General features: G+C 35.2%; 6 protein-coding genes across 7 annotated transcripts; 2 read left to right on the forward strand and 4 right to left on the reverse strand.

Annotated features, from left to right (window-relative positions):
• The first annotated feature begins 27867 nt into the window (after positions 1-27867).
• Positions 27868-38699, forward strand: LOC116143845. The gene is given in 23 exon segments (XM_031429290.1): positions 27868-28038; positions 28126-28954; positions 29052-29123; positions 29218-29422; positions 29557-29671; positions 31835-31927; positions 32084-32179; positions 32428-32520; positions 32730-32819; positions 32915-32996; positions 33071-33130; positions 33213-33265; positions 33389-33420; positions 33423-33554; positions 34348-34558; positions 34741-34798; positions 34979-35035; positions 35161-35406; positions 37109-37173; positions 37267-37323; positions 37404-37497; positions 38066-38206; positions 38289-38699. Coding segments are annotated over 22 exon segments (2994 nt in total). The 5' UTR covers positions 27868-28038; positions 28126-28153; the 3' UTR covers positions 38430-38699.
• Positions 38700-39463: 764 nt separating this feature from the next.
• Positions 39464-41268, forward strand: LOC116143858 (probable pectinesterase 15). The gene is made up of 4 exons (XM_031429308.1): positions 39464-39918; positions 40010-40181; positions 40480-40937; positions 41026-41268. Exons 1-4 carry the CDS (start codon positions 39479-39481, stop codon positions 41231-41233), a joined length of 1278 nt encoding a protein of 425 aa, XP_031285168.1. The 5' UTR covers positions 39464-39478; the 3' UTR covers positions 41234-41268.
• A 29-nt stretch (positions 41269-41297) lies between these two features.
• LOC116143859 (caffeic acid 3-O-methyltransferase) lies at positions 41298-43376 on the reverse strand. Its single transcript, XM_031429309.1, has 4 exons — positions 42916-43376; positions 42461-42797; positions 42319-42383; positions 41298-41720 (listed from the first exon to the last, which is right to left on the reverse strand). Exons 1-4 carry the CDS (start codon positions 43285-43287, stop codon positions 41427-41429), a joined length of 1068 nt encoding a protein of 355 aa, XP_031285169.1. The 5' UTR covers positions 43288-43376; the 3' UTR covers positions 41298-41426.
• A 3455-nt stretch (positions 43377-46831) lies between these two features.
• On the reverse strand, positions 46832-52458 carry LOC116143852 (carotene epsilon-monooxygenase, chloroplastic). Of its 2 annotated transcripts, none has more exons than XM_031429301.1 (10): positions 51829-52458; positions 50966-51262; positions 50690-50887; positions 50129-50230; positions 48875-49015; positions 48574-48681; positions 48285-48367; positions 47958-48120; positions 47541-47605; positions 46832-46868 (listed from the first exon to the last, which is right to left on the reverse strand). In XM_031429301.1, the coding sequence occupies exons 1-10, from the start codon at positions 52312-52314 to the stop codon at positions 46847-46849; spliced, it is 1665 nt and encodes a 554-aa protein (XP_031285161.1). In that variant the 5' UTR covers positions 52315-52458; the 3' UTR covers positions 46832-46846. The 2 variants fall into 2 exon arrangements, with proteins under 2 accessions (XP_031285161.1, XP_031285160.1); XM_031429300.1 differs by lacking the exon at positions 46832-46868 and adding an exon at positions 47268-47444.
• Positions 52459-58434: 5976 nt separating this feature from the next.
• LOC116143897 (protein DMR6-LIKE OXYGENASE 2-like) lies at positions 58435-60689 on the reverse strand. Its single transcript, XM_031429345.1, has 5 exons — positions 60583-60689; positions 60147-60489; positions 59817-60064; positions 59228-59576; positions 58435-58922 (listed from the first exon to the last, which is right to left on the reverse strand). Exons 2-5 carry the CDS (start codon positions 60459-60461, stop codon positions 58674-58676), a joined length of 1161 nt encoding a protein of 386 aa, XP_031285205.1. The 5' UTR covers positions 60462-60489; positions 60583-60689; the 3' UTR covers positions 58435-58673.
• Positions 60690-62147: 1458 nt separating this feature from the next.
• Positions 62148-62978, reverse strand: LOC116143898 (protein DMR6-LIKE OXYGENASE 1-like). The gene is made up of 3 exons (XM_031429346.1): positions 62957-62978; positions 62521-62863; positions 62148-62438 (listed from the first exon to the last, which is right to left on the reverse strand). Exons 2-3 carry the CDS (start codon positions 62833-62835, stop codon positions 62187-62189), a joined length of 567 nt encoding a protein of 188 aa, XP_031285206.1. The 5' UTR covers positions 62836-62863; positions 62957-62978; the 3' UTR covers positions 62148-62186.
• Positions 62979-71524: the final 8546 nt, after the last annotated feature.

Genomic DNA, 71524 nt, shown 5'->3' on the forward strand with positions numbered 1-71524 from the left:
TCACGTACAAAGATTTTTCAATTAAAGAATAAGAAAAAAAACCCTCAAATAGAAAAAGGAAATTAGAAATCGAAAATAAAAAAAAAAGTCTAAAAGGAAATTTGAAAAAAAAATTAAAAAAATAAAACATTGTAGTACGATTGAAGATCACAACCGGATCGGCAACAGTGATCTGAGACCACGACCAATAGATCACATAATTTTTCATATATTAATTAATATATATGCTTCGTAAAATTATTTATTTTTATTAAAGGGTTTTTTTCATATTAGGATTTCTCTATAAAATTTTTCATTGTTTTTTATATTTAAATATTTTTGTAAATAGATAAATAGTTTTCAAAAGTTTTTTTTTATATCTTGCATAATTTTTAATTGTTTTGGATTTTTTATCTAAATATATATATATATTCTTTGTCAAATTAGTTATTTTTATTCAAGGGTTTTTCATAGATTTCATTAGGATTTTTCCTTAATTTTTTGATAAATGATTCCAAAAAAAAAAAAAAAAACTTAGAAATAGTCTTTCAGTTTAAAATTACTAAAATGCCCTCAATTGAATCAACTCGAAGAGATTGAGTTTTAAAATTAAGGGGGTATCCAAAACTTTTCAAAACTCCTTGGGCTATCGAAGTTAGCCTATCTCTCGGAAGTTATATAAAAAAACCTAAACAGGAGCTTCATCGATATTATTATTTTGGTCCTTACTTTTAAGTGTTAGAAAATATGGGGGAATTTTAATTACAATGGGCATAATTCCCTGAAGTGAGACGTTCTAAAATCTTGGGAGTAAATTGGTTTTCTCTTGTAAAATTTAAAAAGAATTTAATCATTTTAAATGAAATTACCAAATAGCCAAAACCTTAAGTAAATTACCCAAATGCTCTTAACCCTAACCCAAACCCATTCTCACCCTCTATCAACTGCCGACCACCACCTTCAAGTGTGGGACAACAGCGACCTCCAACGACTCTGACACTTTGCGAGTTTGTAAAATGGGTAAGACGATTGAGGAAGATGAAGAAGGGAACGAAACCAGAAAGATAAAAGAGGGAAGAAAAACAAAGATGGTAAAGAATGAGTTAAGCGAAAGAAAAAGTTTTAAAAAATATTCAAGTTTTTGTTTTCTTAAATCTTTAAGATTGGAAAGAAAGTTAAGGAAGAATCAGATGAAGAAGAGAACAAAAGTGAGGGGAAAGAAAGGAAAAAGTAATAAAAAAACCATTTAGACCAAAATATCCTTCAATCACTAAAATATAATTGACGGCAGGGGGTTCTTTAAGACTTTCCCAAAATCCTTGGTCTGTTTAAGCTCAGCATTTCTCTCCAGGGTGGATAATTAAATAATAATACTACACATACAACATTATATGGCAAAAGATGATTGGGTGAAAATTTAATTTTAATTTAAAATCAGCCAATCATATTTTGCCACATAATGTTTTATGAGAAATGTTGTATGTGTAGTATTACTCATAGTTAAAAACCCCTCTAGGTGCATATCTCTCCAAGGTGGATAATTAAAACCCCCTATAGCCTCTAGGTGCATATCTAATCGACCGGATAGGTTAAACTGTAAGATTTAAAAACTTGGAACATTTTAACCCCCAGGTTTTGAAAAGTAGAAGGATGTGCAAAATTTGTTTTGAGTATTTCTTTAAGTCCATCTCATCCCATGTTTGTGAAAGAAACATGCCAATGGAAAAGAGCACAACTTTAATAGGCATGAAAAATATATCTATTTAATCAAACAAATTCTAAACTTGTTCCCTTCTATGCACATTTGCATTAATATCCTTGAACAGTACACGATCTTAGGTGGATGACATGAAGTCTCCAGATCAAATACAAACTAGAAAGTCTCATGAATTACGAAGAGAAATTTATTGAGTATCTCATCTAGCTCATACATGTTTCCATGAACAAAAAGAATTTATTTCAAAACACATACAAGAAATCATGAATTAGATTAGAAAAGTAATTGGGAACTGGTAATTGGTTTACCATTTTGAAACTATAAAGCTAGCTTTTAAAACCCAACCCGAGGGTGATCTGGTTAGGTGTCCGAGTCCTTGGTTAACCGATTGGACTAGTATGACTGACAAGTCAAACTGGTGATGTCATCATGCTGACTTTAGCATGAGAAAAAAAACTAATTACTTCTACACAATCTATCTCTATCCTAACTTCAATCACTAAACCTTCTTTCCACTAAAATTCACATACTATCTACCAAACAAACCAAAAACCAGAAAAGAACGCTTACTACCATCTTCTTCTTCTTCCTCCTCATCTTCAATTCACTCAAATTCAAGAGCACATGTCATCCTCCACGTCTTCATCACTATCAACTTGTGCCTCTAGATAAAAAAACTTCGACTGTTTCTATTTCTTCATCTTATGATTTCTCCTACCACCACCATAGTAATCTTTGTCCTCATTATCATAATCTTCCTCATCCTTGTCATCGTCCTCCTCACCACATCATCATATCATCTTCGTCTTCATCTCTTCAGCGAGGTGTGGCTGATAATTTGGGTTTGTTCAAGTTTATTAAACAATTTTCCTTGGGCTTTAAACTGCCTATTAGGGATTTCTCAATTTTGGTTAGATTAAAGATTTGTGTGAAATAAACAAGAAAGAAAAAGGGATTTAGAATTAGATTTTAGAATTTAATAAGAGTTAACTCGGTTTTGTCTGAAAATCGATTGGACCAACAGTTTGCTATAGTAGCCCGATCCAACTGCAAGTCAAAACAGTTTAACTCTTGTCTCCATTTTCACCTTACAAGCGCGGCTCAGTAGCTAGTTCCCAGTTCAACCGGTTGAACCAGCCGAGCTGGCCCAAGTTTTCAAACCTTGCTATAAAGAGACAAAGTCTTCTTAAGCTCTAGTACATCAAGTACATCAAGTACATCACTTATTGCGTGCGCGCGCGCACACACACACACACACACACACACACACACACATATATATATATATATATATACAAAAGATGAATCATAAACAGTGCAGGTTTTGTTGTTAGATAATGATGATTTAACATATTATAATAGTTCATAAATTGTCTTCTAAAGTTAGTGAGATGAAACAAGATCTATTTCGCAATGAAATAGAACACAATTTGTTGATGCTTGATTTTGATACCAACAACCTCGGATGTACAAAGTGCTAAGAAGGTCTTAGAAATTACACGTGATTAATTATAAGAGTTGATTAAGGGTCACTGTTTTCACAGTTGCATGCAAAGACTTAAAAGTAAATGAGACAATGAGAGTTTTATAGTGGTTCAAATGTTTAAAGCGATTTCTATATCCACTGTTTTCTTTTATATGAGTGTTCTTGTTGATTAGCCAAGTTTACAAGAAGTCGCAAACTGCAAACTAAATTACAAATGCTTGGTATTATGGGAGAATATTAAGCTAGTCTCTTTGCCGTAGGGTATCTTTTCTATTTGCTTTGTTAATTTCAGAGTCTCTGATCCCAATTTTGTGAGGAGGAGCTGCCTATTTATCCCCACTGAGTTCAAGGCAATGATTACAAGTCTACAAGTGGGTAGGTGCTGTGCAGATCCTTCTTTAAGTCCCATTAGTTGATAACTTAAGAAATATCCTTAAATTAAATGGGGCTTGAACACGTGTGCGAACCAAAATTATTCACAGACAAAACTTGAGTCGACTGGATTGTTGATAGCTATATTCTTTTTGTCTTAGGTGACGTGGCAGACTTTGGATGGCGGAAAGCCTTCCTGAACTCTGATTGGTACTTGCTGACATAAGCTTATGTCAGCCCTGAGTTTTTAGGCATAACAAAAGCTCCCTAATTCTTGAGATTTAAGAAATTGGATCTTGAGAACTTCATGGTTATGCCGCGACTTGACTTGACTTGACTTCAAAGATGCTTGCTCGAGCCAAGAGTTAAGAAGCAATCACATCGTTGTAGATGACCTGAAGTTGATCACTTGATCTGACTTCTTAAATTCTGTCTTGACTTGTGAATTGGCGATAGATTGTGAACTGTGACTTGAGAGTAACACAGGCGACTTGATGTGATCGTTTACTGAGATTTATCAACTTGAGCTTGATCTTGTCCCGAGACATCGAAGGATGTTTTGAACTCTAACCATCATTACGACCTTAAAAACTTAGCTTATTCCATGGCTGAAAATACTGAACCATCTTGTTTGGTGTTTGTGTTTTGACATGTTGAATAAATGTCTCTTTTGAATGACCTCTTCAGATGTTATATGTCGCATTTAACAACTGGTTCAATCAATAAAGTAAATCTGACAAACATGTCACTGTGCGCAATAAGTGTCAACCATGAACATTAAATGCAAGTCATATCAAAACGACATTTTTTTTTGGTGCATTAAATATAGATGAGGGCTCATTAAATGCGGATGAGATAATTATGCCAACGATTGGCGTTCTCAATAAAGGATAATGTTGGTTGGTTTCTAAGAGGCTTGGAAGTTACTCTTCCCATGGATCGATGACATGTGGTCGCAATCTATGACCAAGAATGAACGCCCACCCAAAATTTGCTTATAAAGAAGCTGTAACGCCGCCGTATTCGTATAAAACCCTAACTCTGCCCTAATTTTTCAGAGAACTCGAATTTTTTCAATGAGAAAACACCATTTTCTTGTTCTCAAATTTTTTTTTCTTCCTTCACTGGTTCATGCGAACCCAACACTACACTAGAGCACCCATTTTAGGCAACCGTGAGGTAAAGAAAATTCTTCCTTTTTCTCTTCTTCACATTCTTGCAAGTTTTTTACAATCATGGTGGCTATGGGTATCTGGTAGGTTTAGGAAAGAAGTACTTCTAGATAGTGTTCGAGAAAAACACTTGAAGGCTTAAAAACTTAGAGTCTGTTTAGGAGTTTCATGGTAGCAGTTATGAGGGTAAACCACCGTAGCAATTTTGAGGGTAAACCACTATAGTAGTTTTGAAGGGTTTTTAGTAGCGGTTTTTAAAACACCCAACCTGTGCTTGGGAGTTTATTTTCTAGTGGTTCTGACAGTTTTTTAAAATGATAAATTTGCATATATGCCCATAAAAATACCCCAACTTCAACCAAGGCTTGGGAGTTTTGTTTTTTCAATTACAAGGTAAGGGTTCTTTATTTGTTTTCTACTTATTAATATTTTATAATTTCAAATGTGATAAAGTCTCCTTATCCTTATTCGCCATTCTTTGCAGCATCTAGAATGATTGGAAAATTGTAGCTCTACTTCTCCAAGAAAGCATCTAGAAATGAGATTTTAATAATTTTTTTTTTTATAATTGCCTAAGATTATTTTTATATTTAATATGGTTGGAGATGCACATAATATGGTTAATTTTTTTTTTTTTTTTTGATATAATTGGGATAGTTTTGTAGTGGATATGGTATTTGTGGAATATAATTCTAAAACCAACCAAAACACCCCGATTTGGGGTGTTTTATAAACCCCTTAAAAATACAATACACTGGTTCTGGGAGGTTTTGAGCCAATCAAAACCAGTGCATAAAAAATCTGGCAAGTAATGGTTTTAAAACACTGCAAAACCAGTCTAATTAAAAACCCCTCAAAACTAGTGGAAAAAAAAACTCTCAAGCAGACCCTTAGGATAAAGAGTCCCGGAGGATTGTTTTTAGGGTTAGAAACTAGACAGCCATGCCATAAACTATAAAGATTTCCTCTACATCTTTTGAGTCATCGTGTGAGGTAGATTTTTCAAGGTTTGAGTCTCCTTTAAATGTCATACCTTTACAGACACTAGAGTCAATGGAGATCCCTGAAATGAGAAGAGCTAGTGGTGAAATCTCACATGTATCAGGTACCTTTGCAGAACTCAAAAAGTTGATAAGGTCATCTGTCACGCCGGAAGAAATATAGAAAGCATTGGACCGATATGCAATTTCAGTAGATGTATTCCGAAAGAGGCAATATACGGCTCAGGATCCTCCCAAGGGAATGGTTGTGATCTCCGAAGCGATTTTTAAATGCAAAGTGAGAATTCCCTTCCATCTCTGCATCAAGTCGATCCTCGACCACTTCCAGGTTGCACCATTCTAGTTGACATCGAACGCATATATGATAGTTGTTGCTATGCATATATTGTTCTGCGAGCACGAACCCGAAGAGCCAACGACGTTGGAGCTCGCATGCACTTACATTTTGAAGAAGAGTAAAGATAAGGACTCGTACTACCTCTCCAAGCGATCAACGATTGAGGAAGGAATATTTGGTTATCCCAGTAACATGAAAGCATACGAAACCAAATATTTTTTCTTTAAGTACAAAAGTGTTTGTAAATTTCAAGAACCAAGTAGGTTTTTCCCTTCAATTTCAGGTCCTTGGCCTTTTTTTACTTGCTCTTTTTTAGAAATATAGACTAACAAACTCTTTTCTTATGTAGAAAACAAAACGACCAAATTATAGCTGTTGACAAATCGCAACTGCATTCAAACCTTTGGTCAACTTGTGGATAGAGGTCGTGATGTGAAGCTGCTCATGATGATAGAAAATCTCCAGAAGTATGGATTCTTCTCCTCTGAAGCATACTTGGACAGTTCAGCTCGTAAGTTTTTCTTTAACTGAAAAACCCAAGTCTTTTACATATTTGGACTCTAATTGCTTATCGTTTTTGTATGTCATGCAATAGCCATACAATCGAAGAAAAAAAAGCAACTTGCGGGAATCACATTCCCAAGGTTGCATCCAGAATCCCAAGTTAGAGCAACTTTAGCCAATGTCCCTGTAACTGGGACCTAAATTGGTGCCAAAAGGCGACTAGCTGTGGAGTGACGTGAAGAAGCTTCCTAGCCTGCTGTAACACATCTGATGAAGAAGAAAACTATGGGCACGAAAATGAGGAAGACAATAACAGTAGAAGAGTCTGAGTTTGAATCAGACGACTGCGGGGTGTTGCCTGCCAGACTGCAACCTACCCAACCTCATGCTTCAAAGGCCCATCCAAAAGATGTGCAGGAGGCATCTCAATGGAAGAAAGGTGAGGCCACTCAAGAAAAAGAAAAAGAAGCCGACCAAGAACATACCGAGGAAATTCTCGACATGAGAGGTCAAGACAAGTCAGTCTCAGATCTCCTCGGGCAGCTTCCCGGATCTCCTCGGGCAGCTTCCCGATCACCCAAGGTTGGTGATCTTTACACTGCTTAAGTGCCAACTAGAGTTGACCTTTGAAAGGTACATAGCCTCCAAACCTTCCGACCTTTTGGTCACTATGCTCCAAATGTAGAGCCAGGTAAAGCAAACTTCTGTCCTTGTGATCTCTTTGAATGCTGATTGAATTCCTTAGTTTTCTTAAAAAAACTAACTCTTATTCATTTTTCTTTGTGGTTTGTGCTCGCCCTAAACATCACGCACAACAAGATGAAGATCAACTTAAAAGGAAAACTCAATGAAATGAAGGAGGAGATCGTCAAATTGAGGCAAGCCTTGTGGATTCCAACGAAGCCGCAAGTGAAGCACAACTTCAGGTGAGTACACTTCTGGCAGAAAAAGACTATTTTGCAAGCAATAGAGTTCTAGAAGCAAGAGCTTCAAAAGAAGAATGATCAGGTCAAAGAGCTTTAGATGACAATGGCAAGGTTTACTAGAGACTTGAGCTCGTGAGAGCATGAGCTTCAAGAAAGAAAGAGAGAGCTTGAACCATGAGAAGGAGATGGAGGAATCTCGAGTTACCCTATGGGCGAACACAAAGAAGAAAATGAGAGCAAAAGAGACAAAGTTCGAGGTGTCTTGTGGGTAGGTCAATTCACTGACTGAGCTGATGCAACAACTCAATGTTGAGGTGAAAAAGAAGGTTGGGCAATGGTCGCAACAGGTTATTCATAGCTTGCGAGTGAACAACTCAAACATGGATCTTTCTAGCCTTCATGAAGAATATCAGATAGCCTGTGCATTGATGCAGTCGGTTGAAAGACAAGAAGACCTAGAGACTGTCCAAAAGGGGATCAACAAGAAACGGAGAATCCCGAAGACCAAGCTATTGACCCTAAGGTCGTAGCTGCTGAAGTCAGTGATCCTGAAGTTTAAGAGAAGTGATCGCCCTCCCTTCTACTTGGTCTCAAAGAATCTCTTTTTCTCTTCGTTTTTGACGTAGCTCTCTGATCGTCCATGTACATATTTTTCAATATATAAATAGACTTTTTGCTATTTGTAATAGTACTTTTATAATTTAAGCACTTTACTAAATTAGTACAATTTTTCCGATCGCATAACTTTTAGAACATTGTAAATAACAAGATTATTATAAAAAAAAAAAACATGAGATTATGACACAAGTAATTCTTAGGGAAGAATTAGAATAATCTTATGATGAAATTTGCAAGCAAAGATTACAAGTAAACAAATCATAAAACTATACAAGAGCTCATAATTTACTGATAATAGGGTCACAAATGCTCAGCATTCCAAGCTCACGGTACTTCAGAACCATTAAGTCTTTTGAGATGATATGTCGTAGGTCGTATCACCTTAACGACTCGATAGGGACCTTCCCAGTTTGGCCCCAATACTCTTGTGCTTGGTTCTTTTGTGTCGAGAATGACTTCTTTAAGGACCAAGTCATTAACCTGGAAGTTTCTTCTCTTAACTTTGGAGTCGAAGAACCTTTTAGCTCACTATTGGTAGGAAGCTATCTTTAATAGAGCTTTGTTGTGGTGTTCTTCAACTAAGTCTAGACTTGCACGTATAAGTGCTTCATTGTCTGCCTCAATAAAAAATTCTCTCCAAAAGGAACTAGTCCCTACTTCAATTGGGACCATTGCCTTGTAGCCATATACTAGCAAGAATGGTGTTTCTAAAGTAGAAGTTCTTAGAGTTGTTCTATATGCCCATAGAACCTCAGGGAGATCATCGACCCAATTACCTTTTGTTGCACCAAGCTTGGCCTTCAAGGTGTGCTTAATGGTTTTGTTGACAGCTTCAACTTGACCATTAGCTTGTGGTCTTGCTACTGAGGCGAATAACTTATGAATCCCTAGTTCTTCGCAAAACTATTTGAACTCCTTATTGTTGAACTGTTTCTTATTATCTGAGATGAGTATATGAGGAATTTCGTAGCAACACACTATATTCTTGAAGACGAAGTCTTTGAGCTTTCTTGTGGTGATCATAGCTAAAGGTTCTGTCTTTACCTACTTAGTGAAATAATCCACTGCGACCATAACATATTTGACACCACCTTTACTGGTTGACATGCGACTGATGAGATCAATTCCTTACATAGCGAATGGCCAAAGACTGATCATTGTTGTTAATTGGTGGGAAGGAGCTTGTGGGATGTTCACAAATCTCTGGCATTTGTCACATTTCTTCACAAAGTTGTAGGTGTCTTAGTGAAGCAAAGGCCAATAATATCCTTACCAGATAATTTTATCGGCAAGAGTTCATGCAGCAGTGTGATTACCACAGATCCCTTCCTGTATCTCTCTCATGATGTAGTCTGCATCTTTATCTATCACACATTGAAAGAAAAGAGTGCTAAATCCTCGTTTGTACAACTAATCTTCAATTAGGGTGTAACGAGCAGCTCTAGTCTATAGCATTCTTGCCTCAATCTTGCTGTTAGAAAGAACCTCTTCTTTGAGATACTGAAAGATTAAAGTAATCCAAGACATAGATTCAATTGTAGCCATTGTCTGGTCGGGTGAATTGATGCTGGGAACTTCGATGTATTTGATCAGGATGGTATCCAGCACATCAGAATCTAGCAATGAAGCTATCTTTGCCAAGCATCTACGATAGAATTGTTATCTCTCGGGATCTGCTTGATCGTATAGTGCTTGAAGGGCTCGAGTGCGGCCTTGGCTTTCTTCAAATAACTAATCATATTCTCTTTCTTGGCTTGATATTCTCCTGATATCTTGTTGACTACCAGTTGAGAGTCGTTATTGATGTCGATCATTTCTGACCCCATCTCTGTTGCTAGTCGCAAACTAGTAAATAACACTTCATACTTGTCCTTATTATTAGTGGCTTTGAGTCCGAACCTGAGGGCTCTATAAATGCGAGTACCCTTAAGACTAATAAGCAGAAGACCAGCTCCGACTCTTCTCTTATTAGAAGACCCACCAACATAGAGGTTCCATGTTGATAGATTTCGAATAGTTTCTTAGACGACTTCATTGGCTGGCTGGTCAGATTCCCGATCTGGTTGATAAGAGAACTTCGATATAAAGTTAGCCACGACTTGCCCTTTGATTGCTACTTTCAGTTGATAACGCAGATAGAACTGACTTAATTCCATGGCCCATTTAAGTAATTTACCCAAGGCCTCTAGTTTTTGAAAGACCTATCTAAGCGAATAATTGGTTAAAACATGGACAGTGTGGGCATAGAAATAAGGTTGCAGCTTCCTAGAGGTGATTAGCAAGGCAAAGGCTAACCATTCCATCTTTGGATACCTTGACTCGACATCCAATAACTATCTGCTCGTATAACATACTGGCTACTAAATTCAGCCTTCTTCCCAAGTGAGAGTTACGCTGACCATATATTGGGAAATGGATAGGTGGAGAAACAAAATTTCTTTGTGAAGTGACTTGGATAAAAAAATGTGGCTTTCCAAGATGCTCTTTTATGCTCTAAAAAGCTTGCTCACACTCTAGAGTCCATTCAAATTTCTTGTTGGCCCTCAGTATATTGAAGAACAACAAACAACAATTTGTTGCCCTTGATATGAAATGACTGAGAGCCGCTATTCTCCCATTCAAGCTCTAAACTTGCTTACGAATTGGGGCCTTCTCATATTTAAAAGAGCTTAGATCTTCTCGGGGTTGACTTCAATTCCTTGGTGGTTAACCATGTAGCCCGGGAATTTTATTGAGGAAACTCCGAATGAACACTTAAGACGATTAAATTTCATTTTGTATTTTCGGAGTATGTTGAACATTTCTGCAAGGTGGACTATGTGATTTGAAGCGACATGCGACTTGACCATCATGTCATTGATATAGACCTCCATTGTTTTCCCGATCTTCTCGAAAAACATATGGTTAACCAGATGCTAGTAAGTTGCCCTAGCATTTTTCAAACTGAAGAGCATGACTTTATAACAGTACAACCCCCGATCTGTGATGAACGAGGTGTGTTCCATGTCAGCCGCGAACATCGGGATCTAATTGTATCTTGAATAGGCATCCATGAAGCTTAGCAACTCATGCCCGAAAGTGGCATCAATGAGCTGATCAATTCTCGATAGAGGGAAACTGTCCTTTGGGCAGGCTTTGTTAAGATTTGTGAAATCAACGCAGGTTCACCATTTACTGTTGGCTTTTTTCACCAAAACAGGATTGGCGACCCAACTAGGGTAATGGGATTCCTGAATGAACCCAATTGAGAGCAGCTTGTCCACCTCAACTTTAAGAGTCGCATAACGTTTTGGGTCCGTAGCTCTTCTATATTGGTGAACTGGCTTGAACTCACTGTCAATGTTAAGTGCATGACATATTACCTTAGGGCTGATCCCGATCATTTCAGTATGAGTCCATGCAAAAATATCGATATTCTATCTGAGGAACGTCGCTAAATTGGCTATGAGCTGAGGGTTGAGATTACTTTCGATTCTCAGCACATGAGTTGGCTCATTCTCATTTACAAATACCTCAGACAAAGTCTCAACCAACCCACTTTAGGTATACTCCTCTTGAACACGAGGATAAATGTTGTCTTCCACTAGACCTGGTTGTGGCTCGATCTTGTTGATTGCTATTGCTTATTCGAAAACGCCCTTGGGCTTCCCTTTCCCTGTACATGCCATATGGATTGCCCTATTATAGTAGTCGCGAGATTCACGATGTGATCCCCTGACTTCCTCACACCCTATTGGAGTGGGAAACTTCATCTTCTGATGATAAATAGAGGTGACAGCCTTGAAATTTCATAGCAAAGATCATTCGAGGATTCCATTGAATGCTGAAGGGCAATCCACTACTAGAAATTCTTTCATGTGGGATCTCCCAAATTGATTGGAAGAGAAATCATTCCTTGGGGAGTTAGATGATCCCCAATAAAACCATAGATACTAGTAGCTATAGACTTTAGATTTGTATCTTCCAGTTTCATCTTCTCAAAAGCTCGCTGAAATAGGATATTCACGGTGTTCCCATTGTCCACCATCATCCTGTGGACTTTGCACCTTCTTATTTCAGCTACGACAACTAGTGCATCCTTATAAGGGTGGTGCACTCGTTTCACATCTTTCTCAGAAAAGGTAATCTCCTCTTTTTTGCACAACTTGCTAAGTTGCAGTTCCAGATTAAACACATTGAAGGGCTTATGTCGGGCTTCTTGGGCCTAATTTTCTTGTGCATTCTGAGAGTTCCCTGCTATATGAGGTCCTTCAAAGATGGTCCCTACTAGGCAAAGACCTTTGTGACCTCTGCGCTTTTCCCCACTGTCTTCTTGATGCTTCTCCCTCGTGGGAGTTAGACTATTAACATACTCCTTGAAGTTGTTTTTTTGGATAAGGTCTTTAATTGTCTGCTTAAGAGCTCGACACTCATCGGTGTGATGCCCCATTATCTCGGTGGTAACGGCAGTATCTCTTGCCATTCCTTTTAGATGCAATTTTTTCATATGTTCTAGTTCTAGTTCTCCAAATAGATTAGCTTCTGCTAATTTATCCAGAATAGCTAAAACTGATGCATTGAGTGGAGTGAAGTTATTGCTACCATGGTCATGACGAAGAACTGTAGCATAAGATTTCTTAGGCTCCAACCATTGTTTCTTTCCCTTTCTCTAACTATCATTGGCCCATTTACGATCAGTTCTTCTACTACTCTCTCGCTGGAACTCATCGCTTCGATTGGAAGCGCTAGTCGAAGGCTTGGGGTCATGGCGATTCACAAATACCATTGAGTTTTCTGTCCTTAAATATTTCTCTGTTAGATTGTAGAAGCGAGTGAGGGAAATATCATCCTCTAATTATAGTTTCTTCCACAGGTCGGTTTGTGGGCAAACTTGGGCAATAATTAGAGTTCAAATTGAATCTTCAAGTGTATTAGCCACCTTATTCAATTTCCTGTGGAACTTGTCAATATAAGAAAGACTCATTTTTCTCTTATCGTATGTTGCTGAGATAGCTTAACGGCATTGAGAACTTTTGATTGGCCTAGAAATGCCTCAAAAACAACGAGCTCATTTGCTACCATAAATTGATAGACCCTGGTGGAAGCACTAACACTTCTCTAAGTTTGAAACTTGGTGAAGCTCCATGAGGTTGTTAAACTCATATCTAAGGATCATAATTCCCATCGAATGCACTCATGTCGGGCATTCAAAATCTTGATAAGAGAGGAGTAGTTAGAACTGCTGGAGAAAAGAGAGATGCCTCAACGACCTACCCCTGCTCATTCTGCTGAGCTATGTAACAACCACATCAAGGTATATAATTTTATTTATGCCCTAATACCTTTAGTTGGATTTCTTTGAAGTTACCTTAGACAAATGTGAAGAAAACTCTTTAAAACTTCATTAGGGCTAAAATGGTCTTTTCAGTCATAATTAGATGAAAAAGTGAGCAGTGAAAGGAAGCAAAATAATGTGAAGAAGATAATAGAAATGAGGGTATTTTGGTAATTGACTAAAGGATATAGATGAGATTTCTTAGAAAGTACAAGGGCAAAATGGGAAGACATGTATATATTATTAGTTATAAGGATTCATTAGAATAAACCCTAACCATTTTTTAGCCCTAGTACACGCCACACTCACCTCTTTTTCTCTCAAATTTCTTCACCAAATCTCAAAGAGAATTCATAGGATTGGCTTAAATTCTTGTAGATTTTCAATCCTAAAGCATCCAAAGGTAAGATCCTAGCACAAAGTGTGTGATTAAACTTTAAAAGTTTTAAATTCTTATGGTTTTATATGATCTAGGTCCAAGATGAAGAGAATTTTAGCAAAGGGAGGTTATATCACTAGTGTTGTACAAATTCAAGGTAAGTAAATCCAACTTTTGTATTGATTTGAGCAATAATTGTGTAGAATGATTCTTGCATGTTTGTATGTGATTGTATGGTGGGAATTATTAGCTGTTTTGATGTTGGGTGATTTGGTGGAATTATGGAAGAATTATTGTTGAAACTTTGAAGTGTTGAAGAATTGTTGAAACCGGCCAGGTTTAAAGCTAAAGTTAGTGAGTTTTTGCTCAAATTTTGGTGGATTTAGAGAGATGTGAAAGTGTGGCCAACTAAGTATTTGCATGTGCATATGAATTGTTTGATGAAAATCCAAAGAGAAATGCATGCATGAGTTGGTTAAATCCTATTGAAGAAATGGTTAGAGAAAGGCAAGAATTGGAGTAGAAAGATTATGTTGGGCTTAACCAAGTGTAAATTTTAGTATTCAAAAGTGCATTTTGTTATGCCAAAATTTTAGAATATCACTTGGTCATGCTAGTTCAATGAGATAAATAGTTTTTAGTGCATGGTTCAAGTTACTTGACCCTTTAGTATTTCTTGAATAGCACATTACATTTAGTTATTGAACTAGAAATTGTGAAACTTATTACTTTGGGAAAGTGTTAGAAAGGAATTGTATGTTAAATTGTTACTTTGATATAGCATTGTTGATAGTAGAGAATGGTAGAATATGTCATGACATATCAAAAATATAGAATGTTATGTTAGAAAGTTGTTGCGATGGGGAACTCGTGAGTGACAGAGATGCAAAAAAATTCCTACATGCACGCCGCCATCAGTGAGCGGCCTTAGAATAGAAAAACAGAATTAGTACAATCCATTAGAAGTGCATGTGGATGAGGACTGTACCCAGAAAGAATTTCATAATACACTTACACGGCCAGGGTTCCAAATCCGTGCCTTAGCCAGTCCAATCGGCAAACCAAACTAGAATAAAGAAAAGAAAGAGAAATAAAATAAGAGACAAAACAGAAAAGAAAAGAAAGTTTATTTCTTAGAAAAAGTCTATTATTTTGCATATGTATTATGCTTCTTGCATTATTTAGAATTTCTTATGTGCTCGACGATGTACACTTTTATTAATTGTCCTTGCACGTCGATAAGTAGCAAATTAGAATAATAGAAAAGAATGAAGAATATTAGAAAAGAATGAAGAACAATAGAAAAGAATGAAGAACAATAGAAAAGATTGAAGTGAGAAAAGGAAAGCCAAAATGTGAGTAACGAAGGAAAAACAATAGTGCGGTTTGGTTTACTTACTGAGCAATTAGTGCTCACGCTGTTATTTTACTGTTTTGTAGGTACTAGATGAATTACGGTCGGGTGGGATGTCAGTAAGCAGTGGAGTTTGGTAACACTGTCCAAGGATATTTTTGTACTTATTAATGTATATTAGTTGTTATATATATAAAGCAAAGTTAGTGTTTTTGGATTTTACATCATATACATATATTTATATATGTTTTCAAAAATTATTTAGTGGATTTTTATCATATGCCTCTCAAGAATTACTAGCTAGAGAGAGTATTACAAGCTTTGAGCTAATCCAGAGCTCATTTTAACTTCTCTATTTGAGGAAGCGGAGCCCTTTGGGGACCACTTTCTACAATGTAGGTACGTTCCCTATGATTACAGTTGATGAAATACCACAGGTTGGTACTTTCTCTACCTTGGCCAAAGTCTTTGGCGTGCCTTGACACTTGCTGGCTTGAGCTTGTGAAGGCGTTGAGTGGTTGGGAGAGTTTTCCCTACCTCTGTGGTGGTCAGAACCGACCTGCTGACGATGGGTACTTCACTCGTAGTGATGGTCAGAACCATCATGTCGACAATAGTGGGAATCTCCCAGCCAGATACTCTTGTGAGTGTGCCCTTGCGACGTGGCGTGGGTCTACTCTTGGTGCGACATACTACCAAGTTGCTGAGCCACAGGTTTCTTCCCTTGCTTGTGACTAGTATTCACTTGCCCCTTTGAGCCTTTCTACCCATGCTCGATCACTTGCTTTCCCTTATTCTTTTGTGCTATTATGCGTGTGGTATGAGCTTTTGCTCATTTCCACGCTTTATAGCGATCTATAGGCGTTTTCGAAGGTGGCACCACCTTGTCAGAATTTGGTGGCACGACCTGGTCCAAATGATCTAGCCTCTGGTTCATCATTTGGAGGGTGTTATTGAACTTCTCTAGGTAGTCAATCAAAGCAGAATCTGCCTGGGAAGTCGAGGGGATGTCCCCCGTAGTGCTTTGGGGAAATGGAACTACGTCGGGAGTAATAGTTTTCTGACCTTGGGAATTTCCTCATTGTTGGTGCTAGTGAGCTCAGTTTCAAGACCACAAGCCATGAGTTTTTGTGGTTGACCTTTAAAGGTGAAACTGACTGATCAGTTGAGAATACCGAATAAAGAGCTTATGTGAATTTGGAGGCCATCCTTCTAACGCCAAACTGTTTTGATTTTGACACCAACAACCTCGCACATGCAAAATGCTAAGAAGGTTTTAGAAATTACACGTGATTAATTATGAGAGTTGATTAAGGGTCATTGTTTTCATAGTTGCATGCAAAGACTTAAAAGTATATGAGACAATGAGAGTTTTATAGTGGTTCGGATGCTTAAAGCAATTCCTACATCTACTGTTTTCTTTTATATGAGTGTTCTTGGTGATTAGCCAAGTTTACAAAAGGTTGCGAACTGCGAACTGAATTACAATGCTTGGTATTCTGAGAGAATATTAAGCTAGTCTCTTTCCTGTAGGGTGTCCTTGCTATTTGCTTTGTTAATTTCAGAGTGTCTGATCCTGATTTTGTGAAGAGAGCTGTCTATTTATACTCGCTGAGTTCAAGGTAATGATTACAAGTCTGCAAGTTGGTAGGTGTCGTGCAAATCCTTCCTTACATCCCATTGGTTGATAACTTAGGAAATATCCTTAAATTAAATGGGGCTTGGATAGGTGTGCTAACCAAATTCAGTCACAAACAAAATTTGAGTTGGATGGGTTGTTGATAGCTATATTCTTTCTGTCTTAGGCGATGTGGCAGACTCTGGATGGCGCAAAACCTTCCTGAACTCTAATTGGTACTCACTAACATAAGCTTACGTCAGCCCTGATTTTTTTCGGCATAACACAATTGAATATAACAAAAACAAAATAAAAGCAAAACTCTTTCTAATAAATTAATACCATATAAAACACTTGAATTATGAACTTTATGAAACAATTATTTTCTCCATAGTAGTTTTCAGATCCCCACTCAACGCAAATGAAATTTAATTTTCAAATATTAAATTTTCAAATAAAATTGAATTTACATTCCTCTGGACTCAATTCAACACGAGTCCTCTAACTTTAGAAGTTTCGGAATCTTCACTATAGTGACCAGCACAAGGCAAACAGATAACACACCTTTAAAACTTAGAAAACATCTAATATTTACTCCTACCCTTCATTTTCTATATATGGAGAAGCTACTCTTTTTGTCGGTCTCACGACTTACACTATTTATGTAAGATGTGGATTTTTTAGCCCAATTAATCGCAAAAACAAAGTCTAAAAAAGCTATCGTCAGAAAACCAAAACATGTCATCAATTATAAGTCTAAATATGACATGTATCAAATAGTATTATATTCCATTGTAGCGTTACATTGCACAATATATTTTAAAAATTCTATTCATATTAGAATGTATGATTACGTTTTTACTTTTTATAGCTTTTTCTATTACATGACCTAAGTGACAATTTAGAATAACAAGTTTTTGAGGAGAAAAATCTGAGTTTGTTTTTAGACGAACAATCTTTGCATTTGAGATTACAATTTTGCTTATTTAGGGCTTTGAGCACTCATCTACATAAAGTCCAAGTCCAACCTTATGGGAATGATAATGTTAGGATTATTTTAGAATTATGATTGTCTTATTATTCTTTTATAATTAGGATGGAATATCTTATTAGATTTGAATTAGACAATTAGAGTCCTTATAGAATTAGAATAATGTGTAAGGCTATATAAAACCTAAAACAATTAAGGTTTGACAAAAAGTTCTTTTTCCTCAAACTCTTATTTCTCATTCTTCTTGGAGGTCATGTTTCCTCATATATATTGACTATATAGTTAGCTGTACATTTAGTTAGTTAGCTGTATATTTAGTTTATATACATAAACTCTGCTGTCATTATCTTAGTAAGTGTGTACAGTAAGTCATTAGTTTAGAAAAGTCAATATGCAGTATTTTAATAAATAGAAAGCTGAGGTGTAAAGGCACTCTACAACTTTATTGAATATACATGAAACTTTCTCTCTCTCTTCTCTGTCTTCTCTGTAGAATTTCATTCTTTGTTCTTGTTTGTAAAATGGTATCAGAGCTTCGATCTTGAGCCATTCCATCAAATTTTTACAAATTTTGTTCTCTTTAGAATCAACATTTAGATCCAAGTGATCCTTTATTGATCATTTCTTGAATCATTCCTTTCTTTTGAGAAGATTTCTTGAACTAATCTTGATCAAAGATGAATGAAGTTAAGGGTAACAGTGTTCGATGAGTGATAATGGTGACAGATTATACCAATCCACTCTATTTGCCTCCTTTCGACACTCCTGGTAGGCAAATTGTTGGACAAATTTTGACTGGAACAGACAATTATGGGCTTTGGAGTCGCACAATGCGAATTGCTCTTTTGGCCAAAAATAAGCTAGGGTTTATCGATGGGTCCTTTATGCATCCTTCAGAAGCTATTCAAGCTCAGCAGTGGGACCAATGTGATGCAACAATTAGGTCTTGGATTATGAACACCATTGCAACATATTTAGTTGCTGGGGTCTTTTATGGAGAAAATGCAACCACAGTTTGGAAAGATCTTCAAGAGACCTATAACAAGATAAATGGATGGCGAATCTACTCAATCATGAAGGAGATTGCTACAATCCAACACGGTACATCCACGATTTCTGCTTACTATACAAGACTGAAGATTCTTTGGGATGAATATGATTTAATGCTTCCACTTGCTAGCTGTACTTGTCCTATTTCTAAAGTCACCAAAGAGCATGAACAAACGCAAAAGGTTATGCAGTTTCTTATGGGTCTAATTGAGAGTTATTTGGCAGTCCAAAGTTCTATCTTGTTGATGAATTCATTACTGACAGTTCATATTGCTTATTCAATGCTCAATCAAGAAGAGAAACAGTGAGGAATTTCAAATACTATCAACAATTAACATGAAGTTTCAGCTTTTTTTACTCATAAGGCTCCAAATAACCAAACTCAAAGTACCGAACAGAAGAAATCTATGGAATGTGAATACTGTCATTTGACAAATCATACCATCAATTATTGTTGGAAGCTACATGGATACCCTGAAGGCCAACAGAGAAATAAGCCAAAGAAAGGATCTAATTACAAGACTCCCATTGCCAATCACAGTGAATCTGATGTGCATGATAATCAGCAACAAAATTTTGCCTCTGTAAGCAAGCCTTCAAACATCTTTACTCCAACTTAGTACTAGGAAATACTCAAACTTCTTGGGAAAGAAGGTTCAAGCATCACCAACAATTTGACTCAAGAGAATCAGGAGATTACTGCAAATGTGGCAGGCAATATAATTTCTCTTCTTGGAACAATTTTAAATGATGAATGGATACTTGGTACAGGAGCCAACGACCATATGACTTTTGTATTCCAAAGTTTGGAAAATGTTTCTCCGTACAACTTTCTCAAAAACCCCAATGTTAATCTTCTAAATGGTATGACAGCACCAATCACTCATACTGGTGACATATCCCTTTCATCTAGAGTTAAACTAAAAAAAGTTATTTTTGTTCCAAATTTTCATTATAACTTGTTTTCTGTATCTAAATTCTATAAAGACAACAATGTTACTGATCTATTTTTTCCTCATTTTTGCCTATTTCAGGACCTATGGACTAGATCGATGATAGCAATTGGTAAAGAGTATTATGGGCTCTACTATTTGGTCAAAACACAGGATAATAATATGTCTTACTTTGTTGTAGATAATAAATCAAATTGTTCATCAAGTCTGAATGCTTTTACTAGTGTTACTGATTTTGTTTGGCATCATAGATTAGGACATGCATCTTTTTCTAGAATAAAGTTGATTCCATCTCTTAAGAACATTTCTATAAAGGAATCAACTCATCATTGTAAAATTTGTCCAATGGCTAAACAATGTAGAAACTCCTTTTCAAATAGTGTATCTAATTTTGATCAAATCTTTGATCTTTTGCATATCGATATATGTTGTCCTTATAAGGAACCTACGTATGATGGTTTTAAGTTTTTCCTTACATTGGTGGATGATCATTCAAGGGCAACTTGGACATTTTTTATGGTTACAAAATCTGATAATTTTCAAGTTTTCAAAAAATTTATTGTGATGGTTCAAAATCAATTTTCCATTACACCTAAGAAAATTAGGACAGATAATGGAATTGAATTCTTTAGCAAAGATTTTGAAAATTTCTTAAGTTCTCTAGGCATTATTCATGAAAGTTCATGTCCTTATACACCCCAACAAAATGGGGTTGTAGAAAGGAAACATAGGCACATATTAAATATTGCAAGAGCCCTTAAATTTCAATCTCACGTACCTATTCATTTTTGGGGAGACTGCATTTTAACTGCCACATACATCCTTAATAGGGTTCCAACACCTCTTCTTCAAAATAAATCTCCATATGAAATGCTTTTTCATAAAACACCAGATTTGACAAACATGAGAGTCTTTGGATGCCTTTGTTATGCTATGATTTTGCCTAAATCAGATAAGTTTAGTCCAAGGGCTTTACCTTTCATTTTTTTTGGGGTATCCTACTTTTCAAAAGGGATATAAATTGTTTGACATTACTAACAATAAATTTTTTGTCAGTAGAGATGTTGATTTTTTTGAACACATTTTTCCATATTCTGATTCCAAACTATATACAGAGTATGTAGCTTTATTTCCTAGTGTAGAGACTATATTTGATTCATATCCTATTGGATTCATGCCTAATTTTGTGCACAATACAGATTCCAATCCTTCATCTAAACCAGTACCTAGTTCACTAACTTTTTCTTTCTCTTCAGGTAATATTTCTTCTTCCTCTCCTAATTCTATTCCGTCAACTGATATTATTTCTCAATCTATGCAACCTTTTCCAACAAGAAAATCTGCTAGACCCACTAGACCTCCTATATGGCATAAAGATTATGCTATATCCACAAATACCAAATATCCCATTTCTAATTGTGTTTCCTACTCCCGTTTATCCCCAAAATATCAATGTCTTCTTTCCTCTTTATCAACTCACATAAAACCTCAAACATATCATCAAGCTGTCCAATACCATGATTGGAGAGTTGCTATGGAAAATGAACTTCAAGCTTTGAAATCCAATAGAACTTGGGAATCAATTCCTTTGCCACCAGGAAAGAAAGCAATATGGTGCAAATGGGTTTACAAAATTAAATTCAAAGTTGATGAAACTGTAGAAAGGTATAAGGCTCGGTTTGTAGCTAAGGATTACACTCAACAGGAAGGTATGGATTATACTGAAACCTTTTCTCCTATTGTTAAGATTGTTACTGTTCGGACTGTTTTGGCTCTTGCTGCTATGAATCAGTGGCCTTTGTTCCAAATGGACTGTATGGATTGAAACAAGCATCAAGGCAATGGCATCATAAGTTCACCAATGCTTTGCTTTAGAATGGCTTTCAACGGTCCAAAAATAGCTATTCATTATTCACCAAGAAGAAAGGTTCCAGCTTTGTTATCTTACTACTATATGTGGATGATATCCTTCTAACGGGAAATAATATTGCAGCCATTGATGAAGTAAAAGGGTATCTCAATTTTAAATTCAAAATCAAAGATCTTGGCCATATGCGCTACTTCTTAAGGATGGAAGTAAGCAGATCCAGCAAAGGCATTGTCATCAATCAGCCTAAGTTTGCTTTAGAGATACTTTCAGAAGCTGGTCTTGCTGCTACTAAACCAGCAGATACACCATCTAAGCAACATCTGAAATCAACTTCAGTTGAACTTTACAAACTTTCGGGTGCAAATCAAAATGATCATTTATTGGATGATTTTTCTTCCTACAAGCAGTTAGTTGGTAAACTATTATATCTCTGTATGACTCGTCCTGACATTTCCTACTCTGTGTAGAGGTTAAGTGAGCATATGCACATGCCTAAGCAGTCTCACATGATAGTTGCTATGCAAGTCTTAAACTACATAAAACAAAATCCTGGTTTGGGGATTTTATTCTCTTTTAACAAGAAATTGCACCTTGAAGCATATTGTGATGCTGATTGGGCATCTTGTCCAATCTCCAGGCGTTCCTTAATTGATTTTTGCATCAAATTTGGAGACTCTTTAGTTTCATGGAAGACAACAAAACAATCCACTGTTTCTCGTTCGTCTTGTGAAGCTAAATACCGAGCTATGACATCCACTTCTTGTGATTTGACTTGGATAATTAGTCTGCTTAAAGATTTGAGAATAGACAATCTTCCACCAGCTCTCTTGTATTGTGACAATAAAACAGCCCTTCATATTGCAACAAACCCAGTCTATCATGAGCGGACCAAACATTTGGAAATTGATTGTCACCTTATTCGTGAGAAAATTGCAGCCAATATCATAAAGACTGCTTATCTTTCTACTGCTGACCAGCTAGCTAATCTCTTCACTAAAGGCTTGTGCAAACGTCAACATCAACACTTCATATCCAAGCTTGGACTCTTTGATATACATCAGTGTCCAGCTTGAGAGGGGATATTGACTACATAGATAGCTATACATTTAGTTACTTAGCTGTATATTTGGTTTATGTAAATAAACTATGCTGTCATTATTTTAGTAAGTGTGTATAGTAAGTCATTAGTTTAGAAAAGTCAATATCCAATATTTTAATAAATAGAAAGTTGAGGTGTAAAGGCACTCTACAACTTTATTGAATATACACGAAACTTTCTCTCTCTCTTCTCTGTCTTCTCTGTAGAATTTCTTTCTTTGTTCTTATTTGTAAAAATATAAAGCAGAAATACTATCCTAACAGATAACAAATCTTTGTAACGCACTCGAATAGCATATGTCTAGTCTCATGACAATACATGCACTCTTTCTTAAATGAAGGTTGTGGATGAGTTACCATGATAGTTTTTGTACATTAAGTTTGAAAAGTGGCAAAACGGGCTTCTTTGAAAAAGAGTTCAATGCTGACACTATCAAGAATAAGCAAAGGGTGTCGACAGAGCAGAGATGCACGAACTAGTTCAAAAGTATCATTAACTTAAAAACTCTATCAAATACTAATTTTCATTGTAATTTGAAAATTTATTACATCACTAGTGTATGTATGAGATGGTTCTGATTGAGTTGATTCGAAAGATACTTTATCCAAGGAAGGAAGTTATGGACTGATTGGCCAATTGATTGACGTAGTTAATGTGAACGTTTTTAAACCCAACCTAGGCCTTGACCTGGGCAAGGGGTTGGTCCATGGGTCGAGCGGTCCAATCGATTCAATTGGTCAGTCGGATTGATGACGCAACATATCCAGCTAGTTTGAAACTTAACAAACATACCCTTAAGAAATTCCATTAGTCCCTACAGGTTTTTAAACGTTTTTAAACCCAACCTAGGCCTTGACCTGGGCAAGGGGTTGGTCCATGGGTCGAGCGTCCAATCGATTCAATTGGTCAGTCGGATTGATGACGCAACATATCCAGCTAGTTTGAAACTTAACAAACATACCCTTAAGAAATTCCATCAGTCCCTACAGGTTTGAAATCTAGCAAACACACTCTTACAATCTGGCCAAGAAACCCTAGCTGTCGCAACTGCAATCCATCCCAGATTAACCTAATGCTACAAAAACCACCACCAAACTACCACGAAAACCTTAATACACCACAAAAGAACACTATCTGCCACAACAAAATTTTATTAATCCATGTCTCAAATGCTAACAAAATCAAACTCACTAATCACTCAGAGGCCGAGTGAAGTGCGACCGACAATAGACGGGTGGACGACAGAGTTGTAGAGCGACCTAAGTAGGTCAATCGAAGGATGCATAGAGCAAAGAATGAAGATTGAAGAATTAGAATTAGAATAGGGATTTGTTTTAAGGGATTTTAGTGACCCAGTTTAGCCATTGGTCTGGTTGAACCGACAATTTGATACTATTATGTCGATTCAAACCTGCGTCAATGGCTGAAACCGGGTTTAGGGTGTCCTTGGACCTGAGAAAGGGTTGGTTCCTCTTCGAACCGGCCAGTCCGGTCCGGGTTGTAAAACCTTGGTTGATCTACATTTAACTTCTTCATTTTTTTTCTTTTTTTTCCTTTTAACAAGGTTAGGACCAAACTGAAAGAAAGCAGAACTTGGAATGTTAAACAAGAGTACTAAATAGATATGAACTAAACTTAAATGTGAAACTATAGGGACTGAAATAAACATAGTAACACTATAAAGACTGAAGTGAAATTTGGAAAAACCTATTGTGTTTATGCACTATCACAGCGAGTGGGGCACGTGAGACTTCTTTGGATTATGAAAAGTGTCACGGTTGGCTGGATCTGAATCTTCAGAGGCCAAATTACAGATTTTCGATGGTATTGTGACCCAAGAATGGACAAATTGGTCGGAAAAAAAGTGAAGTTCTTCTCGAAGTATAATTGTGGTGAAGTAAACGATGGTTTTTGTTGATTTTTGGGACTCTTTAACGCTCCTGGGCCATAGATCAGTTGATGAAGGGAATGTACTTGCCAATGGTGAAGTCTTCCTCGCCACTTATGTATCATGTATGACAGATATGAGATTCCAATGAGACTTAGTCCATATGAATATGAATTTTGTAATCTAATATATTTTTAATCTACAGTGATATGCTTTTTATACATGTTGATTATGCCTTTATTTATGCTAAAATAATGTACAGATATATATAAAATCACACATAAAATGAACCTATATATTTTGTGATATCATCATACGAATATACTGGTTTTATGCTCTTAAAAGAAAAATGAAAATAAAAGTAGTATTAAAAAAATTCTTAAAAACTTTTTAATAGATTCTTAACAAAATCAGCATTATGGTGGTTTACGAACATTACAAGTGAGTTTGATTAAAATGGAATAGCCACCATTGAGTAATTATTTTAGAAACATAAGGGTAGCATGAAATTCTTATTCTAATTATTGCTCTTATTTTTGTATTGGGATTGCCGTGAGAGAAAATTTCCATAATTTCTTCAAAATGGATTAATTAAAAATTAGGATAATTTTTGTAAAAATAACCATATTAATTTTTTCTAAAAAGGTTAAGTTTCAAAAATCCTTATAAAAATTTTCAAATTATAGGTTGGACTTATGAAGATATCATTCGCCAAATTCTAAATTAATACATTTGTGACCACACTAGATTACACCACCTAGCTAGCATTATTACCTAAAGTTTTGATAGAAGGCAAGTTTATTTGCTCATTTTCTAATGTTTGAATAAATTTGCAAAAAGGAAAAAAAAAAATAATAATAATTAAAGAGTGATATTTTCTTAACAATTATTTTTTAATTTGACTTTAAAAAAAAAAAAAAGAAAAATTCTCTTATGCTTAAGCTTAGAATAACATTAATCTTCAAAACGTCACATTCGAGTGATATATTCTTTTAATTAAGCTGCATTTGGTTCTGACAATGTTTTATTACTAAAAAGATAGAATTACCAGTGAGATAAATAACTTTAAGGGGGCATTTGGTTCAGAGAATGTTGGATTATTGGAAAGTTAGATTACCTTAAAGATTACTGGGAATCTTTAAGAAAATGTGTTTAGTTAATTGGTGGGTATGTTATATTAATATGTTTGGTTGGGAGGAATAAATTGGTGGGTATGTTATTTAAATTACTGAATTGTCCTCTAATTAAATATTATTATTATATTATTTTTTAATATTGATTATTATAATCCCCTTGCATTTAAAAACTTAGCAAAAACAACCTCATAATAAAAGTTTGGAAAATCAACAAAGCACCCCTACTAACCCAGCCATTGCCGACCGCCGGCAACAATTGCAGGCCGTCAACAGCCGATAACCTAACGGCGCACGGAAGGCAATAAATGGCCTCTGTGAGCCGTTTGTCCATTTCTGGCTGGAAATGGCCAGACGTGGTAGATATGGCTGTCGACGACTAGATCGATGACGGATATGGCCTTTGACGGCCAGATCTGGCATGATCTGTCCATTTTCGGCCAGATATCTAGCCGGAAATGGCCATATTAGCGCACGACGACCATTTTGGCCTTCTGTGCGCCGTTCCGGCGGCTGGCCGCGACAACGGTTGCCGGCGGCAAGTGGGTGGGGGTGGTGGTTTGGGTTGGCTGCAATTTGTTTTTTGTCCAAAAAGTTAATTAATTGGGGTAAAATAGTAATAGCTATATTCATGTAAATAAATTTAAAAATAAGGGTATTATTATACTAAAATTTTATTAATAAGGGATAAAATTGTAACAAAAAAAAAAAAAAAAAAGATAACCCTTGCAATCTTATAATACCTAAGAAAATTGAGATAATCAGATTACCTCCAATATTACCAATAGTAACCACTATTGGTATTTGAAGATTACCAGTATCTTATATTATTTGATAACCAAACATGGTATTCAAATAATATAAGATGACTTAACCTAATAATCCCATATAACTCCCAACCAAACGCCCCCTAAGCAAAATAGGTATAAATTATTATTGTGTTTGGTTCGTTTGGGCTATATAAATAATTAATTTGTATTATTGGCAGTAATTACAACTATTTTTGTTTAAATAGTTTGTATAAATAATTAATTAGTTAACGAGGTTAAATAAATTATTCAACAAGTTTGTTATTTGACATTAATAGGAGGGCATATGGATCCGAAATTTTTATTAAGGATAAAATTAGAACACAAATATGATTACTACGGAAAGATTACCAGAATATTTTATTACCAGTTGAACCAAATAAGATAATGACTAGATTAAAAGACGTATTACCAGAGTAATTTTCCAAAAGTCCTAACCAAACGCAGCTTAAAAGTAATATAATTCACATGTGCCTTGAAAATAATAACATTACCACTTGGTTTACAATAAAAGATGACTATTTAAACTCAACCACCAACCCTCTTAATATTTGATCAAGTTGGTTGATACAAAATTAATCTTTGGGCTCTAATATTAAAACGACGTCGGAACCGTTCATATCATACTTGTCATTCTCGTGTTTTTATATATGAAGCAAGCAACATTAATTTCATCAATTTTCTTATGATAAATGATCCCCATGATAATTTAACCAAAAATATTTAAATATGTAGCTCTAAAGAAATTATCATAAATCGGTGAAAAAAGCGAAGCACTAAAGAGAATAAATAAAGATATGAAAAGTAACATTTTTAAGGTTAAAAAAAAAAAAGAAAAAAGAAAAAGAAAAAAGAAAAAGCATTATTAAATTATATGGGTAGTCCCGTTACATTATATGTAACTCTTTCTAAATGATATATTGATGTATACTTTATTGTATACACGAGTTGATGCCATAAATTTTATAATAATGTTACTGAGATTAATCCTTCACTAGGACACAAAATTTAGGATAAAAAACGATGTGTAAATGATATATGATATTATAAAGAATGTATTTTATAACTAGAAATTTTGAATAAAATTTTGATATGACATTGGCATTGCTGATGTAAAATAGTAGTCAAAATGGGCCAAAAGAGCCCATGGAATATCTAAAACGAAGAGTAATGGATCCAAAAGACCCACAAAGTAGTTTGTTAGAGGGAGGGTTATTTTAGTCATTCCCTTGATTTTAATTAAATTACGGATTCTGCCACTTGCGCCTTCCTGTTAGTCTCTCTACTCACAGTTTTGGTTAGTTTTGTATCGCCTCCCACTTCCAAGTTTCACACCAAACAGAAACCCTCCCTTCATTTTTTTTTTCTAAATCAATAATCCCCAAATTAAACCTTAATTTCTCCGAATCGGATCCCTCCATTTCACTTCGCAATTCACAATGCCTCTCATCTAGTTTTCACATATATGGTGGGGTTTTTTTTTTTTTTTCCAGTTTTATTTCATTGTAAACCCTAAATGTTTTAGTTTTACTATCGATTCATGTATTTCTTGTAGGTTTTTTGGTTGATTTGATCGGAGAGGCATGAAGCGAGAGCTGGATAGTGGATTTGGGGCTGAGTCTGAACCGGCGGGTTTAGTCGATGGGACTGAATCGCAGTCTCTGACTTGGGATGTGGCTCAACCGAGTTCCCATGTTGTGAAGGGTGTTGGTGAGGGTGAGAGATTTAGAGTTAATAAGGTGAATGGTTTTATTGTTTATACTCGTGTGAAAAAGTTTCGTAGCAGTGGTTCTGGTGAATTGTTGGAGAATAATGTTAATAGTCAGAGAATTAAGGGCTTTCAGGAGCTCAAAATTGCTATGGATCAAAGTAATTTAGCGGTGAAAAATGTAATTGATGAGAGTAGGGTAGTTGAAACTGTAATTGAAGAAAATTCTGTGGTAAAAAATTTAATTGAAGAGAGTCAAGTAGTTGACACAGTAAATGGTTTCGACGGGCCTATCTGTAAGGAAGAACCAATTAGTGAAGTAGAGTGTAAGGGAGAGTGCAGTAGGGGGACTCAGTTTACAGTAAGTGACAGCAGTGGTGTGAGGAATGGTTTGAAAAAGAAGGCTAAGAAGTGGCTTATGCAATCAGAGCTGAAGCCGAAGGTGGAGACTGTTGAGGTTCTGGTTACTCAATCAGAAGGCTTCCAAAATGGAACAATGTCCTTAATAGAAGTTGAGCCAATAGCTGAAGGAAGTGCATTGTCAAGTCCCAAAAAGAACTTGGAACTGAAAATGTCTAAGAAGATTGCACTGAATAAGAAGCCAATGACAGTCACGGAGCTTTTCGAGACTGGTTTGCTTGATGGGGTAACAGTTGTCTATATGGGTGGTATTAAGGTTGGTGTTTGATTTCCGGATTATTTTCAGTCTGTTTACAGTTATTTCAGTATAATGTATAGCGTAAGGCTTAATGTTGGTCATACACTAGTTTCAGGCATCTGGTCTTCGAGGCACGATCAGAGATGGCGGGATTCTATGTTCATGTTCTTTGTGCAATGGATGCAGAGTGAGTATTGGTTTTTCTGTAATGTTGTTTAGCAAGCAAGTTTTCATGATTTGATTAAGGCCTTAATTTACTGCTTTCTCCCTTGTTAACATAGGTCATTCCACCATCCAAATTTGAGATTCATGCTTGTAAACAGTATAGACGTGCTTCACAATATATTTGCTTTGAGAATGGGAAAAGCCTACTTGAGGTGTTGAGGGCATGCAGAAGCGTTCCTCTGCCCATGCTAGAAGCAACTCTTCAAAGTGCTCTTAGTTCTTCGCCTGAAGAAAAGTCATTCTCCTGTGTGAGATGCAAGGGTAAGTGTCCTTTTTTTCCCCCTTTATAAACAATTTATCTATCAAAACAACAAATTGCTCTGTGGCAAGTGCGTACCAATTGTGATAATGTTAGAGTTGATTGTTTGATGTGTTGGTTGCTCATTGATTTCTAGGAACCTTTCCTATAACCTGTGTTGGGAAAATAGGACCTGGGCCTCTATGCAATGCATGTGCGAAGTCAAAAAAAACTCAAGCCAGCGTGACTTATGTAACTGGTAGAAGAGCGAGGTATGTTATCTTTAAGAGTTACCTTGTGCAGCTTTGTAGTTGAAGTCTCATCTGTTATGATTTGTAGGACACTATTTCTTTTGAAAAAGAGGGGTTTTCAGACACTTCTAGGACTTGAGTATCATGTCCATTCGAGTCCAATGATCAATTTATGTTATAAAAGAGTACACTTTAATGTTATTAGTTAAAAGTGCAGAATTGTTAGGTTTCAATGTCTTATTGTCTGTAAACTGGTTCATAATTGTCCTGTTGTCTTATCAAATTAAACAACCTTTATTTACCTATGCCTAATCCATCTACCCCCAATCTTTTTTTCTTCTTTTTTTATGTCAGGATTTGGTATCTTACTTAATGGGTTTGATTCTAGTACACTGAGGTGTGCCAATTTTTTATTTTTGAAAATTTACTAGTGTTGTTTGAGGTTTGAATTTTAGTACTACTAGAACAGTGTAATTTTCCCTTTAAGTAGGTGTTACAATGTTCGTTCTTAGCATCCCTTCTAGTTGGATTGACTTAAAGACGAAGTGTTATATTTGATTCCATCAGCAATTTTCTTTGGGAGCACTGTTTTTCTCCCTTAAATTGGGAAGTGAAAAGATATGAGTGGGACTGGTTTGTTGGATAAGTGGATTTATTTTGTTTAACTGAAACCTCTATCTGGTGCTTTCTAGCTAGGACACAGCAGGAAGTTTTGAGACTGTTATTTTTTTGCTTTTCCTTCAGGTTTGAAGTGTGTCATATATATGCACACATACAAATATGTGTAATATTTAAAATTGATAGAAGTACTGCAGCATGGTGGGCTGTTTTAGCTTTAAAGGACCAAGATGAGAAGTTGATTTGATATTATTTTTTTTTATCTGAAATAAAAAGATCTAAGACTGTGTCAGAATCCTTTAGGAGAAAAGGGTGAAACTTGTTCAAATGTTTACAAATAACATAAATTTTCTATTAGACATTTCTCACTTAGCTTGCAAGTACAAGCAACTTTTCCAACTGTTCTTAGTTAGTTATGCATTGAGATTTAAATCCCTAGGGGTGGGGCAAATGGTATGACCTTCATTTTTGATCAAGAGGTCAGAGGCTCAGATCCCATAGGGCCAGCCAACTACATGGGATGTTCCTAACTACTTATGTGTGGAGGGTCTGGCAGTGACTACCACTGTTGACCATAATGTCCATACAGAGGGATTTTAGGTTGACAAAGAAAAACGAAGGTTTGCATTAAGGTTTGAAGCATCTTTATAAGAATTCTATATACGAAAGTACTATCCAAAATCTTTATTGTTCTAAAGCTGTAATTGTACCACAGTCTAGAACCAAAGTGTTGTATCCTGGTAGTCTGCTGGCTGAAAGGTTCCAATCAATTTTTCTTAATGAGTTATGTTTGATCATTAATCATTAAGTTTTTTAGATGGTGATAATCTTTTGGGGGAAGAGGGAACAAACTTGTTCTTTTCCTTAGATATAACATGTCTTTGGACTATGATGACACATACCCAGAATATCTTGGAAAATCCTTGGAACTTACTCATTCTATTTTTGCAGCATGTGCTTCACTCAATCCACTGATACACTATAAATTGACCGCAATAAGTAGTTCAAGCTTTCCAAAAATTATCTTGATTTGGTGATTAGCTTTCATTTGTCAGTGCTTTCTTGGAACAATATACTTTTTACAGAATTTCTGCTGTATAGAACTTTGATTTGATTAACATCTATTGTTGAAAAGTCATTGAAGCAGTCTAATTCTTGTAATGGTTATTTGCATGAGAGACCTATATAATTGGTTTGATTTGTGCAATGTTTAAGTGGAGAAAGTTTATTTTTCTCTAAGCCGGAGTTCATTTTTTCATATTATAATGGGCCAAATGGAATATATACATCTTTTAATTAAAAAAAGAAAGAATAAATCAATAAGTCAAGATGAATTTGAGCAACACAGATGTAATTGTGAATTTGTCGGCTTGAGTTGCATTTTCTTGCTTTGACTTGATACAATGTGATGACACAAACTATAGGAGCACTGATTCTGGATTTTCAAGTCTATGAAACCAAATTGAGGGTTGCAGGATATATCCAAAGTGAACATTTCCTTATTCTAGTTTATAGTTAACATTATTAGTATCTGAGGAGCCTTTTTCCATATGCATCCACTTTCAGGTCATCAGAACCAGATTTGGTCTCAAACTCTCCACCAAGTGCTTCAGTGTGTATCACTTCACAGAATAAGCGTCAAAGGAAGAAATCAAGAAAGTCAGTATCCATTATTTCTTTTTGTCAGCCTTTTTTGTTGGGTTTGGCATATTTCATGTTCTGAAAAATTTCCCTTCAATTTCTGGCAAGTAAAAGATATGTTTAGTTTTTTGAAGATGTAGGTAACACAATCTTCATAATAATGCATGATTTCAGATTGTTGGAAGCAGATTTGTACTCGAAGTCATCCTCCAAAAGTGCTTCAATGTCTAAGCTTTTAAAAAATAAGAGTCCATGGGAGATAACAAGAAAGTTGGTACCCTTTCATGTCCTGTTGGTTTAATTTTTTGGTTTTGGCATGTCTTTTGTTTAAGATTTTGGCTTCCTTCTCTTGCAATTAACTAATTCCTTTCATTCTTCTATTGAGAAACTTAATGGATGACACTAGAAATTAATTTGGATAACTATTGTTTATTATTTGTTTTAGTTGCAGCTCAGTATTAAATCGGTGGATTTTGTTTGTGTTCTTATGTAGTTTATTGTATCTGCATTGATTTCAGGTCATCAAGACCAGGTTTGATCACAAAGTCATCCATAAGTGCTTCAGTACATGTATCCCCACAGAATAAGCGTCAGTGGAAGATAACGAAAAAGTTTGTATCTTTTTCATGTTGATTTTTTCACTCAAGTTTTTTCCTTTTAATTTTTAACTGTCAAATGATATTTTTTTGTTCTGAAATTGCATGGAGTATTTAAGGATGTAAAATAACTACTATTTTATTCTAGTAGTTTTCTGTCATTGCAGAGGTTTTATCTATATATGTATTCCCTTTTTCCTTTATATGGTTCTTCACTTTTTCAGGTCAAAAAAATCAATTCTGATCTCAAGTCCCTTTGAAAGTCCTTTAGTGCCCACTTCTTTCCCAGATAAGAGTCAATGGAAGATAACAAAGTTCGTATCATTTTTATTATATCTCTGGTTTAAAGTTCTGCTTTCCATTATTGGCAAATAATATCTTTTATTATTTGGATTTTTATCATCTTCAGAGACCAGAGGTTGCATAAATTGGTTTTTGAGGATAGTGGATTGCCTGATGGAACTGAAGTAGGGTATTATGCGCGTGGACAGGTTGAGCAAAGATCATGCATGCTTTTCTATTTTTGTTTCTTAATTTTCAGTAATTGATTGACTCTTGTGGACAGAAATTGCTTGAGGGTTATAAGAATGGCTCTGCAATAATTTGCCGTTGCTGCAATTGTGAGGTGCTTTCTGTTGCTTATGGAATTTCATATTGCCCAAATCTTCCATTACAGATATTGACTTAATTTAAATTTTAACATGTAGGTCAGCCCCTCACAATTTGAAGCTCATGCAGGTTGGGCTTCTCGCAAAAAACCGTAAGTGTTTGTGAAGTTTTGTAACTTTACAGATCACCCTGTATTTTGTAAATATATTTCAATTTTATGACTCTTTTTTTTTTTTTTTTTTTTTTTTTTTTTTTTTTGTGTTTTTCTTGGCAGTTATGCATATATTTACACGTCTAATGGGGTCTCTCCCATGAATTGGCTATATCCCTTTCAAAAGGTCGTAAGTTTTCTTCCAAGGATAATGATGACCTGTGCACCATTTGTGCAGATGGTGGGAATCTTTTGCTTTGTGATGGATGCCCCAGGGCATTTCATAAAGGTAAAATCCAAATTCCTTTGGTTTAAATTGAATGGATATTTGCTTACATTTTAGTTAACCTTTCCTTTTAACATAAGTTCAGGTCCTTTTTTTCAGCTAGTTTATACCTTATATGTGAGAAACCTTTTTTCAACAATTTTAAGTAAAACATTGTTTATTTTCCTTCCCATCCTAGGTTTATGATTGAAGTTTACGTCATTGGGTTCATGTTTAGCAAGTAAAATTCTATTTGCCGTCACCACAATGTTGGCATTTTTTATACTAAAGTTTTTGTTCAATAAAAGTTTTTTTGAGCAACTTATGGGGTTTTATGAGCAAATCAATTGGTGGGATACTGTTATTGCCATATATAGGGTTGGGATACTGTGAATTATTTTTTTTACTTTTAACTTTTGACATCACTCAATAGTCCACCATTTAATGCAATCCAATGGTTGAAAGTGTTATTGAGTTGGCATTGAAATAAATACGTCTAAACTTCCTTTTTTGCAATCATTAGATTGAATTGAATGGAGGGTTATTATTATTATTATATTATATATATATATACACGTTTCTTTCATGTGTTTAAATGATCAGTTTGCCCCTTATACTGTTATGGCACTTTAATTTTGAGAAAGACAATTATGAATTTTCTCAGTTTTGTGTATTTAATATTTCTTCAAGTATATTTTGATTTTATTTTGTGCATCTGGTATCTAATGATCTGTGGCATTCAGAAGACTATTAGTTGTCTTACTAGATACAAATCTTCCTGAGTTTATCTAATGAGCAATTTTATTGTTTCATGCAGAATGTGCATCTCTATCAAGTATTCCTCAAGGTGATTGGTACTGCAACTATTGCCAGAAATCATTTGAGAGAGAAAAGTTTGTGGCACATAATGCCAATGCTGTTGCAGCTGGAAGGATTTCTGGAATTGATCCTATAGATCAGATTACCAAGAGATGCATTCGAATTGTCAAAAACGTAGAAGCAGAACTTAGTGGATGTGTGCTATGCAGGTGGACACTTTCTGCTAGGCTGAATTTTAGTAAAGCTTTTTTACTGTGTCATGACTTTGTTATGTAGTTTATACCATGTTTCTGTAAAAATTTTGTTCTACCTTACAAATTTGTTTTCTTTTTCAATTAATTGCTTTTTTATTTAGCTGTAGCTTAAATTATTTGTATCTCTTTGTATACAGAGCTTGTGATTTTAGCAGATCAGGATTTGGTCCACGCACAATTTTACTTTGTGATCAGGTATTCTATTGTTTCTCGTATCTAGTAGTGCATTTGAGCCGTCAAGTGGTTTGACTGGATTGTCAATTCTTACCCAAAAAAAAAAAAAAAAAAAAAAAAAAAAAAAATTCTAATTTTCAGTCTGACCTCCTGTTGCTTGTTGTATCAATAGAACTGATTTGTACTCTTTTATTTGTGCAGTGTGAGAAAGAATTTCATGTTGGGTGTTTGAAAAAGCATAAGATGGCAGATTTAAGGGTGCGTTAATAAATTATTCTTATATTTACTGTTCTACTGAATTACATGGTATGAATCCTTTATCCTGTACAATGGACATCAACTCCATTTATTAGATGTAAATACTGATGCCAGTTGCATCACAGGAACTGCCCAAAGGGAAGTGGTTTTGCTGCATAGATTGCAGTCGGATCAATTCTGTTTTGCAGAACTTATTGGTTCATGAAGCTGAGAAGCTCTCTGATTCTGATATGAATGCTGTGAAAAAGAAGCTTTTAGAAAATGGTGTACAGATTGATAGTAATATTGATGTTAGATGGAGGCTTCTAAGTGGAAAAGCTGCTACTCCCGAAACTCGGCTGTTGCTTTCACAAGCTGTTGCAATCTTCCATGTAAGTACTGGCTGTGCTGTATCTAGGAACTGCATTTTTTTTTTTTTTTTTTTTAACCTTTTGGATTTGATAAGACAGTTGCTGGGTGGAATTTAATTTTAAGTATTCCCCAAATTCTCTTTTTAAGAAGGGATTTGAATTTTTATCTTTCTTTGGAACCTAAATTAATTAATTTTTAGACCAATGAAAAAGGTGTTTTCCCGTCAATATAATTGATGAAACAGAAATAGTGCGATTATTCATTAAGCAGGTAACCTCATGCCTCAAAGAGAACTCTTTCTCTGCATTTGCGGTTGAACACCTTTGCCTTCTTTAAGCACCATTGGTAAAAAGGTGTCGGTGGATGGTACTCTGGTTTCTGATACATAACCCACAGTGGGGTATAATCATTTGGTTGCTTCCTTGATCAACAATTCTACATAGATCAACCAATCTACATTTATGGTAGAGTTAGACTTTCAATGGAAGCACTGTTTTCTTCTTTCTAAAGTCCTGGTTGCTTCCTTGATCAACAATTCTACATAGGTCAACCAATCTACATTTATGGTAGAGTTAGATTTTAAATGGAAGCACTGTTTTCTTGTTTCTAAAAGTCCTCATCCTCTGTTTTCTGATTCCTTGTGTTTAGTGGTGATTTTTATGAACCTTATTTTACTATTATTGGAAGATTCCTGAGATTATGAGGTTCTTTGAGGATGAGTAGTCTGCTTGCATGAAACAGCTCTATTGTTTAGTAAAAGAGTTAATGCTTGAGCCCCCCGATGTTTAATTAAATGACAAAAACTCCCCCTTAGGTTTCTGAAATAACAAAAATCTCCTTGCCGTTAGTGAACCGTCAGTGACCTGTTAAATCTTATACTATTATAAGTTAAAATGAATGTTTACCTAATTGCCCTCTTACCTTTATTTTAACACCTAAAACTTACGGTAATGGGGAATTTTGTTATTTCAGAATCCTCAGGGGAGCTTTGTTATTCAATCAAACTCGGAGGGGTTATTGCATTAACCCTTAGTAAAATTCTAGCTTTGTGGGTTTTCCTTGGTTTAATGTGTGGGCTCATGTACATCACTTATTTCAGAAGGAATGAATCACTGAGTCATCCATTTGTGCTATATTAGTATTCTGAGGGAAATTTATCCGCCATAAGACTGGATCGATGACTAATTTAAGCTCCTTGTTTCCCTAAGCAAAATTTGCCTTAAGTCTATTTTGAGTGTCTTTATCAATGAATTTTTTAATTGCAAATAATGATAGTGGTCAATAAGAGTTTTCTTGTTTGTTTTCTTTGGTCTTCTGGTTTTTTTTTTTTTTTTTTTTTTTAATTTAAAAAATGGTAGTTATTTGGCCTTTTGACTATTTCTCTGTATTAGCGAGTGCTTTTCCATAAGATTTGATCACTTCCAACATTGTGTCCCTCAAATATGCTCAGTAAATTTTCACTTGGAAGGAAAGTTGAGTTTGCAGGCCTTCCATATCTTTTTAGAGCTACAATGCTGCAATCAATCACATTGCATTTGCTGAGATTTGAATCGTAGTTAGATCTGTTAAGTAATGCTGAGATTAATAACGTTAGTGGTGACATAACTTAATGTTAATGCTTATGTATATGCATACAAGTTATATGTGGACAAGTTTTATACAGAAGAGGATATACTATATGCATTTTACAGTTGAAGTATTTTTTTTATATATTTGCTTCAGGATTGCTTTGACCCTATAGTTGATTCAATAAGTGGACGAGACCTGATTCCATCGATGGTTTATGGGTAAGCATATGATGGTTTTGTTTTCTGGTCATCTTCTGCCAATCTTTTTTTATCTAGTTAACTTGCTTATCTCTCTCCTTCATGCTGTCTCAGAAGGAATTTAAGGGGCCAAGAATTCGGGGGGATGTATTGTGCGGTCCTGACTGTCAAGTAAGAAACGATCTTCTATTGAACTAGGGGTTTACTCATCTGCAAGAATATTGAGATAGTCTCTTTTGCCAATTTTGCAGTTCATCTGTTGTATCGGCTGGAATACTACGAGTTTTTGGTCAAGAAGTTGCAGAACTTCCTTTAGTTGCAACAAGTAAAATAAATCATGGCAAGGTGAGACTTATGGTTCAAACTTATTATGGTTATTGACCTCTTTAATCAAACTGAGTTTAGGATTTGTAGTCTTAGTCTCCAAGAAGATGCTCTTTCTAAGCTTTTACTTTGATTTGATGGAATATTCTGATGTCATTCATTTTCGTGTTTCAAACTTTTCAAATCTCTGATTATTGGGTCCATGAGTGTTTTGTTATCTGCCTTTTGTTATGGTAACTGTCATATGAAGACTTCATGTTCTGCTCTGTCTTACTGTCATATGAAGACTTCATGTTCTGCTCTGTCTTACTGCTGAATATTTCTGTGTAACATTACGATTTTGGAAATCATGATTTTTGGTAATAATTTATTATTCATCAACTTATATCATAAATACTATTAGTAGAGGAACACGTCAGTTGTGTATAATTTAGATATTTTTTGTATGTGTTTGGGAAACATGGCATTTGTACAGAAGTTTTATTTAACGTCAGATTTGCTTTCTTAGGATTTCAAGTAGTAGTAGTAGTATCTTGAAGATAAAGTAATTTCATTACCCTAGCATAACATTAATCAATCACCGTAACAGGGCTATTTTCAATTATTGTTCACCTGCATCGAGAAGCTGCTGGCATTCTTGCATGTGAAGAGCATTATACTCCCAGCTGCTGAAGAAGCAGAATCCATATGGACTCGTAAATTTGGTTTCCAGTATATAGATCCAGAACAGGTAAGTTATTCTTATATCTACATATTATATTCCTGTTTCTGCACAACGACTTGGCTGACATCAAAATAATGTGGTGGTTCAGCTTAGTATATACAGAAAAAGATGCTCGCAGATGGTGACCTTCAAAGGAACATCCATGCTACAGAAAGCAGTTTCGGCCTGTCGAATTGTTAATAGTAGTACTGAGTCTGCAGAATGCGTTAGTGGAGTTGAAGTGGAATGAAGCCCCAATTTTGGGGTGAAGGGGACTTAATTTCTTTGTAGTTTTTCAAAATGTGTGTATATGAACACTCTAGATATTTGACGTAGTATGTAAATGTAAAGGTTCGTTTCAATTTGCCTATCTAGCATTACCAATTTAGCTGCAGTTGGCTTCAATTCGTATTCTGCATGTAGTTTAACAATTGATTAGCAAAATTTTAGTGACTCAGTTACTATAACTATATGAATAATACCTATATAATATTTGTTTTTTTTATTATGTCTGAAAACATACACTTGCCCATTCTGTGTTATGGTCTATGGATATCTTAATGAAACCATTCACACCTCTATAAAATAGCAAATGTAGATTTAAAGGTAATTTTTTTTGACATTCTTATTCTTACTCTTGGAAAACAAATGAGAATTGGGTTGATGATGGGTGGTTTTGAGGGAGAAATTCAGCTCCGCCGGCTTGTCTAAAATTGGTATCAAAAGAATGATTGCTGATTAATTCAAGTGGAAGTCCTTTAAAATGTAAATTTCTGACAACAAAAAGTGGTAGCTGGTACAGGAATGAACTGAAGAGGGCGGTGCCATGAACGCAATCAAAGTGATCCTAAAAAGCCAGTAGACAAAGTAAGCTAAGAATTGGTTTATCTCTTCCATACGCAATTACCTTCTCCAACCGCCCCATAACTTTCTTCTCAATATAGCCAATTATTATCACAGAACTACCATAATTCCCATTGCTTTCATCATCAACAAAATCTCTTCAGATACAGATGGTTAATTTCCTCCGAGCTCAAACAACATGCACTTCACTGCTTTGCTTTTCATCATGATGTTTCATTTCATTACTCATCTTCCAATATTAAATACTACCCATTTCTCTCCTTTAATGACTCATTCCTTCACCATTACTTAACAGTTGAAGCTGTAATCATCAGCTCACCATTGAGGCCCATACCTTTCTTACCTCCCAAGCCAACCATGTTTCAAAATATAACCATACCGCACTCCCTTAAATCTTTTTTATCTCAAAAATAACACAACCCAACGCTATTAACCATGAGAGTCAAGAACTTCTCCTTTTGGCTTCTTGCCTTTGTCATTTCACTCTTTTCCATCATACTTGCTTTCTATTCCATCCCCCCTTCCTCTACAGATTCTATTTCACCCATTACTCAAAACAACTTTCAACTCTCTATTCTCAAAAGGGTTTTAAAGCAAAGTGGTCTTGAGAATTTCTTACCTCTTCTCACAAGGTTTTTCTCTACAAGGCATCATCATCACCATAGGAGGCACAGGTTCAAATGTGATAAAACTACATGGAAGAATAGGCTCATTTCCCATTTCAAAATGGTCATATATCGTTATAGAGTTTCCCTCATTTTTACTGTTGACACTAAGTGTTGTGCAAATTTCACTAGTGTACAAAAGGCAGTAGATGCAGTTCCAGATTTTAGTCCCTCTAGGACCCTCATTATAATTGATTCTGGTAGTTACAGGTTATTATCTTTGCACAGAACTGAGTTTTCAGATTCACTCAACAATTAATAATCTTTCTTGCTCATTTCATTTTAATCCAAAAAATGGCAGGGAGAAAGTGGTAGTACACGCTAACAAGACAAACTTAATATTTCAAGGTCGGGGTTATCTCAACACAATCATAGCATGGAATGACACTGCTAATTCCACTGGAGGAACTCCTTATAGCGCTTCTGTTGCCATCTTTGCTCCCAATTTCACAGCTTATAATATAAGCTTTCAGGTAATTTCCTCTTGAGAAAAAATATACAATACAACCGAAGTATTACCACTTTCCAATGAATTTATATCACTTGTGAATTTCTTTTTCTCTTATGTTTTAAAATTAATTATAATAGGTAATTTGACATGTGTGTATTGTCTTATCATATCATGATAGTAATACCATTGTGGTATCATAGACTTTCTCCTTGTCCGATATATATATATATATAACGTTTGTCATTATAAAACTTGTGATCTTTATGAGTTGTCTTTCTGATTAATTTTGTTTTGGTGGGATTTATGTTGTGTTGATAAAGAATACAGCGCCGGCGCCATCCCCGGGGGATGTTGGAGGGCAGGCGGTGGCTCTAAGAATAGGAGGAGATCAAGCTGCCTTTTATGGATGTGGATTTTATGGAGCACAAGACACTCTTCATGATGATCGCGGAAGACATTATTTCAAAGACTGTTTCATTCAAGGCTCCATCGATTTCATTTTCGGAAATGGTAGATCCCTCTATCAGGATTGCAGCGTCAGTTCAATAGCGAAGGAAGGGACAGCAGGGGTGAGTGGTTGCATAACAGCTCAAGGGAGAGAATCAGAGGTCGAGGAAACAGGGTTTTCGTTTGTGAATTGTAAAATTGATGGAAGCGGAAGAGTGTGGCTAGGGAGAGCTTGGGGAGTTTATGCAAGTGTTGTTTTTATAAAAACTTATATGACAGAAGCTGTTTCTCCTGATGGATGGAATGATTGGAGAGATCCCTCTAGAGACCAGTCGGTGGTTGATCCTATTGCTATTTGCTCTTGTTTAATTTTGTTATTTTGTATTAATTATATACATGTTTATGTTTGAATATTACAGGACGGTGTTCTTTGGAGAGTACCAGTCTTATGGGCCAGGAGCGAATTTTACGTATAGAGTTTCATACGGAAAGCAGCTTATGGAATATGAAGCAGCTCCATACATGGACATCTCATACATTGATGGGAATGAATGGCTTCACCTTCAAGACATTGTAATGCCTACTCCTGAAGACGATTGGGGCATAACTTTCATTCAGGATTGCTAATTTATATTCAGAAAAATATCAAGTAATTTAAGCTCAAGCCATAAATATCATAAAAATAATGAGGTGGATCAGGGAATCAACTTTATGAAAGTTCTGAGAATAAAATTGTCTTCTTGAAATGAAAACACAGACAGAGACATAGGTAGTAGTTTTTATTCTTCCAATAATTTAGGTGGTAGTACAATTGTTAAAATCATTTCTGGAACTCTAAAACAGTGTAGAAATAATCAACATAGAATGGTTTGAAATTGGGGAAACCTGCAGAGAGACCAAGCTGCTTAAACTGTTGTTCAGTTCTGTGCTTGCCTCCGTAGATCGTCATAACGAAGATGTCTCCTTCCAATAGAGCTCGAGTCCTCTGACTATCATCTGTTTTCTCAGGCAACACCGGTTCACAAGCTATCAGTTTCCCGCCCACAGGCAGTGCTTTAAAACAAGTCTCCATTATCAACTTGCATCTTTCATCTGTCCAGGTTGTCAAAATCCACTGCCCAAATACCACCAAAAGAATTATTATAATAAAATTTAAATTTGGTATCTTTAGATCTAATACCATATTAAGGCCAGATTCAATTGGTATTTAAATGTAATTATGACAATCAACTGACAAAGATTACAGTATTATTTCAGAAGAAATACCGTTTCCAATGGTAAATCAGAAGCTTGGGTTATGTTACATACCCATTTAATAATGGATCTATTGACTATTATCAATCATATAGATAATTTTTATCCTCAACAACCAGACTGAAAATTTTGTCCACCTCGTGATCTTGAGCTGAAAAGGTATGGTGGTAGTGAGATTTGTCTAATGAAAAATCAAACGACACCATATGAATTTGTGGTGTTTTCACAAACTCTGAGGTTGTCTTTTTGTGAGAAATTAAGTCCAGGCCCTACACACTTCACCCATTTGTCAGAAGATCCACCGACCCTCGTGACTCATTCAATTTCAATCATTACATACTACAAAACTCTTAAAATCAAATTCATTACTAAAACAATAAGGGAGTTTGGAAGCGATATAATAGGATTAGGCAATAATCTATTAAGTTAAACTGAATAAAGAATAAGCAGTAGCACACCTTCATGAAGATAGCATCCCCACCAGGAATTGACTTAAACATGTCACCACCAACATGCGTCACACCTATAACCACAAATTACAATATCAAATTATTACTTCAAAGATATATATTTTTCTTTTTCAATCCATGTTAATCTCACCCGGTATACTTGGTGCTTTGGCAACAACCTCAGGCAAATCAAAGTTGATCCCTTCAACAATAGAAGGGTACTTCTGTAAAATCATCCTCAGGCAATCCCCTGTACTCCCACCCACATCTACCAATCGCTTCACACCATCAAACCCATTATAACCATGCAATATAGCCTTCATGAACGGCACAGATATCCCAGACATTGCCTTCAGCATCAATTCGTTCATTTCTGGCTTCTTCCCATAATAACTATACGCTTCCTCACCGTTCGCCTTCACGAATGGCATTGATGTAGAGTCCACTATCATCTCGTGCATCAGTGGCCACGCTCTCATCAGCGCGTCCTGTTCACACTCAAATTCAACATTTTAGTTTTACTACCCAATCCAAATAATAATTTTGGCTCTATGACATTTCGTTGTCGTAAATATTATAAACATATTAAATATATTATAAGATAACCTGGTAGTGTTGGAGGACGTAAGGCGCGTAGGATAGACCTTGAGAATCAGTGGCAAGAGTCTTTCCGGTCTCAGTGAGACTATATTTTCTTTCAGAAGAATCAGCGTCGTTAAGATGCTCAGCAAAGACGCCGTAGCTGCTGAGCACGCGGAGGACGCGTTGTAAGGTTTCAGGATCTCCTGCGCCGGAAGGCGCAATACGTGCGAGAATCTGAGAGGCGGAGAGAGGAGTGTTGGCACCGCCTTGCCAGATTGCATCGGCAACGTTGAGGCGTACGACAGCGTTTAGAGACATAGGAACGCTGATCATGTTGGCGAGTTCAAGTATGGCCAGTCTGGCGTTGTTCCTGCTGTCCGTGGTTTCGTGTTCCATGGTTTGGCGTTTTGTTTAGGGAGCGTTCGGGTTTGGTTAGATAAGAGGAAGAAGGCAATAAGTGGTTGAGTTTGTATGGACAGTCAGCAGTGAGCAGATGTTTATAATGAAATGGATTAAAAATAAGAGCAATGATACGGTTACCGACAGATCTGTACCCAATTTATCCACCGACAGACATGATACCATCGTCCGAATTTTTTTTTTTAAATTCATAGTTAATTGACGGTGCAGATAGCGTCACGTCTGATAATGCATAAATTCGATATACATATTTCGGTAATTGTATCATATTTCTAAAAATAAATAAATAAAAAATTAGAGGAAAAGAATGTTAGGTCTAGTTAATAGCTCTCTAATTCGTATAAATGAAAAATATTTTTATTAATTTTTAAGTATAAGGAATAAATTTTTTATTTAAATTTAAGGAAAATGATATATTTTTTAATTAAAAAACTTAGAAATAAATAATAAATAAAATATATAAAAATTTATAATTTATTATTTAAAATTAAGATACAGACTAAAATTTGACTCTTTAAATATAAAAAATTAAATTTATTCTTTAATTTATATTTAAAAAATAAAAATTCGATTAAACTTTTATTTTTATAATAAAGAATTTTGAGTGATTAAACTTTTGACTCAGGCGCTCAAAACCATTCTTAACCATTTTTTTACCCTATGGGTGAAACTAATCTTCAAAAGATTTGCCGTCCCGTAAAAAAGAGAAGTAATGATTAATCATTTTACATTATTTAACAATATAATACTTGGTCAAGGACCAGTCCCAAGTAGACCCGGGTCTGTCCATTCGGGATTAGTCTTTTGAGGACTGATCCTAAATAGGACTAGTCACTCATGAGTTTGGAGCTGTTCTTAGGCTTATGAGCAATTTTAGGATTCAGACCGGTCCTTAGGACCGATCCTATGAACTTGAAAAATTTCTTTTTTCCCTCTGATATTTTTTTTATATTTTAAGAGCGAAACAAAATTTTTTTTGGGATTTTTAGTATTTTTCGAGGGTAAATTTTATAAATTTTTCAAGGCCTGAATTTTTTTTTTTTTGGTTAAATTTTGTAATTTTTTTTTTAACCCTTATAATTTATGTTTATTTTAAAATTTATAGAGGGTTTTATGTAATTGTATAAGGGACTAAAATGAAAATATTTAAAAAAATTTGGGCCCGAGCTTGGAGGAGGGCCCAGTGGAGGGACCGGGCCCTCCTCCTTAGGCCTGGTCCTGTTTTAGGACTAGGCCTCCTAAGATCGGTCCTCTCAAGGACCGGTCCTAAGACTGGGTTTTTGGGCTAGGTTTTTGACCTAGTCCCAAATGCCCACCTCTAGTTTTATTTTTGAAAAATCGTAATCTCATTCGCCTAATAGTCCTAATGTATTATTTGTGTTGCTTTTGTTGCAGCTATCTTAAAAGATATTATTTTTTTGAGAGTAAAGGACATTTTCCCACCTAAGGTTTGGCAAATCTACAGCTCTCATCCATGGTTTCATAAATTCCAGATTCCTACCTTTAAGTTAATAGAAAATTGTTTAATCTAATAGTTAAAAGGATAAAATGGTCATTTCAAAGATAAAAATTTTAAAATAACCCTTCATTTCTCAAATTCACCCTACTGACGATTTTATCATTCCGGCCTGTTCCCAGTGTAGTCGACCCCTCTTAACACCACCATTATAATCCTCTCAACCCCTACATCAAAACCCTTAATCTCCCCGCTTGATGATTAAACCCTCCAATCACCGGCCGCCGCTTTTAGTTTCAGTCGACGTTTCATCCAAATTTTGGTAGGTCCTGGCACCTCAAACCACCTCAAACACTACCAATAGCATCACTGGCTCCACACCACCCCCCCAAAAGCACCAAAACCCCTAACATTGCCAATCGCAATTGTCTGCCGATCGCCACTGCCTCTCCCTTAGGTTTTCGCATTTTGTCGCGCCTTTCCAGCCAAATTTCGACACCTCGCTGAGGTGCAATCAGGTGGAAAAGTTAAGAGTTTTGATGAGGAGGATAAGGGGATGCTGTTGGTGGTGTCAAGGAGGTCCAATGGTGTCGAAATTAGGCAAGATTTTTGGCTTGGCCAGGATCTCCTCTTGGGGTTATTTGAAGGAAATTTGAGATGTGAGGGTTATTTGAGAGAAAAGTAACGATGTTAATTTAATGGTGAGAATCTGGAATTTATGAAACCAGGGGTGGGAACTTGCAGATTTACCAAACCTTGGGTGAGAAAATGTTGTTTACTCTTTTCTTGATTTATTCTGATATTCAAGTTATAATACTGTAGATTTGTTAAATAAAATTGAAAATACAACGAATTTGTAGGACTTTTTATGACAAATTGCCTCAGGATACAAAAAATGTAGAATACCTTAAGACATTGTATAAAATGTAAAAAGAAAACAAACATATGTTAAATGAGAAAGGTTTGTATGGTTATGTATAAATTATAGAAGCTCCTAATTATACTTGATTTTACAACCTAAATCAAAGGTTGTAAGTATGTACCTATTCAACTCCTCTTAAAAATTTCTCTATATAAAATATATAATATTAGAATCTTTTTTTTTTTTTAATATTTTTATATCCATTTATATAACATATTGAACCACAAAAGTGCAACAATATGACTCGGTAACATAAATTTATATATTTTAAGAGTAAATGACACGTTCCCACCTAAGGCTAAAGTTTAGTAAAATGGCAAGTTTTTACCCTTGGTTTCATACATTCCAGATTCTTACCCTTAAATCAACACCGTTAGTGATTTTTGGATTCTGGCACGATATAGAGTGTATTATTACCAAACCGCTCTTGACAAATAAATTAATTAATTACTTTTTAACCCGAAAATTAGTAGAATTAGAAATAACCATCTTACTTTTAAATCTATTTCAATAATACCTTCTTCTTTGCGGCCACCTGTGACCTCCTCCACTGCACAATTGTCATTTTCAGGCCAAATTGGCATGATTCCGGCATCGTTGGAATGTCTCGACACCACCATACACATCCCCTCACCTCTCCCATTAAAATCCCTATCATCTCCACCCCTCTACACCACCAAATCGTCGGTGCCGCTCAATGCGGAATTGCACACTTCTTGCCAATTTTCGGCTAGTTTAGGCCACGAAAACCTACTGTGACACCACCTTTTGATCCATTGGCGACCCCTCTCTAAAACCCCTACCACCCCAAGCTATGATTGCCTACTGGTAACCGGTGCGCGACAATTGAAATTGAGTTTTAAATTGAAGTTTGTTTTGTAGCTTGGTTGAAGGGAAATTGATTGTTTATGGAAGTGTTTCTTCTTATTGATTGATTGTAGCTTTTTCTAGCTGTTTTCCCCATCGTCAGCCACCAGAACCACTTGCCTTTGGACCACGCTCACCACCTGCTAAACCCTTTGGCCCAACCAACACCCAGGCACATCTCCCCCCTGTGCGCTGCTCCCATGTGCAAGCAACACTACGCCCACAAGCCCGTGAAACTGCTAAAATCTAGCCACAGTGAAGGCCAAGAAGCAACCATTTGGCTGTTGCTTTTAGCCCATGCAAAAGCCAAACCTAGCCACCATGAGAGAAATTTTAGAGAGAGAGTGCTTGTGAGAGAAATTTTAGATGTGGAAGGTTATTTTAAATTTTTTATTTCATTTCAGATTTAATGCAGTGCAAATGACCACTTTACTTTTTGACCGTTACATTAAACAATTTTCTATTAATTTAAGGATAGGAATATGAAATTTACAAAACAAGGGGTGTGAACTGGCCATTTAGCTAAACCTTGGGTGGGAACACGTTTACTCTAATTTTAATAAGACAAGCACGAGCTCATAATGCTAGAAATGTGTTTAAAGTTTTTCTTTTGCTCTACATTGCACAAAATTAGCAAATTATGTGATGGTATTTTAATCCTAATACTTACTCCATTCGACTCATAATAAAAGTGTCTATTACAGCAATAAGTTATTTAAAATGTTACAGAATGAACCTATAGGAGGAACAAAAAATATTCAAGCAATTTGAATAGCAACAACAGGATGGTATGTTAAGAAAGCCTTCATTTGACTATCGTATCTATTACATGATTGTCTAATTGACAAACAAACAATCTGATCTTTTTTTCTTTGGCCACGAAAGAATCTGATCATAAATACTTTTCTGTCTTTAGAAAATTGTACAGTGGCATTTTACTACAAGAATTATGGATCAAAACATATATACACATTCACAGCTTACCTTGAAGAAGAAGATGAAAGAACAGCGTTTTTAGGTTGCCTTTGAGTTACTCTCATGTACAAACCCTGCAACAGCAATCTATTAGCACTGACTCATTTTGGAAGTTAACATCTGATTCAGGTTTTTGTTTTAAAACTACATTCATTCTTTATTGCCTATGATTTCTTGGAAAACATATTTAGCATTACGATACACTTGAAACACATTTTACATGGAGACGATACATAGTTTTTCACTTTTGATTTATATGGCGCAGAAACTGTTTAAGTAAAAACTAAATGAACATAACCCCTTTTTTCTCTTGATGAAACTGACAAAGCAGCTAAGTATAAAAATGCTGGGGATCAAAATTATAAATCTTCTAAGGTGATGAATGTGTATGTGCTATGTCTAAATCAAACAGGTACTACATCTTACATTCGTGGTGTGTATTGTTGCTCCAGTAGTCATGTTGATGTTCTGATCAGGAACTAGTTCAAAGTTCATTTTCTGCAAGAAAATTGTGAGAGCAACAATAGCCTCCAGCAAAGCAAACTGATCTCCCACACACTTTCGTGGCCCTCCACTGAAAGGAATGAATCTGCAGTAGAGGTTTTTCCCAAGTTAGTCATATCCAACTCATAATATGTAGGTAGTAGCAAAAGAATTATGTCAGCAATTTTAGGTCCAAAATAGACCCGTATTACCATGAATTGAGCACTAAAAAAGGGCAAAAAACTGATGAATTTCAGAAGGAACAAGTACCTAAAATCTGTATTTGTTTCATTAGGCATCGGGCCTTCCAAGTCAAATCTTTCCGGCAAAAATTCTTCCGCTCTCTCCCAGACCTTGTTATTGCAATAAAAGAAGAATTACGGCAAGACAGCTCACAATATAACAGTTGACAAGGGCATTCTACACAAATTTTTCTCAGATCTTTTAAGCCTAATGCCTACTATATGGAGCCAATTACAAGCATGTTTGCCCATTTCACTTTAACTGTCGGCTTAAAACAAAAGTCACAATTAACACACAAACATAGAAGCTCAGGTACCTGTGAGGAATGGTGGATATTATACACTGAAATCATTATATCTTGACCAGCATTAACCTTGTAATTTCCAGGGAGGACATCAGCAACTTGAGCTCTTCTTATCAAGACCTAAAGAAGTTTTGAGCAGAGAAACTTAAGAATTCAGGTCAAAAAGCAGAAAAGACTGCTTTTTACATGACAACACATCCGTTTCTCTTTCCTTATTATTTTTCCATATGTTCTCTTTTCTATTTATAATTTTGGTGGTGCTTCCAGTACAATATTACTACACTCAAGCGGAAGGAAAAGGATTGCAACCTACAGGAGGATGTGGGTATAGACGCATTGACTCGTTTATGCAACGCATGATGAACTTTAGATCCTTTACGTCTTCAAAAGAAGGAGGTCTTCCATGTAAAACCCTGTCAACCTCTTCCTGCGCTTTGATCAATGAGTCTGAATCCTGAAGAATACAGTTTAGAAACCAAAGCATGCTGATTATTAACAATATTTTGCATCACAGAAAAATGTATGAAGCTTAATTAAAAGGCTGGAAGTGCACATGCTTCTTAAGTATTTAAGCAGTACTAATTCACTTAAGTATATAAGTAATATAAATGCCAAATAAACCTTGCTGCCCCACATCCATTTAAAAGGCAGAAAATAATTTGCTTGTGAATCACATATAATTTAGATAAGGCCTAGATACTAGCTTAGTAGTTGTAAACTGGTACCTGATTTTACATTTGATTGCATTAGCATGGACTGCTTTAGTATCGGTAAGGTTACTTGTACACTAACAATTAACAAAGGCATGTTACCTGGTCTCACTTTGAATTCATTGCAAACATACCAGAAATAAATCCCAAATGTGGATCCTAACAAGAAACATTAAATGGCATGGATACTTCCTGGACCTATCTACTAGCCAATTTATGATATCTTTTGGCGCTGCAACTGTAAATGAAGAGTGTTACCCAATATGCGCCCCCCCCCCCCCCCAAAAAAAAAAAAAAAATCCTTAATGATATAAAATATGGACAAATGTATAGATCCAATATGAGCTGGTTTAAAGAAACCATTTTGGCCAGGATTTATTTCCCATAACAGTTGGATTATATTGTGGTTCAAAATTAAAAATCAAAAGCAAAAAATTCCAGACAACCTATTGCTGCTTGAAGCAGTTACCACACCAAACTAGGGTCCACATTTTATAATTCTGTAACTGTACCACATTCTCATACGTAATTTACTTGGACAAGCTGACATTGAGACCGATTTGAACTAGAGGCTGAACCACAATAAACTTATCAGACAGCCTTTTCAAATCATCAGAGGCAGTTCAGGCAGAAAGATAATCGATAGGGGTTTGAAGTAGATGTGATGATATGGTTATTGTGGGAAAAGATCAAAAGAACTTTTAAGCAAAGGAAAACAAAATATACTCATCAACTATATAAAATATCTGCATATGGAACATCTTTGGTTCCAACAATAAAATCCAAATCAGCCACAAGTTAATTGAAAAGTAGAAAAATTTGCTGTGCGAATAGATACAAGCAAATAGTAATGGTACCTTACTTAGGAGATATAGTGTCCAAGTCAACACCGAACCAGTGGTCTCATGGCCAGCAACTAACATGGACAAAAGGTCATCTCTTAATTGTACACTTGAAACCTAATATACAGAAACATCATATTAAGACAAGGTCGTAGGGCAAGCGAGTAAAAAAAATACAATATCTAAAACAAAATGACAAAATCAGTTAATCTGAGCCCATTTATAAGCAGTCCCATGTTGAAAAAGAAAAGGAATATCATTATTATAACCTGATGCATGGGATGATTATGTGGCTGCATGGAAATGCATTTGCATAACTGAAAGCTCTGAACAGGACAAATCAATGATATAATTGAGCCAAAGCCTCACCACAAAACGAACATTTATATTGAGTATATTATGAAACACACTGATATTTAAATAGTCAAAATTTAGCCTTTAAATGATTAATTTCAGAATGCATTTATCTTTAATTCCATTTTAACATCCCACAAGTGCATTATATGCATCAAGATAGGAGGACATGGATCACAGCAAAATGTAACATGGATAAACAACGAATGAGCACATGCACACCTCTTCTCTGCTAGCAAGCAAGAACCGGAGGATACTTGGATCACCGTCATTCACATATTCCTCGTCATCAATCCTTTCTCCCTCATTTTCTACAATCTCTTTGCACTTTTCAATTAGCTCTTCAACAGTTTGTCTAATCACTGTAACTGCATTTTCAGCTTTTATTTGTCTTGGAATAATCTTGCACAAGGCTCTAATCTGCAACAAGAAAATTCGTCATTTTTACTAACCAGTACAAAAAATAAGTTTAATAAATGGCACGAAAAAAGAACCTGCCTTCCAATATGGTAAAATATCAGTGGAACGAAGCTCTGCCTCTTTCAAAGCAGTATAAACTGCATCAATAACTGGGCTGTCAGTAGTAAGTGAATCAAAATTATAGTTGAATACAGAAAGACCAATAACATCAAGGGTCAATTGAGAAAATTTTTCTTCCATGTTTACAGCAGTCCCATTTAGAGCATCAGTTTGCAGCTTTTCCACCAATCTTTCAGCACATTTACAAAATACTCGGTCAACTATCACCGATAAGTACTTCTTGTGAAGAGATGGAACCACAGCCCTGCGCCTTGCCTATCATAAAATCAGATTATAGTCAAATGACAAATACTAACTGTAACTGGACAATACCCAGTTTAAATATATATTGCTACCATGTTTAAAAATTTATGAATGAACGGCATGTTCTGTCATTGAATCCTGAACTTATAACACAAAATTGGCAGTGCAGATTTATCTGATGCAAAAGAATCAGGTGTAAAAGAATCAGATGTAAACAGTGTATAATCCATAACCATTCATACTACCTCACTGATTAAGTAAGGCTACCGAACACAATTGTTTATAAATGAAGTTATGTTACAACTCCTATTTAGCTACAACTTTTACTTTTAAATCATATAAATTCAAGGTCACAATTCTAACATTCTACAGAACCCGCATTCTGGTAGCAGTACCGGGATTTCGAAACCCAACAACACTGCAACTCCAATACATTATAAGAGTTTAAACAAATATCTAACAGGATCAAATTTCTAAAACTAAATTAACATCCCATGAATTATGAGATATTCCTTCCCATGATGATTATATATGCGTAAATATCAATCATAACAAAAATTCAAAAAAGAAACATTTACCATCCAAAGCGAACCTTCAGCAATGGCAAAACCCGACCCGAACAGAAACTCCGAGACCTCAGAGACCAGACCTTTGGAATACTTGGTACCATAGTTCCTCAACACATGCTTAGCAATAGCCGGGTCACTAACCACAACAAAATTTCGGGGTCCAGCAGCCAGCCTGTAAATGGGTCCATACTCATTCATCCATTTAAACAACGGAAGAAACAGGGCTCCACCCAGAAGATCACCCACGTCATCGAGCTGGGCACTGGCTACAGGTATGTTTGAGTCGTCGTTCTTGGTTAAAGATAGAGACTTGGTTAGTGAAGTGAGCCAGTCTGGGCTGACCCATGAGCTCGGTTTGGATGTATTTGTGGTGGGTTTATTTGGTTTTTTGTTAATGGAGGATTTGACGGTGAAAGTGGCTCTTTTGGTGGGTTTGTGAAGCGGCGGTGGTGTGGCCAGGAGAGAGAACGATGAGAGAGTGTGTAAAGATTGCATGGTTCACTGTGTTTCTTTTCTCTTTCAATATCTTAGTAACTGTCTGTTGGCGCCATAACTAGAAGGGAGTTGAGTGGCAATGGAGTTGAGTCGTTCTGTGGATTGGGTTTAGATTTTACTACGAATTTGAAACGCAGCGTTTCTTCAACCTCAAATATGGGGAGGTGGGATTATTAACCAACTTTGAGGGTTGAAATTAACTACGAGAAAATTTTAAATCCACTAAGGGTGTATTTCGTTGGCAGTGATATTAGACAAAGGAGGTAATATTTTTTTAAAGTGAATAGATGACGATGTTTGGTTGATAAGACAAAGAAGGTTATTACTGTCTATTTTTGGTGGCTGTGTGACTATTGTGATAGATTCTGGCTACCACCTTTTGTGGTCGTTGGAATTTGGCAGGTATTGGTGGGTGGGGGTATTTTTGTTAGTTTTTAAACTTTTTTCTGGGGGGTATTTAATGAAATTAATAAACTTATAAGGTCTCAAATAATTAAAAAAAATAGACTAATATTTTGGGAATAACGTGCCAAACAACATTTGAAAAATAGGATTGAGAATATGGATAAAAACAATAAGCCAAACGCACCCAAGATTATCGGAAACAAATTTGCAAACAATGCTTTTTGGAGGGTAAATGGGCCAGAATTAGAATACCTGGGGGGAGGCTGTTATTAATACTTTCCCTAGTAAAGATTTTTTGTTTCCAATTATGCCCCTACATAGTATACCATTTGGATGAAATTATCTTTTGCTTCATTAATAATTACAAAACACCCAAATTAGTCAAGTAGACGGTTTTGTCCTCAATTTTGAAATACTCCGAATGACATTGCCCTCGTTATTGTCATTATTTGCAGTAATGCCATCAAATGTTGTTGCACCCATATTATCCTCAACATTTATTTATTTGTGACCTATATGCCCTTGGTTTTCTTATAAATCTGCAATCAATAAAGCTAGGGACATCGAAAAACCTGCACCGAAATTGTGTACCGGCCTACGTGTAACATGCCTCTGATTTTTTTAACAATTTTTTTCTAGTGAACGGCCGTCCATCAAATTTGGACGGCCGTTCACTCACATGGACGCCCCTCCATATAATATGGACGGGCGTCCATATACAAGGGATGAACATCCCCATTTAAAGGACGCCTGTCCATAAATAAAATACAATAAAAAAATTTTATAAACATTTGAGACGGCCGTCCATTACGTTTGGACGCCCGTCCATAATTAAAAAAAAAAAAAATTCTAAACATGGATACTGCTTCTTCTTCTTCCTTTAGGAAATGTTCCATTTTCTTTCTCTTGGAATAACGGCGCCATGCAGCTTGGATGAAGCATGCGGCCCATGTCTTCCACTGTTATGAGTAGAACCTGAAGGTGTGCTGAACATGTCTACTGTGAAGGCGCCTAAATTAAGTGGCTGCAAATTTTAACTCTTCAGCGACAGAGCAAAAGCCTGAACCTCTCTCATAGCCTTCATTGTCCAGGTAGAGGATGGGAGGTTAATGCTAGATTTGGGTTCCAGTGCCCAGGTCAAAAGCTCCTCGCCACAGAAATCTCCTTCTTTCAGAAAACAACACAAAGGAGAGAGCTTTAGGAGCTTCTGTTTCTGAGGCGCAAGTGAAGGCCAACGAAGATAGCGCTTCCAATACTAATGATGATAATAATAATAATAACAATAATAATAATAATGTATTCTTGCCTTAATCAGTATTGAGTATGGAGATGTACAGGTCCATATGCATATCTGCATGCATTTACTTAAAAGTCTGATTAGTTAAAAGTCGTGGGCAGTTATTAGATGATCAGAGAAGAAGAAGAAGAAGAAGAAGAAGAAGAAGAAGAAGAAGAAGAAGAAGAGAAGTGAAAGTGGAGAAGTTGAGCAATTATTACATAAGGGACAGGTTCAGCACACCTTCAGGTTCTACTCATAACAGTGGAGGACATGGGTCGCATGCTTCATCCAAGCTGCATGGCGCCGTTATTCCAAGAGAAAGAAAATGGAACATTTCCGAAAGGAAGAAGAAGAAGCAGTATCCATATTTAGAATTTTTTTTTTTTTAAAGTATGGCGGGCGTGACGCCTGTCCAAACACAAGGGACGGGCATCCAAACGTAATGGACGGCCGTCCATAACAGATGGACGGCCGTCCCAAATGTTTATAAAATTTTTTTATTGTATTTTATTTATGGACGGGCGTCCTTTAAATGGGGACGTCCGTCCCTTGTATATGGATGCCCGTCCATATAATATGGATGCCCGTCCATATAATATGGACGGGTGTCCATGTGAGTGAACGACTGTCCAAATTTGATGGACGGCCGTTCACTAGAAAAAAATTGTTAAAAAAATCAGAAGCGTGTTACACGTAGGCCGGTACAAAATTTCGATGTAAGTTTTTCGGTGTCCCTAACTTTATTGTTAAAAAAATAGATAGTTAGATGTTGAAGTCTAATTTGAAGTTATTGATTCAAGTTAAAAAATCTCATCCTTTAATAAAAGGGTCATATCATTGTAAGTTTATATGCAAGTTTTATCTCATATTATGGCATATTCATGTAGACTAGACAAATTGGATCTAAATTTAAACGTAAGGCCATCCTATGATTTGGACCCAAGACAGGGGCGAATTGAGAGGCACAAGCCTTCTAACCCAAATGATAAAAAATAATAATAATAATAAAAGTAAACGACATATTCCCACATGAGGTTCAACAAAGTAGCAAGTTGATACCTTTGGTTTCATTTATTCTAGATTCCCACCCTCAAAGTAACACCGTTAACTACTGTTAGGTTCTGACATATTTGTAGAGATTGCAATTATTGAACTGCCCTTGAACACTTGTCTTTTGATTATTTAGCAATAAAAAATTGAGTGGGCATGTAAAACCCTTCATCTAATTGGTTCCTGCCCCCTAGCGCCACTGTAGCCTCTCAAGCCACTTTGGCCATTCCCAACATTGGAGGACAAAGGTGAGGGTCCCCGAATAACGACTAAGGCCTGGATGGCCTGATCACGACATGAAAGCTATCAGCGTCGTCAAGGTACCTCAGGCCAAGTGGTTGCCTCCAATAAGCTTACGACCACCTGGCCAACTCCCGGTGCCGATCGCCCCACCTAACACCACTAGCTACTTCCCCTCGCCATCCCCACCGAAACCCCGATAACATTTGGCCATGTTGCTTGCCGCCCGTCACCCAAGTCTTCTCTCTATCATGCCACTCGCCACTTGTCACCCAAGTCTTCCCTCTATTGCGCTGCGTGATCCCACGTTGCGACTCTATGCCATGGCAAACAACCTCCATCAAGCCCTACCAATCAAACCTAGCTGCCTGTCGCCTGCCACCTACAGTTGTGTTGCTTTGCTTTTTTATTGAATCAGAGTTTGATTAAGTTGGTTGTGTGATTGAATTAGGGTTTGGTTGAATTTGATTTATGACTTGTTTGTTTGGGAGTGTGATTTATTTTCTTTTCGCAAAATTCCAATTGGAAGATCGGGAAAAAAAAGGGGAGGATGGGTTTTTTTTTTTTTTTTTTTTTTTTTCTTGGGTAAAAGCTTTTCGGCTTTGCTTTAAGATCAGGAAAGGGGTTTCCCTAATGTTGCACAGTGGAAATGTGAGATTTGGCTGGAGCCTGAGGTGGGGGTGGAGGAGGTGGTTGTGGAGGTGGAGGCTTTGGCGGTGGTGGAGGAGATGTTTGAGGTGGTTTAGATGAATATGGAGGCTTTGGAGTTGGGGCCGGGGCTAGAGGTGGTATTGATGGTGGTGGTGGAGTAGATGGAGAAGGTGGAGTTGGTGTTTCTTCTGGCCATGATGGAGGGGGTGGAGGTGGAAGAGGTGGTGGTGCTAGAGGAGGAGGAGGAGGAGGTGATGGTGGTGGGGTGGGGGTGGAGGTGGAGGTGGAGGTGGAGTAAATGACCATTTTAACCTTTCATTGTTAAAATAAATGAAACAGAGTTACTTTAAGGGTGGGGATCTAAAATAAATGAAAGCATGGGTATCAACTTGCCTTTTCATTAAACCTAGGTTGGGAACATGTCGTTTACTCTAATAAAAATAATTTTGTTTCCTTATTTTTGCCCTATCCTATTCTTATCATTTCCGAAATACACGTTTGTTTCCTTATCCTGAAAATACTATTATATTATATTAAATTATTTTTAAACACCCTAAGTTTGTTAATTTAACTAAACACTTTTCCAAAAAAAAGTTTAGAAATTGATAAAAACACCCCTACCCACCCACATTTGTCCGATTCCGACCACCACTGCTGGAAGGTGGTCGGAATCTAGTATAATGGCACCCTATCTGGTCAGTAATGCACCGATCTAGCCTTTTCCGGCCAGACCCACCGTGGATCTAGCTGGAAAAGGACAGATCTACAGCTAAAGATCTAGCCGTACGGCTAGATCTTTGGTCGTTGATGACCAAACGCGGCCAGATCTGGCCATCAATGACCAAATCTAGCATTTTCCAACCAAATCCACAGTGGATCTGGCTGGAAAAGACCATATTAGTGCACGAACCACCAGATCCAGCTGGTCGTGCACCGATACGACGACTTCGGCTACCTTCCAGAGGTGGTGGCTGACTTCCAGTATTTAATGGGTGGTGAGGGTGTTTTTGTTAATTTTTAATATTTTATTACAGGGGTGTTTAGTAAATTAACAAACTTAGGGAGGTGTTTTGTTAATTTTAAATTCTACCTCATAATAACCACTAACTTTTACTTTTTTAGAAATACTATCAAAAATACTAAAACAAATACACCCAAAAAAATTAATTACAATTTATGAATAGTAATTTGCAAGATATCTTGATAATTTAATAAATAAAAGATAGATATAGTTATTAAGTCAAACAGATTGGAATGGCACAAGTATTTTGGCTCAATTAACCCTTTTTTTTTTTCTTTTGATCAAAAAATATTTTTTCTTTGAAGGCACTTGAGAGATTTAATAAAGATGAATTAATATGAAGAAAAATTCTGGATCATTATTAAATATGTTGGGAAATTAGCAAACAGGCTAACCCAGAGTGTGGGGAAGATCCACGTGGTCATGTTATTTCAGCTCGAAAGCTTGACCGAATCCAGTAGCCAATATCCACTCAAATTCTAAGGTATGACCGAGCATGTGAGTCAACCAAGGCCGCCAAGGTGGGTTGGCTGGGATCAAGTCAATAATAACACGTGGCACCCATATCATATTATCTCTACAAAGCCATCTTATTAACTTAAAATTCAACCCTAATATGATTGCAGTTGGCGGCTTAGAATTTTAGATTGGGCATTCAGTACATCTTATTTCAATTGATCTCTTTCTTTATGGTATTTCCATATTGTTTATAATATATATAACATTTTGGCTTTGAAAATAACGGATAAAAGAATATTTAAAAAAAAAAAATGTGATGGTAAAACTTTTAAAAACCAGTTTCCAGATATAATATTAATTAACAGAAATTCTAAAACAATATGTTAGGAATAAAAGTTCTCCGATGATGTGATCTCTAAATTTCAATTACTATTGTATTTTCTTGTTATAAATTATGTAAATATTTGTGTTAGGTTAGCTATTTATTATCTTTTTGTTGTTATTGTTGTTGTTGTAACTAATGTGTTTAGATCCGTTTATACGCATTTTAGCTAATTCTTAAAGGAGATTAACACAACAACTCATCGTTACGATGGTTTAATCGCATGTGTATCTTTTTTTGTTTGAATTTCTTTTCAAACTTACCTGAAAATGCTTTTCTACTCGTATTTTATTTCAATTTTAATTGTAAGCAACGTGTTAAAACATATTTTACACTTGACCAGATTTCTTACCTTTTCAAGCAAAGCATAGAAATAGATACGCTTATTATTATTTACTGAATTCGGGATGTGAAATGGGGATCACCTGGTTACAATATTATTTAAAGTATCTAAGTTAAATATAATCCTATCTATTATTTATGTTATTAATTAATTATTTATATATCAATACCACATAAGAAAAGATATAATTTAGAATAAAAAACTTAAAATAAAATCTTAGACTATGTAACTTTATTAATATAAAATTAATTTCATAAACTTATTTGAAGGCAACAAATAACATAAGAATAGGAAATAAGAAATTCTGAAACTTCTCATTAGGGAAAATAATTTCTTTCATACAATTACAATTATCTAGTTCACTATTCCTTAAAATATTGCTTAAGAGTTAAGGTATGGGTTGCTGAGGGGAGTTAGGTTCTTGCTCAACCCATTAAAAAAGAAAAAAAATTAAAAAACAAAAATCAATTATTGCTACATAAATAATTGATGCTACAAAAGTCAACAATATTGATTCACTTTATCCTTATCAATTATTCAATTTCCTGGTCTCCAGGAAATTCTTCCTCTTAGGCTCACAAGATGAAATGTACTCCAGAAAACTAGCAAAATCTGTGTCTTTGTAGCGCCTTGGATTTGCTTTATCAATGAGTTTTGGCGATGGCGTCACCATTGAATTTATAGGAAGAGAATGCAAAGAAGCTACAGATATCCGAGACTTTGCAGAATTCACAAGAACTCTATGTAACACACTCTTGTATCTTCCATTGCTGAATATCTGAATTAAGAAAGCAAGGTTAATTAAACACTATAAGCATAAATAAATAAGTAAACATAATTGTAATACGGCAACCTACTGTCAAGATGTTGTTGAATTTTTATCTCTTATCCACCTCAAATAGTGGGGCTCAACATAGGTTTCCCTGATTCTAAGGTACTCTAGATTTGGATCAAGAAGAACACACTCTAAACCTTACTATTTAAGGCGAGTAAGAGATAAATCCACGTTGAATAAGGGTGGTGTTATAATGAAATTTCAAAGTAATTTTTACTGTAAATTTAACTTCTTGTGATTAGACCCACCTCAAGATGATCGCCAACATTGACAACGAATGAATTAGGAATAGGTTCAATTGTGACCCATTGATCTTTATATTGAATTTGCAAGCCTTCAACCTCATCTTGGAGAAGAAGTGTTAGGAATCCATAATCGGAATGGGGTGGCATTCCAAGGGTAAGATCGGGTTGAGGGCAAGGTGGATAGTAATTTACCACCATTAGCTGGCTCCCATCTTCGAATTTATTTAAAATTTCATCATCTTCTTCTGTCTTATTCATGGTGGCTCCCCACACTCCCAAGCTCTCAAGGATGGCCTCCACTAACATTAAGAACAAATAATTGGTTTCTTTTGCATAGGCAGCCGCCAATCTCCTGTTTCAGAATATTATGAATCAATTATTTATAACAAAGAGTAGAGAGTATTTTAAATTAAAAACTAAAACCAAGCAATTGAAAAATATTGTCAGATCATAATTCTCATTTTGCAACTTTTATAAATGATCTACATAAATAGATTATTAAAATTAATTAGTATTATACGTATCTTGTTTTAGTGTAAAGAAATTATGTCAACGGATTGCATTTTGATGGTGAAGCTGAGGTCTTAATTACCTCCAGTCAGCGGGAGAAGAAGGCCAAAGAGGAAGAACATCTTCCGTGGGATGACACATTAGCTTCAAGAAATCTCTCCAACAGAATACGCTATCCTTGTTCTGGTTAAAGCTAGTTCCATACCGTACCGGTGCTTTCATATCCGACGACATATATTTGGCTCTTTCTTCAAATGGGAGTGCGAAGAATCTTGAACTTACATCAATCATATTGCTGATAACCTCCAGAGGAATACCGTGATTTACAATCTGCATTACACAACAAACTTGTTATTTCCCATTTCCAAAACCTTAATTAAGCTCAATTTATGTACACAGTAACTTAAGCTACCTGGAAAAACCCGTATTCTTCACAAGCTTTAGCGATGGACTTGAGGACTTGGACGCGATTTGGACCCAGCAATTCGGAAAATTCAATAATGGGCAGTTTAAGATTAGGCGTCGCATCATTTAGGTGATTAACTCTTTTGTAAACTGCATTTGGTCGGTCAGAATCCGGCAATATGTATCTTCTAGGAACTCTGCTTATGCCAATTTCATGGAGATGCTTCACTCCTTTCTGGTACTGGCTTTCCGTCACATGATGATCATCATCATTTGTCTTCCTCATCTCATCACTAGTACTAAACGCCATTGCAGGAGACATAGATGTAAATTTATATGAATAAAACTACCTGCAAAACATAGCAAAAAATAATCATATACAAAGATCAATTTTACGGTAGAAAAAAAGAGAAAGACTTGGGCGAAGGAAGGTGATAACCAACCTTCTTTACTGGGAGTTTAGATAGTATTACTGCGAATATACAAAGAAAAGAGTGAATTGGTGGTGTATATTTATAGGAAAGAATTAAAGAGATAGCGAAAACAGTAGCTAGTTTTCGAGGAAACCAGTTCCGGTTTGTGAATCCCAAAGAAAAGTTCCAAATTTTTATAACGAAACCGTCGACAAGTTTTTTTTTTTCCAGTCATACGACGATTAATGGTAGGGCCATGAGAGTTTTCTCCTTACCACCACTTGAAAATAAATCTTTAAGAGCAAGGTGTAATACTTTGTCTTCTTGTTTAGGTCTCCTAGTCTTTATGCTGAAGCTAGAAAGCAAGCTATATAGCCACCTTCTTCTCCCTTTCTCAAAAATTTTGAGAAAAAAAAAAAAGAAAAAATTATTTGGTAAACTATGTTCAGGTTCTACATTTTAAAAACCTAGTATTTATCCCCCTTTAATTTAGCAAATGCTTACATTATTTTTTAATTAGAAGAATTTTTCTATTAAAAGATTAACATACCCCTCATATCGATATTGTTCAAGTATTAACTGAATAGTGATATAATGGACTGTATCCTATTTTAAAAACAAATATTCAGCCACCAGTTTTTGCATACGTGTCAAAATTTGCTTCGTTGTTAGAATATGTCTTGTGGTGGTTGGTCCATCCCAGTATTTCAAACTGCAAGGCTTGGACCATAGTAGACCTGAACCAAAGGGTCAATACAATCAACTCCTACTATTTTCTGATTATAATTAGTATAATACCATGGCTGACTTTTGCCATTCATCCAATCCTGATTAGTAGATCCCTATCCTATATTGGGTCATTAAAATTATATTATTATTATTTTCATATACAATATATATTTTTTTTCTTGATGACCAGAGGTATTCGGATCAGTTTACAAGCACCTCAACTAATACTTCAAGATCATAGAACTATCGGTCGGATAAGAGTCCCAGTGGGTACTCCTATGAATAACTAAGGAGAGACTCGAACTCAAGAACTCTTGAATAATACATTTAAAAGTTCTTATCGAATCACTCAACCACTTAGAAGTAGTTAATTTTTTTCATATTCAAAAATTTTAAGAAATTTGACTAATGAGGTGTGAACGTATACTTGGTCATTTATTGAATACGTATAAGCAAAATACAATGAAGTTCATCGAGTAACTTTACTGCACGCCAATTTTGACTGCTTAAAAAATATATGACTATATATTATCATATGTGTGAATGCATAATCTGATGAGGCTGCTTCTTTTTGGAGTTGAATGAGCTTTGATTATTTTTGGTTTTAATTATATGCATTTGTCGGCAAAACATTACTTAATCTTGAGCTGTAAACATTAGATTCATGACATATTCTTATGATGTAGTCTTAAAAGAGATTATTTCAAAACTAATAAATCAAAATTCTTATGCAAGAATCCATGCCCATCATCCTACGAATTTGCCAGCTGCGCTCTTGCTCTTTAATTTCACCATGTTAAGTAACTTTCACGGTAATTGTGGTCAANAGTATTATACGTATCTTGTTTTAGTGTAAAGAAATTATGTCAACGGATTGCATTTTGATGGTGAAGCTGAGGTCTTAATTACCTCCAGTCAGCGGGAGAAGAAGGCCAAAGAGGAAGAACATCTTCCGTGGGATGACACATTAGCTTCAAGAAATCTCTCCAACAGAATACGCTATCCTTGTTCTGGTTAAAGCTAGTTCCATACCGTACCGGTGCTTTCATATCCGACGACATATATTTGGCTCTTTCTTCAAATGGGAGTGCGAAGAATCTTGAACTTACATCAATCATATTGCTGATAACCTCCAGAGGAATACCGTGATTTACAATCTGCATTACACAACAAACTTGTTATTTCCCATTTCCAAAACCTTAATTAAGCTCAATTTATGTACATAGTAACTTAAGCTACCTGGAAAAACCCGTATTCTTCACAAGCTTTAGCGATGGACTTGAGGACTTGGACGCGATTTGGACCCAGCAATTCGGAAAATTCAATAATGGGCAGTTTAAGATTAGGCGTCGCATCATTTAGGTGATTAACTCTTTTATAAACTGCATTAGGTCGGTCAGAATCTGGCAATATGTATCTTCTAGGAACTCTGCTTATGCCAATTTCATGGAGATGCTTCACTCCTTTCTGGTACTGGCTTTCCGTCACATGATGATCATCATCATTTGTCTTCCTCATCTCATCACTAGTACTAAACGCCATTGCAGGAGACATAGATGTAAATTTATATGAATAAAACTACCTGCAAAACATAGCAAAAAATAATCATATACAAAGATCAATTTTACGGTAGAAAAAAAGAGAAAGACTTGGGCGAAGGAAGGTGATAACCAACCTTCTTTACTGGGAGTTTAGATTGCGAATATACAAAGAAAAGAGTGAATTGGTGGTGTATATTTATAGGAAAGAATTAAAGAGATAGCGAAAACAGTAGCTAGTTTTCGAGGAAACCAGTTCCGGTTTGTGAATCCCAAAGAAAAGTTTCAAATTTTTATAACGAAACCGTCGACAAGTTTTTTTTTTTCCAGTCATACGACGATTAATGGTAGGGCCATGAGAGCTCTCTCCTTACCACTACTTGAAAATAAATCTTTAACAGTAAGGTGTAATACTTTGTCTTCTTGTTTAGGTCCCCTAGTCTTTATGCTGAAGCTAGAAAGCAAGCTATATAGCCACCTTCTTCTCCCTTTCTCAAAAACTTTGAGAAAAAAAAAAAAAAATATTATTTGGTCAACTATGTTCAGGTTCTACATTTTAAAAACCTAGTATTCATCCCCCTTTAATTTAGCAAATGCTTACATAATTTTTTAATTAGAAGATTTTTTCTATTAAAAGATTAATATACCCCTCATTTTGATATTGTTCAAGTATTAACTGAAAGAGATATAATAGACTGTATCCTATTTTAAAAACAAATATTCAGCCACCAAAATCACTTGAACAGTTTTTGCATGCGTGTCAAAATTTGCTTCGTTGTTAGAATATGTCTTGTGGTGGTTTTTTTTAAGTAGACCTGAAACCAAGGTAAATACAATCAACTCCTACTATTTTCTGATTATAATTAGTATATTACCTATATTGGGTCATTAAAATTATTATTATTTTCATATACAGTATACATTTTTTTTCTTGATGACCAAAGATATTCGGGTCAATTTACGCGTATCTCAATTAATCCTTCAAGATCATACAACTATTGATCGGAGAAGAGCTCTAATGAATACTTCTATGAACAACCGAGGAGAAACTCGAACTCAAGACCTCTTGAGTAGTACACTTAAAAGTTCTTATTAATCATTCAACCACTTAAAAGTTAATCTTTTTCATATTCAAAAATTTTAAGAAGTTTGCTTAATGATGTGTGAACGTATACTTGGTCATTTTTTGAGTACGTATAGGCAAAATACAATGAAGTTCATCGAGTAACTTTACTTCACGCCAATTTTGACTGCTTAAAAAATATATGACTATATATTATCATATGTGTGAATGCATAATCTGATGAGGCTGCTTCTTTTTGGTGTTGAATGAGCTTTGATTACTTTTGGTTTTAATTATATGCATTTGTCAGCAAAATATTACTTAATCTTGAGCTGTAAACATTAGATTCATGACATATTCTTATGATGTAGTCTTAAAAGAGATTATTTCAAAACTAATAAATCAAAATTCTTATGCAAGAATCCATGCCCATCATCCTACGAATTTGCCAGCTGCACTCTTGCTCTTTAATTTCACCATGTTAAGTAACTTTCACGGTAATTGTGGTTAAATTCAGCTATTTTTTTTTCTAATTATTCTTTCAAGTGCAGATTTTCTTCAAAATAATACGCTAAATTCTTTTTTCTTTTTTTCCTTTATAATAACAGATCTAGCCAACCATTCTAGTACTAATCAGGCTTCAAATGGCTTTTTGTATTTTAAGATTATATTATTCCGAAACGCGTAGATCAAGTTTGACATTCAAACTAATTTTTGAGTCCTTTTTTAGTTCAGTTAATACTGCGTTTATAAATTTATCTGATTCAAGAACACATTAATTTTAATAATGATATACAGAGCCTTCAATTTCAATAAAAGAACTAAACGTACAATTGAGGAATCTGGTAAAGTGCATATATCTACATGGCTGTTCACCATACTTGAACACAGAAAGCTACATACAAGGGTGGTTGTCTCTTGTAAATATATATGAGCTTATACGCCAAGATTTAACGTGCCAATTTTCGAAAAAGCCAAAGTAAAGACGACAATTTGGAAAGTTACAAACGAATAATTCTAAGAAGCCTGCAATTTGCAATATTTTTAGGCAGCATTTTCATTTATTATGAATTTAGATTGACATGTAATATAAATCTTGTTTGGTATTGGTTAATGTGATTTAAGCATGATTAATAAATTGATTTTTCAAGAATTTTAGACGACTTTCTATCTTGTGAGTACGTAGGATGGACCGACCAACCAATAAGGTCTCCATGTACAAGTAAAATTTGGCCAGAAACAGAACCATTACTAAAAAATTATACTTGACCAGCTGCTTATAATATCTATATGCATGCATATGTTTGGTGATAATATAGATAATGATAACGTTCGTGCATGTTTTAAATTTCTTTTAGATATATATACTCCATGAAATTGTGTGGTTGATGATATACATTTCTAATTTATGAATTTTGAAGATTTCAACCTTTTATTCGATTACCAAAAATATATTATTAATTGGAAGAGGTTTCATTGTTAATTAACCAAAACTTCTCATTATCGAATAGTTTATAAGGGTTCGGTTCGGTATCTACTCCTCTCGTATGGAAGAAATTTTCAATATGTTTCAAATCCTTCACAATTAATAAAAAGACTCAAAAAAAGTATATTATGAAAGAACTCACAATATGTTTTCTTAAAGTGACATTTAAACATCAGTAAGCCGATCAATTGATAAAATCTAAAACAACAGTAACAATGTAAAGAAATCCACTGCATTGACAATTGATTATGTTTCTTGTTAAGGACATATATTAATCTATAATGTCATGAATTGCATTACATACACAAATTGAAGTCATCAATGTCACATTTCACATCCCCGAGTTAATCAATTTGAATTTCAGTTTATAAGACTTGGGTCCTCTTAACTTATTAATTACGTTTAGGTGAAGAATATTTTCATGAAGTCTAAATATAAACTCGTGCATACCTTGGTAGAAAAACAAACAATATCCTATTTGATCGGACTGGGAATATGATATCAAACGAACAAACATCCTCGGTCTGAACTGGATTATAAAATAAAGCCTAGAGATGGTCCTAGTCAATAGTGAATTACAGGGCTACATCGAGCATATGGCACGAAATGGTCTTAGTCAAGCACACGGCTACACTCAAGCATATTCTAAAAGCTAAATAGTAAATAGTACCACCTAGAAGGGTGCTAGTATTGGCAATTTCAGCTACTCCATTTGATTAATTAAACCTAGTTTTTTATATTAGTTGCTCCTTCATCTCGCCTTGGATGCTGACGTGCATCTTATCAATACCATTGGTTTATTTATCTCGTCTTTCCAGGAAACCACCGAGAATATAATAAACTGATGAGACACTTTTACATGTGAGAAGTCATCTCCAACAAATACTCCGATGGCTTATCCATGTATTACAGCTGTTGACCTCTTTAAGTTCTTGTACTTATCCACAATTACTTTGTAAACTTGCGTTTCCTCAAATATATTATACAATAAGGTATCTATCTCTAGGGTTTTCATTGTTTCAATTCTTTTTAAATCGACAAACCCAGGTGGATATTAATTTTTTTTTTCTTTTTTTTTTATAAGGCCGTTTATTAGTGCTGGATCTGTCATCTGTTTATTCTAGATTACAGGAGACCCTAATATAGTAAAGCTAAGTTTGTGTTTCGATTAAAATATAAACTATAATTGGTTGTTAAATATGGATATTAGAGTGTGTTTGGAAGTGTTTTTGACATAAATTTTAAAATTATTTTTAAGAAGTCAAAAGCATTTTTTATGATTAGTTTATAGGATGTATTTAGGAGTATTTGTGTAACAACATTTCAGGTACCATAAAAAGGTTTTATTATTTTTTGTTTAACATTTAAAATTCATCACCTATCAAGTATTTCGTAATTTTGTTTTTTTTTACCTAAATAATTATTTGTTCCAAGGTAATTTTATATGTAATTGTTTTCATGAAAAGCATGTATAAATGTCTATTTGAACTAAATACTTAAAAATAAAAATATATTAGATTACAAGGGCAATTATTCTAACACAAAATGTCGAGTGGTCGAATAGGAACTCTTGGATGTATTACTTAAGAAGTTATGAGTTCAATTTATCTCGGTTGTTAATAGAGATGACCGTTGAAGGATTTTACCTCGCCGTTAACTTCAGGGTCTTTAGGGATTAGTTGAAATATATACAAACTGATTGAAACACCCACAATCAACCAAAAAAAAAAAAAAGAAGTTTTGCAAAAAGAATAAATTTTCTAATTAGATCAAAAGATAGAAAAATTGATAGATGCTGTAAATTGGAGTGATCGATCTTTGACAAAACTTTGACACTTGATATTAGATTTTACTAAAAAATTCTTCGTACCAAAATATTACTAATTACATGAAGCTTGATTATAATATATGCAAGTTGTTATACGGACGGTCTAAAGGGTCTTTGTTCCCTAACTAATTCCTTGAACATTGAGGAATTAAATATATAATGCCCATTTAATATTAGGTCACAAGGGAAGGGCTAGCTCTTAAAGAAATAAATATTTCCATCAATCCTTCCTTCCTGTGAAGCACGAGTGAGCGATAACTCTCAAATACAAGTCAGTCAACCCTAACAAAAGCGACCCTTTTGAGTATTAAAAGTTTTGACTCTAAATCTGTATGTGGCTTTCTGTGTGGCTAGGGTGTTGCCAAGCTGTTCCTAAACTTCATTAATTTGTAGACCTCCCTCATTTCCGATCGATCCTCTGTTCATTTGTTTTTTCTTCTCCATGCATTGGATCCACGTCAACTTTTCATTATTCTATATCTTCAAAATGTAATCCTCATTATTTTATGTCTTTTCCTAGTTCATATCTTACCCACTAACTCTCTTATTTCATCACATAGATATATTTTTTGTAATAGTTATTGAAAATCTTCTACCATAACTACGATATGGGACATTGATTTTTATCTGTTTATCTTTTGATTATGGTCGAATTTCCATATATATATGTTTTACCTCTTCATGGGTTTTCTCCAGTAAGATTTGGAGAGAAATTAATGATATTTTCAACGTGAAGGTAGACTTTGTGACATTTATAATATGCAACAGAAGATGACCCGATGTTGATTGTTACGTTGACTAAAATATAAAAGAATTTATTAATTCATAGTTAAAAACTATGTCTATACGTCGAATTTAGCAAGTATGGGATTGGCCTCGTGTGCTGATGAATTGTAGGATAATTTAATATATAAATACAACTTGTACATATCCCCACATAAGTCCATCATTAAAGACTCAAAATGACCAACTTGTACAGAACCGTGTAAAATCTTTTTTTTTTTTTTTTGAATTGATGTCTGAAAATATTAAATTTTTTTTTTTTATAATTCTAATTAATAGGTTGACATTCATCTAATAGCATTATTATCAGACTAATAGCGTAATTCACTATTAATTATCAGCTTCGCATTGGAACTGAGCACAAAGATTAGAACACAGGAACAAACAAACATGTGAATAATTATAAAGAGTAATGGGAGGGGGAATCTTACCTAACAAATAATATAGGTAATTAGACACAAGGCGGCTTCTTCAAGCTTGAAAGATTGTCTCTACCAATTAAGTTAATGATCTAAATTGCATAAACAAACAAAGCGCTCGACTCATGGATCAAACTAAAGTACGCAAACGAACGAGTGATGACACATGTAGTATCCGAAATTGGTAATGGCAAATTAGTAAATACTTCTCATGGAATATTCAGTACTTTATTAGTAAGGAATATATGCTTTCCTAAATTCACAAGCACCTTATATTAATGGATATCTTGGTAAAAGGAATATTTGGGATATTGATATATCTATGAGATAATGATTCTAACCTGAAATAAAAATTATAAAAATTATAATCTCTTTAATTGCCCTTATCCCTGAAATACTTACCAAATCCAAAGATCTCTCTTGAAGAGAAAATCATACTAATCACAATGTCCCAAAGTTCACTTACAAAAAGACTACGCACAAGGTTTAAATATTTTGAAATCTCTATATATCCACTCTTACTAGGGTTGCAAACGAACCGAACACGAACGAACACCCCCGTTCAAAAATCATTCAATAAGCACAAAAGGGTGTTCGAAATCGTGTTCGAACTCGAACGAACACGGAATGGCCGTTTGAGTTCGTTCGATTAACAAAAACGAGTTGGTTGTGATCATTCGATAAATTATTTGAATAACTTGCAAATACCTCTCTCTCTTTTAGCATGGATGTCAACAGAAACACTCGTGACCTCTCACTCCCTGTCATCGATTCGTTTATGCAAAAATTGCTTTCATTTTCATTGTAAACTAATGATAATGCAAGAATTGGAAAATGATTTTGAAATAAAATTTAATACCTTCCAAAATTGCAAAACAGCAAAATGGGGGCTGAGGCGTTGATCTCTTTTGGCCTCTGGAGTATAGGGCAAAACGGCAAAAGGGAAAATGGGGGCTAAGGCTAACTATTGAGTGTTGAGGCACTGTCACATTGAGCAAAATTGCAGAAAAAAATTAGGGCTATGAGTGAGGCTGTCGCAATTTGCAAAAAGGAAAATGTTGGATTAGGTTTGGATTTTTGTTTTAAAATTTGGCTTGGTCAAGTTAGTTTGTTAGTTATTGGGTTTTTATTTTTTATATATATATAAACTTAGGTTTAATTAAGCTATTATATTATTAAATTTGTCATGCTATATATCACTTGATTATATAATATGTTATATTCATCAATTTACAATATATATATAACTTAGGTTTAATTAAGCTATTATGTTATTAAATTTGTCATGTTATATATCACTTGATTATACAATATGTTATGTTCATCAATTTACCATACTATATTTATTATTTATTAATTGAAATGTTATCCCATAATATTTAATTATTGATTACATTTGGAAAATTGTGAAGCTGTTATGTTATTAGATTTGTTATGTTATATATCACTTGATTATACAATCTATTATGCTATTAAATTTGTCATGCTATGTATCATAATAATTTATTATTTATTAATTAAAATGCTATATACTTATATATTTAATTATTGATGACATTTGAAAAAAAAAAAATCCAAATATTATATATATATAAGCATCATAATATTTTATTATTGATTACCATTAAAAAATTAATCCAAACTAAACCAAACATAATATAAAAAGGAAAAAAAAATGAAAAAATATAAATATAATATTAATGCAACTTGAACTAAGGACTTTAAAGTAAAAAGAATTGCATTTTTGACATCAAGCCATAGAAAATCCTTAATAAACTTAGCACCATATAAATATATATAACAATGTATACCATGTTTTCGAACATAAACGAAAGAATAAGCGAACAGATTGTTCGAGAACGGATGGATCACTCGAACGCAGTATGTTTGCAAACATAATCAAACGAACATTCCATGTTTGAACTCGAATCGAACACATTATCGAACGAATATCGAATTGTTTGCAAACAGTTTGTTATCGAGTTGAATCGAGCTATTATCGAACGAACATTGAGCTATTATCAAACGAACATTGAGCTATTATCAAACGAACATTAAGCTGTTCGTGAATAACTTAGTTCATTTGTAGCCCTAACTCTTACATTAATCCTTATATATGAACATCGTGACCAGAATCTTGACTCAGTGTCTTGCCGAAATGTTGAAAACCGGAGTTGTCCTACCAAATTGTTATCTAATCAGCAACATTTTTGAGATTTCCCATGTGGTGCAAAATCATGCATCAACAATATAGATACAAACTAAATATACAAATTCTTATACACAAACTAATATAATATCACTATTTTATTATCACATCAATAGTTCATATTTATTGAACATTTATTAAGTTTATTTCTATATGTATTCATCCATTCATATTAGAATAATATTATACATATAAAGTATGGATATAAAGACTTTTATATAAAGTGACGTGTCACCAAATAAATAGATGAATTATTATAAAAAGTCAATAGATGTATAATAAATGAGATTGAACGACTTGGCAATATAGTAGTTATGTCATATCATCACTGGTTCATAGGCAAGTCCGAAATAGGATCCACATATTAGAGGATGAGTCAGACTCACTTGTTACAGATAAGCACACTATGGGAGATATGGTTGTTTGTTTTTTTCGGGATTTACTCTCTACCCCTCCTCGGGCTCCACTTGAGGATGCATCCAAGTGCTTTTCTGGCCATATTTCTGAGGATATGATTTCTTCTTTGATTGTCCCCATTTTTATTGATGAGATTAAGCATGATTTATTTTTGAACCTGGATGATAAAGCCTCCGATCTAGATGGGTATATTGCTTTGTTTTTTAAGTGGGCTTGGGAGATTATTAGATTTGATTTTCAAGATGCAGTGAGACATTTCTTTGCCACTAGTTTCCTTCCTAGATGTGTGAGTGCTACACAGATTGCCATGCTTCCCAAGGTTGAGAACCCGGAGCATATGAGTGACTTCAAACCGATTTCATGCTGCAGTGTAGTGTATAAATGCATTTCTAAGGTAATTGTTAATCGGTTTAAAACTATTCTTCTGTGGGTTATTGTAGGCTCTCAGTCAGCCTTCACACCAAAGAGATGGATCTCGAATAACATTCTATTGTCTCAGA

The sequence above is a fragment of the Pistacia vera genome, unplaced genomic scaffold (assembly GCF_008641045.1).
Source record: "Pistacia vera cultivar Batoury unplaced genomic scaffold, PisVer_v2 Contig433, whole genome shotgun sequence".
NCBI lineage: Eukaryota > Viridiplantae > Streptophyta > Magnoliopsida > Sapindales > Anacardiaceae > Pistacia > Pistacia vera.

What these genes read in the sequence shown, in the direction of transcription:
- LOC116143858 (XM_031429308.1), top strand. Translation starts at nt 39,479, where the DNA reads ATGAGAGTCAAGAACTTCTCCTTTTGGCTTCTTGCCTTTGTCATTTCA. An exon ending in CTTATAATATAAGCTTTCAG is followed by an intron (nt 40,182 to 40,479) that starts GTAATTTCCTCT and finishes GTGTTGATAAAG; the next exon opens with AATACAGCGCCGGCGCCATC. An exon ending in AGAGATCCCTCTAGAGACCA is followed by an intron (nt 40,938 to 41,025) that starts GTCGGTGGTTGA and finishes TGAATATTACAG; the next exon opens with GACGGTGTTCTTTGGAGAGT.
- LOC116143859 (XM_031429309.1), bottom strand. Translation starts at nt 43,287, where the DNA reads ATGGAACACGAAACCACGGACAGCAGGAACAACGCCAGACTGGCCATA. An exon ending in ACGTCCTCCAACACTACCAG is followed by an intron (nt 42,798 to 42,915) that starts GTTATCTTATAA and finishes GAGTGTGAACAG; the next exon opens with GACGCGCTGATGAGAGCGTG. An exon ending in GGGATGCTATCTTCATGAAG is followed by an intron (nt 41,721 to 42,318) that starts GTGTGCTACTGC and finishes GTATTTGGGCAG; the next exon opens with TGGATTTTGACAACCTGGAC.
- LOC116143852 (XM_031429300.1), bottom strand. Translation starts at nt 52,314, where the DNA reads ATGCAATCTTTACACACTCTCTCATCGTTCTCTCTCCTGGCCACACCA. An exon ending in TGCTTGCTAGCAGAGAAGAG is followed by an intron (nt 50,231 to 50,689) that starts GTGTGCATGTGC and finishes TCTGTATATTAG; the next exon opens with GTTTCAAGTGTACAATTAAG. An exon ending in GTCTATACCCACATCCTCCT is followed by an intron (nt 48,682 to 48,874) that starts GTAGGTTGCAAT and finishes AAACTTCTTTAG; the next exon opens with GTCTTGATAAGAAGAGCTCA.
- LOC116143897 (XM_031429345.1), bottom strand. Translation starts at nt 60,461, where the DNA reads ATGTCTCCTGCAATGGCGTTTAGTACTAGTGATGAGATGAGGAAGACA. An exon ending in TCTTCTCCCGCTGACTGGAG is followed by an intron (nt 59,577 to 59,816) that starts GTAATTAAGACC and finishes ATTCTGAAACAG; the next exon opens with GAGATTGGCGGCTGCCTATG. An exon ending in ATGTTGGCGATCATCTTGAG is followed by an intron (nt 58,923 to 59,227) that starts GTGGGTCTAATC and finishes TTCTTAATTCAG; the next exon opens with ATATTCAGCAATGGAAGATA.
- LOC116143898 (XM_031429346.1), bottom strand. Translation starts at nt 62,835, where the DNA reads ATGTCTCCTGCAATGGCGTTTAGTACTAGTGATGAGATGAGGAAGACA. An exon ending in AAGAATACGGGTTTTTCCAG is followed by an intron (nt 62,439 to 62,520) that starts GTAGCTTAAGTT and finishes TGTGTAATGCAG; the next exon opens with ATTGTAAATCACGGTATTCC.